The 72,089-nt window shown below is 32.0% G+C and overlaps 4 protein-coding genes and 1 long non-coding RNA gene across 6 annotated transcripts; 3 read left to right on the forward strand and 2 right to left on the reverse strand.

The window, feature by feature from the left end:
• Positions 1–761: 761 nt before the first annotated feature.
• LOC105779747 (protein phosphatase 2C 37) lies at positions 762–2,462 on the reverse strand. Its single transcript, XM_012603655.2, has 4 exons — positions 1,895–2,462; positions 1,481–1,804; positions 1,293–1,398; positions 762–1,200 (listed from the first exon to the last, which is right to left on the reverse strand). Exons 1-4 carry the CDS (start codon positions 2,360–2,362, stop codon positions 869–871), a joined length of 1,230 nt encoding a protein of 409 aa, XP_012459109.2. The 5' UTR covers positions 2,363–2,462; the 3' UTR covers positions 762–868.
• A 15,911-nt stretch (positions 2,463–18,373) lies between these two features.
• Positions 18,374–20,699, reverse strand: LOC105780469 (tropinone reductase homolog At5g06060). Its single transcript, XM_012604828.2, has 5 exons — positions 20,523–20,699; positions 20,088–20,295; positions 19,496–19,712; positions 18,962–19,068; positions 18,374–18,815 (listed from the first exon to the last, which is right to left on the reverse strand). The coding sequence occupies exons 1-5, from the start codon at positions 20,615–20,617 to the stop codon at positions 18,636–18,638; spliced, it is 807 nt and encodes a 268-aa protein (XP_012460282.2). The 5' UTR covers positions 20,618–20,699; the 3' UTR covers positions 18,374–18,635.
• A 16,719-nt stretch (positions 20,700–37,418) lies between these two features.
• On the forward strand, positions 37,419–39,230 carry LOC105778809 (protein SRG1). 2 transcript variants are annotated; one of them, XR_001128889.2, is made up of 5 exons: positions 37,419–37,878; positions 37,957–38,204; positions 38,278–38,602; positions 38,707–39,014; positions 39,220–39,230. XR_001128889.2 is itself a non-coding variant. In XM_012602570.2 (4 exons), the coding sequence occupies exons 1-4, from the start codon at positions 37,597–37,599 to the stop codon at positions 38,956–38,958; spliced, it is 1,107 nt and encodes a 368-aa protein (XP_012458024.1). In that variant the 5' UTR covers positions 37,419–37,596; the 3' UTR covers positions 38,959–39,218. The 2 variants fall into 2 exon arrangements, 1 of the variants encoding a protein (XP_012458024.1); XM_012602570.2 differs by lacking the exon at positions 39,220–39,230 and having other exon boundaries at positions 38,707–39,218.
• On the forward strand, positions 39,227–40,752 carry LOC128040574 (uncharacterized). The gene is made up of 3 exons (XR_008195311.1): positions 39,227–39,281; positions 39,372–39,413; positions 40,517–40,752. It is a non-coding gene; the product is annotated as an uncharacterized LOC128040574 (long non-coding RNA).
• A 16,738-nt stretch (positions 40,753–57,490) lies between these two features.
• On the forward strand, positions 57,491–59,132 carry LOC105781004 (S-norcoclaurine synthase 1). Its single transcript, XM_012605567.2, has 4 exons — positions 57,491–57,832; positions 57,962–58,209; positions 58,313–58,640; positions 58,725–59,132. Exons 1-4 carry the CDS (start codon positions 57,557–57,559, stop codon positions 58,986–58,988), a joined length of 1,116 nt encoding a protein of 371 aa, XP_012461021.2. The 5' UTR covers positions 57,491–57,556; the 3' UTR covers positions 58,989–59,132.
• The last annotated feature ends 12,957 nt before the right edge of the window (positions 59,133–72,089 follow it).

Raw genomic sequence — 72,089 nt, forward strand, 5'->3', positions numbered from 1 at the left:
ATGTTGCTTACAAATTTCAATATTCCGAATTAATTTACATGCTCCTATGTTACCAAAAATTTCAGAATTTTTTCATATATAACGCTAAGTACGTGGGCAAAGAAGAAATCTTGATCACACAATCGAGAATTAAAGGTAGCATTTTTATTGTTTCCATTGTTATTTTTAATTAATTGTTTTTGTTTTATTTTTAAAATTAATTTAGTTATTACATAAATTGTTTTGTATAAAAAAACATAACTCCATGTTTTTTTTCGTTTTACCTTTTTACTAGGTATCTAACTTTATATAAAATTTATTCCAGATTTTCAAAAAGAAATCAAAATTGAAACTGTACAAAAAAATATTGATAATTTGCAGCAAAAGATAGAGATGTAAAAGAACTTATATGAAGATCAAAGCAAGATAAAGGAGGAAAAGGAAATTTCTACAAAATCTCTATATATTGCATTTTGGCCTACTGTTATTGTTTATTTTATTATTTTGTATCTCTCTTATTTTTTTTTGTAATTAACATCTTTATATCTTATTAATAAAATAATATCATTTATCAATTTCAGTATTTTATTCGGGATTCATATGGACAATTTATAGAATAACCAGATGGGGAAATTGCATTATGAAACCCAAATCTTGACTGGTCAAACATGATTCATATCTATTACAAACCAGGGTTAATTTCGTTTTAAGAAAACATGCAACTTGATTAGTAATACATCAATTTAATTAGATATTTTTAGTCACAAAATTAAGAAAATATGAAAAACTTCACACCCATTTCTTCTTTTCTTCGAATTTCGATTAAACTTTACATCTTGCAATTAAAAAATACAATATATTTTCAGGATAATAATTATATTTATTTTCATCACAGCGGCTGATTTTTCTTCAAATCAACCACAACAACGCTAACATTATCCGTACTGTGCCTGGCCAAGGCCAATTTTGTTAATAAAATTGAAGCATCCCAACAGGCCTTGTCGGAACTCTCGGCTGTGCCACCCTTCACAGCCGCTTCACTACTCGGTGACACCGATTTTTCAGCGCGTAAACACATACGCGCAACTCCACATGCTGTATCATTTGGTACCACATCCCATAACCCATCGCTCGCTAATATCAAACACTCCTCTTCCCTTTTTCTCTTCGTTATTGTCACCTCAGGTTCCGATATAACAAAGGGTTTTAAATAATTATCCCCTGAAATATAAAAATAAATTTATTAAATTTAAATTTTGTAGAATACAAAATTTAAAAAACAAAAAGTGTTTTTTCTAACGATAAAAGCTTACCAATTGCTCTGGACATGGCTAACACGCCAAGAACACGAGGACCATCCCAGTAAATTACTCGGCCACCGGCTTCTTGGATTCGGAGCATTTCGTCGGGTCGGTCCGGCTGAAATAAAATAAATAAATGAATAAATCTTCTGTTTTCTTAAATTTCAGTGAAATTTATATATAGAAAGTAAAATCCTCACCTTGTGATCGTCGGAAAGAGGTAAAGCGACGCCGTTCCGGCATAAAACAGCGCGCGAATCACCACAGTTAGCAACGATGATCTCATCAGGCGTAACGACAGCAACCACTGCGGTGGAGCCAACGGCGTCGCACTGTGGAGTTTGAAGTTCGCATCGGCAACTTGAACGCTCCTTAGCGTCCAGCGTCCATTTTTGAACTTCCTCATCCATCCTCTCAAAGCTCCTCTCCATCGTCCCCTTCCACTCCACCGCCTTCTGTCCGCCGCACGCTTCGATTTCTTCTTTCAATATCTCATGAAATCGATCTTTACACTTCATAGCAACCTATAAAAGTAAAAAACGGAAGTCAGCTAAAACTGAAAAAATTCTCAGTAAAAAACTTAAATTTAAGAATTATTTTGAATTTTTTAGTACATGAGAGCAGCCATGGCCGTCGAAGACGCCGTAAAAGTGAACATCCGACGACATTTGAACTTGCCGGCTTTGTTTGCAAAACGAAGGGTGAATCGAAACGGCGTCTTCCATATCTCGTCGCCTTCCGCAAACGGATGTCATGCCGAACTTCGGCGATTCCTTTTCTTCTTCTACGGCTCCTGATTTTACTGCTCCATTAAAATTTAGACTTCCATTAAGTTCTTGATCTTTCTCAAGCTTATCAGTATCCGAGTTTTGAACAGCGTTATCACAATCACGAGAAGTCGGGCGAACGAGATCGAGCTTTTGACGTTTCCGGCCGTTCTCTAACGGCGGTAGAACAGCAGCTTCGGCCACTAATTTAAACGGTAGAAGCTCCATTCTCCGGCGACGAGAAGCTCTTGAAGTTGGTTCAACCGGAGCCGCTGCTTCACTTTCTCCAACAACTTCACAGCATATTCCCGCCATTCGATTTGATTACTAGTTCTTTATAAAGAAGAAAAAAAGAAAATCAACTGTTTTTCACTGACGAACAAGTTTTTTCCCCCCTTCTTTTCAGATTGAAGCAGGATGGAAGTTTTTGTACTGAGAGCTCTAACTTCACCTGGGGGCCACACCAAAACTACGGGTAGACTGCCCGTCACCTCCGGGCAAAGCGGTACCCGACACGTACAGTTGGTGTGACGTCGATTTATCTGAATTGCATGAAGGTAATCAGGCACCGTCCATTTGAGCACATTGGTTGATAATATGCCACGTGTAACTTCCTCCTGAGTGATGTTGAACACTCTAGCCAATGCTTTTACGACACGTACAGATAAAAATGAACCTTGGTTATCTGACAGACTGACACCCATGTGGTCCTAGAGTAGCAAAGGTAAAATTACTTTTAATATATTTTATAAAATACTGACAGTTGTACAATGAAAGTGTCTACGTAACAGAGAAGATTAGGACACGTGAGGGACCACATGTCAAAGATCTGATCAGAATATCTGAGCTTTCGATAACCTAGCAATTGACACGTGTTATACGATGACGTGGACCGGATGGTGCGCACTAAAGCTCTTGTTTTGGAGAAATATTTTAGTGTACCGTCCTCTTTTTGCAATTTTAAGGGCAAATACTAATAAAAGCCTTTTATTTTTAAAATTATCGAAATGGGCCAAGTTCTGAATTAATTATTGAAATGGACTATTTCTCCCAAAAACGCCTCCACGTCAGTGTGTTACCAAGGGATAGAGCAGGAAAATGTTTCCTCAAGGAAGCGCTTTCTCCACTTTTAGGATTTAGGGTTTTTTGCAATTAGAGTTAGGATTTTGAGATTTTTAAATTTTTAGACTTTAGGGTTTTAAGGAAAAAATTAAATAAATAAGGGTTTAGGGTTCCTTAATTAAATTAATTATAAATTTTAAAAAATTAGATTAGGGTTTAGTGTTTAAGGTTTTTAAGGAAAAAATTAAATAAATTAGGGTTTAGGGTTACTTGAGTATATTAATTATAAATTTTAAAAATTAGATTAGGGTTTAGTGTTTAGGGTTTTAAAGAAAAAATCAAATAAATTAGGGCTTGGGGTTACTTGAGTAAATTAATTATAAATTTTAAAAAATTAGATTGGGGTTTAGTATTTAGGGTTTTAAGGAAAAATCAAATAAAACTAGTTGTTATTCGTTATATATTTTAAACTTCTTCTAAAAAATAAACTAATAAAATTAAATATTTTAGTAAAAATTAAATTTATTAAAAGAATTTTTAATAATAAATTAAAAATAAAATATATATAATGAATTTTTTATTTTCAAATTTTAAAATAGAAAAAGAGTTTTTTAATGAAAACAAAAAAGAGTTAAAAGTTTATATATATATATATATATATATATATATATTAAATTTATCTTTTGTTGTAATTTTAAATTTATAATAAATTAAAAATATTAATATAATATAATATGCAAAAACATACATGAAATTTAATATAATACAATCATATTAATAATAGAATATTTTAGGATAATAATTCCTTAATTAAGGTATTAAGATCATGGGTAAATATTTTATTGATTGTTAGTGAATGATTTATAAATAAGTATTAATAACTTTATTTAATGGAATTTAACATAAATTTTAATATTTTAATATTTAATATATTTTTAAACTGTAGAAGTTTAAATTCAAAATTCGAGAAAAATATAATAATTGTAATTAATATTTAACTATATTTAAATAAAGTTAGACTTAATAAATAATTTCTAATTTTTTAAAATTTATAATTAATTTAATTAAGAAACCTTAAACCTTAAACTCTTATTTATTTAATTTTTTCCTTAAATCCCTAAAATTTAAAAACTCAAAAACCCCAAAGCTCTAACTCTAATTGCAAAAAACCCTAAATCCTATCCACGTGGACACAAAGCGCTCCCTCAAGGAAGCGTTTTCTGTCCACGTGGACAAAGTGCTTCCTTGAGGAAGCATTTTTTGTCCACGTGGACAAAGCGCTTCCTTGAGGGAGCGTTTTTTGTCCACATGGACAAAGCGTTTTTTTAAGGAAGCGTTTTTCTGTTTTATCCCCTGACAACGCACTGACGTGGACGAGTTTTTGGGGAAAATGGTTCATTTCAGTAATTAATTTAGAACCTGGCCCATTTCGATAATTTTAAAAATAAATGGGCTTTTATTGGTTATTTGCCCCAATTTTAACACTTACCTAATTTCCCACTCCCTTTTTTGGAACTCACAACAAGATTTTATAGATTCAGAAATTTTATTTTTATTTTTTAAATGCCAATATACTTTAATTAATTAGTTTCATATATTTTTATTACTTAAAATTTAGATCTTTGGTAAAGTTTTAATGTCCTAAAATTATTACTCTTTGAATTGGAACGCATACAATAATCAAAGCAGATTAGTTTAGAAATGTTCTTAAAATGCTTTTGAAAAAAAAATATTTGGAGAGAAGTTAAAATTTTTAACTAAAAAAAAAGTGATTTTGGGTCAATTTTTAATTTGGGAGAAATATTTTTCTTTAAAAAACAGTTTGTTTAGGAATACTTTTGTTCCAATAGTGTTTCTTAGAAGCAATACTAAACACACCATTAATCCACTACAATCCCTTCTTATATATCGCCATTGAAATTATTTGTTAAAGGTGTATAATTTAGTATTAATTGTGAATTTTTTGATTTTATGTTAGTTTCATTGATGTGATTTATTTCAAATTTTAAGGTTAATTTGATGAAAGTTAATGGTTAATATTATTATCTAATTATGAATTTTATTTAACTAATTTTAAAATCTAAATTAAACATTATTATCCTCAAATATTAAAATATATAATCTTTGTTAAATATGATATTTTTTTATTTTAATAAAAAAAAGATGTAAAAAAGAGCGAGAAGTTAAAAATGATTGCAAAAAAGGACGTAGTTTCTTTGTTAAATACTTGAAAACCCAAATAACACATGTAGAGAAATATTTGTATTTTTATCTGCCTACGGCAAACGTGGAAGTAGAACCCTAGGGCCTAGAGTCATAAGCCACCTTAAAGAGAAAAAGGTCAATAATCAAAGCAAAGGATTCCATCTAGTTAATTGTTGCCACGTAAAAGACTTAGCTAGCACGCATGAAGTGACGCCTCAAAAGATCAGTGCCACGTGACTGGAGAAACCATTATTTTTTATATTCCATATATTGGGTTGAATTTTTCACCTAAATGATATGTTTTGATCGGTGAACTGTAGCCTTAAATTGGCTTGGTTTGTGGTGATCTAGGCAGAAGCTCAAATCCTCATAAACCAAGTCTATTTGAGCCTGTTTTGCAATCCATTGTTGAAGCATAGATAATCGTAGAGAATCTTGCTAAATCAGGTCGAATAGTGCTGATTTAGGCAGGAATTTTTGCCCAAATCCATCCAATTTGTGCTGATTTAGGCAAAGATTTTTTACTCGACAAGACCATACAATCTTTAAAAACCCTACTATATAAACCCTTAAAATCCAAAAACACACACACACACACACACAAAACCACCCCACTTTTAAATTCAAAATTAATCCAATTTATAATACAATAAAGTTAGGTTAGCAAAATAAAAATATATTATCACATTATGTTTAAAACAAATATATATGTTTGAGTTTGCAATTATGTTTCAAAATTAAATAATTTTTAAACAAGTATGTGAATGTATATTGTTGATAATTATAGTGAAACGGTTAATGTAAGAGTAGTTAATAATTATCAAGTAAATGACATACGTAAGTGATAATTGTAATAGTATCTTCGGATATACTCAGTGCAATGGCTAGGGCTTATCGTACTCTAAGATGTGTTAGGAATCAAGAGCAAAGAGAAAAGATGGCTATTCTTGAGGTGTAATTAAAGAATTATAGAATGAATACTAACAACACTTGTGTTATTGCACACATAATTGCTATTAATCGCATAATGCAAAATCTAATTTGGATGTGTTATATTGGTCTTAGGCTAGAAATACATAAATATATATTTTTTTACGGGGAACATTTATTTATGTAGAGAATGAAGTTAGGTTAGATAGATTATGGTATGAAATGTTGATTAAATATTTTGCAAGAGTATTGCACTGGAAGGTACAAAGTGAATTGTCCAGCTTTTTACGGGCAATAACATTCGTAAAACCATTTCGGAAACTCTAGGAATTCATTGGATGATAAATTTGGTCCTTAACGAATTACCGAAAGATTTTATAGAATCTATACTAGTGTAGGTAAAAGAGGTCATGCCTCAAGACCTTGTACAAGCTTAGGGTTTATGGTTAGAACACCGTAATTATAATATTTAGATATGTAAGATGTAAAATTTGAAAATGTTAATTAAATAATTTGATTCGGCCTATTGTTTATTTTACATTTATTAGGTTTAGCAAATATTCATCCAATATTTCCACCATATTGCAATGCATATTAGATTATTTAACATTGAACTTGAAGTTTTATTGATGACATATTGCACTTCAACTACTCATCCAGTATCAACAAGAGCACTCCTTCTTCACTCTGTGATGTTGATGTCCACATACGTCAACCTTTTTTATTTGCGGTTCCTCTTCACCTTAGCAAAATTGAGTATCATCGACCCAAGCTATAAAGCCTCACTCTCAATGGGCTCCACTTCATTCTCTTTACTGATCACGAACATTTTGGATCACTTTGGATAATCTTGCATCCTATGCAGACCACAACATATGAAACACTTCACTAGCTTTTTTTTATTCTCTTTGACATTCTTGGCTTCGACAGAATGCACATTGAACCAAGTCTCATCGTTGTTTTGTCTGGCTCATCATCCCCTTCAATGGCAGAAAGCGTAGATTTCTTTGTACAAACCATCACCATATGTGGACCATCACAAAGGAAGCATTTCACTAGCCCCTTAGGATTGTTGTTGGGCTTCCAATTCCCATTATTAATCTGCATCTTTAAATTATGACTTGCATTATGTGTTATCTATTTAACTATGTCAAGCATTACATAACTTATATGCTAATAAAGGTTGTGTTTTAAATTATGTCATGCATTATGTAACTCATTTGTTCATTTAGTTTTCATCTTAACTAAACCATGCATTTAAGCATCTTACTTGTTAATTATGTTTAAGTATGAATTAATTTCATAAGTTTGTGAAGTGTGTCATTTATTTTGGCGGTTACTTTTTAATGTATAAGTTATAGTGTGTTTATTTCCATTATAAATAGGTTGTTTTAGGTTGAATAAGAATTTGAACAGATTGCAAATGTTTAAATATTAATTTATTCTTGTTTAAGTGACTATTCAAAGGACCAAAGAAGACTCTTCAAATTCTGTTCGGTTTTTGGTGCACTTAAAGCTTATTTATGACGTCAATTAAAGGGAGGAAAACACAAGCATTCGATTTAGGGGAAAATGAAGAGGCCATAACTAACACAATAAAGGAGCATTAAGCATTCATGAAGAAGATGACTTTTAAGCTACACATGGAATAGTGAAGAGACATAACCTTTCAACTACACATGGTCAAGTGAAAAGACATGCCTTTTCAATTATTCACCATAAGTTATGGACTCAATTTAATTGCAATAGCTGAATGTGTTAATTGCTAGTAATGGTGCCGAATGTGAAAGGTCACCTCTAGGTTTATATAAATTAGAATTTAAACATTTGTAATGGACTTTTGCTTGAATTTAAAAATCAGACTTTTTTGTGAGAAAATTTTATTTAAGGTACTTCATTGAACTATTTTCGAACTTACCAAACTTTCTAAGTTTGTGGCATTCAAAATTGTCTTATCACTCTATTTTTCCATCCCGATGTGTGGTGACTTCAATACACCAAGGTTCGAGTATTCTGTCAAGTTTAAGTGGGTCTTAGTTTTAATATAACTACAGTTCTTTAAAGAATTCAAGTACTCCGGGTTAAGGTTTCCACCGTTTGAACCCTTTCAAGATGATTCTTCACATTGAGCTACTTTTCGAACATCCAAGCTCAGAAAATCGCGTCAGCTCGAGTCTCATTCTTGACATATTGTGGGTAAAACTGCTTTTTCAGTTCTTTCTGAAACTCCTCCCAAGTTTCAATATCAGTCCCATCTCGTTTCTCATCTGTGAACCTATGACACCATTATAAGAGAATGACATTAGTAAAATAAAATACAGCAGTGTTTACCTTAGTGGCATCATCCTCGATGTCCATCACACAGAAGTACTATTCCATCCACTAAAGGAAATTGTTCACATCCCTTACAAACCGTATCCCCTTAAACTTTTTTAGTTTGGGAACATCCATGTTACGCTACTTAAGAGTCGAAGCCAACATCTCATTGCGCTACTTAGGAGTAGCTTTACAGATAGTAAGCTCCCCATTGAGCTTTGCAACTTGTTCCTTCAAAGTCATTACCATGCGTTCGAGAGTATCATTCTTCTTTGTCTGATTACTCCTGGCAACATGGAGGGCCTCGTTCATCACATCCCGATTGGCTTTAAGAGTTTTTCATTACATAGTCCCTGAATTTATTTTTCATCAGTCTAACTAATCGGCGCGTCTCTTGACTATCTTAAGGGGCTTCCTCACATCCCTCATGGAGCTCCCAAGGTTGGTAGCCCTACCTTCCAAAGCTGACAACATATCCCTCGAGCTACTAGCTTTTTGTCCCTCCCACGGGTTTCCATGAGCACAACATGTTCTTCTACTCCTTTAGACATCTAAATCATTGCCTTCAAACATTAGCTCAGATATCAACTGTCACGAGGTTAGAAATTTAGTTTGGCAAACTGAATTACTTTAAACGATTTCATGGGTTCAAATTCGCCTAAGTCAGTGTGACATCTTATATTTGACTCAATTAGAGGATCCGAATATAAAATACCAACTTCAAATGCCATAACAACCTATTTTACTATTTTACTTTATTGAAATATTAGTATAGTGGTAAAAATTTTTATAAAAAAAATTCGACAGCATTTCTGCTTATTTTACGTAAAACCCACTGTAAAAAAATAGATTTCACATGGTTTATGATAGTTTCAAGGGCATTAGAAGCATGCCAAAATGACACCTCAACACATTTTTAACGTTGCAAAATGATCACATACATTTATCAATATGCATGCTTACATCGTTACAAAAGGGATAACTAAACAAAAGACCTTAAACCATCTAGGTACATGCCAAGACCAAAAAGAAACAAACCACCAACAATTAGTTCAGGATTGCCATTGGATGTTGAACTGACAATCTGGCAAAAGAGTACCTAACCTATACACATAACATAAACTAGAGCCATTTACTAGATAACAGATTAGAAATATTCCTATGATCTGAAACCAAGTTATATTGCGGAGTAATCAACAAATCCACGTTCCATTTAATATCATTCATCAAACTCATTTTTAATCCCTATTTCCATTCCATCTCTTTATTTTCATCATTAACATTACTCACTTTAGCTATATATATGGTTCCAATTAACACTCTAAATTTGGCACTCGGTGCCTGACGGATAAATTCGTATTAATAAATTGTGCCTAGTGTTGGTCGATAAAATCGACAATAAATGCACCCTGTGCTAGTCAGTAGAAATGAAAAATATGTGTGCCAATCACTGGTCGATAAAATCGAAAAATATGTATGCCTAGCACTGGTCAGTATAACCGACATTAAATGCACCCTGCGCTGGTCGGTAAAACCGAAAAACATGTGTGAAATCATTTCCAACTCTTGTTTCAATTTTATTTGACCATTACACCAATTATTTCAAGAACTAATTCTTCTTATAAACTTACCAACCAAATGATATGTATATGGATATAAATGTATATATATATAATTAATAACAATAATTGAAATAATCGGGTTATAAAAACACCAACCGTGATCACCGAGCTATTCGTCATCGATCTTGTCTTTTCCCTTCCTTGAAGGCATCGAATTGACGTCAGTTACGGATTAAAAAAATAGAACACATTAACAATACACAACCTTTGTATATTATTCCATAAAATCCCTAAAAATCGGGACCAACATAACTTTCAAACTTAACCCAAAAATCTATCAAATCGGTCCCTAACACTTTAAGTGTACAACAATAGTGACATCCTCAATCTCTAACAGTACCGAAAAATAATACATATGTCAGCTAGCTTATAGAATCGGGATTCCAAAAAGGTAAAAATTACAAAAAAAGACTAATTAAAGCATACCAATTAAAGCTTAAACTTTGAAAATACTGACGTTTTCTCCAAGCTTTTCTCCCCCCTTGTCTATGGTCTAAGGGCACAATCTATTTCTATTTTACCCACCCCTACCCATTTCATACTTTATTTTTCTTTTTTTTTTCTTTTTTATAACTTACATATATTGAAGCATATCTTTACCCTCATAAACGACACTAACCATTTTAATGGTTAATTTTCACTTAAGTCATTCCTATTTATTTCAAATTATAATCCTTTTATAAGTTACACTTTTACTTCTTATGCGATTTAATCCCTGTACTTAGTTTAAGCACTACATAAATGAAATTACCTATTCAAAATTCAATTAACTTACAATTCAACTCTGTAAATATTTAATCTAAATATTTATAAGTCCGGTTCAAAGAATCAGAGTTCTAGAATCGCACTTCCTGTCCTTGTTGTCTTACGGTTTGTTACAACTCTTCTCCCTTTAAGAAATTTCGTCCTTGAAATTTACTTGAAAAAAGGTAGAGGTATTGAGATCTCATCATCTTTTCATATTCCCAATTTGCTTCATCAATCCTATGGCTACGTCATAATACTTTCACTAAAGGGATGCATTTGTTCCATAACTCCTTCACCTCATAAGCTAATATTTCGATCGACTCTTCCTTATAAGACATATTAGGCTGAATTTCAATTTAATCTGTTGAGGTAATGTGACACAGATATGAGCGATATCTCCTGAGCATCGAAACATGGAAAACATCATGCATTTTGTACAATTACACTAGCAATGCTAGTCTAAACACAACAGGCCTTACTCTTTCGGTGATCTCAAAAGGTCTGATAAAATGAGGACTTAGCTTCCCTTTTTGACCGAATCGTAGAACTTTTTTCCATGATGAAACCTTCAAAAATACCTTATCACCCACAATAAACTCGATGTCTTGACATTTCAAATCTGCGTATAATTTTTGCTTGTCGAAAGCTATTTTCAACCTATCCTGAATTAATTCAACTGTATCATCTGTCTCTTTGATCCTTTCGTGGCCCACCACTTTTCTTTCACATAAATTAGACCAAAAAATAGGCGTTCACATCTACGCCCATATAAAGCTTCATACGGAACCATTTGAATATTTGATTAGAAATTGTTGTTATACACAGATTCGACCAAAGGTAAGAATTGTTCCCAACCTGATTCAAAATCAATTATACAGGCTCGAAACATATCTTCTAAAATTTGAATCACACGCTCAGATTGTCCCCCTCTTTGTGGATGAAAAGTTGTGCTAAAGTTAAATCCCATACCAAGAGATTCATGTAACTGTTTCCAAAATCTCAAAGTGAATTACATATCCTAATCAGAAATAATCGATACAGGTATACCGTGTAATCTAACAATTTCCTAAATGTAGACTTTGGCAAGCTTTAGAAGTGCCCAATTGATCCTAATAGAAATGAAATGGTCCGATTTCGTAAGCCAATCAACTATAACCCAAATTGCATTTTTCTTGCTTGGAGACAATGGTAACCCTGTTACAAAATCCATCGTTATACAATCATATTTCCATTCAGGAATCAAAATAGGTTGAAGAAGTCCAATAGAAACCTGATGTTCAGCCTTAACCCGTTGACACGTTAGGAATTTAGCCACAAACTCAACCATTTCCCTTTTCATTCCGGGCCACCAGTATAATTCCTTCAAATCATGATACATTTTTGTTCCCACAGGGTGCAAAGTAAAAGTGCTATTGTGGGCTTGGTGAAGTAATAATCCTTTTAATTTAGCGGCATCGGGGATACAAATTTGATTAAAGGATCTTAAGCAATCACAATCATCAATGCTAAAATTTTCCAGTGACCCATTCTGAACCATATCCCTCTTCCTTGCTAGTTTAGCATCATCGAATTGTGCTGTTTTTATCTGCTCGAACAATACTGGCTTGACTTGCAATTTTGCTAATAAATTGCCATCATGGTTAACATTAAGTCGAGCAAGCATCGCCCTCAACTCCACTATAGCCCTTCTGCTCAATGCGTCGATCACGATGTTAGCTTGGCCCGGGTGGTAATCGGTGATACAATCATAATCCTTCAGAAGTTTAACCCATCGACACTGTTTTAGATTTAACTCCTCTTAGGTCAAGAGGTATTGAAGAATTTTGTAATTAATAAACATATGACATTTCTTACCATAAAGATAATTCCTCTAAATTTTTAGAGTAAAAACTATAGCAGATAGTTCTAAATCATGCGTCAGATAGTTGCGTTTATGTGTTTTTAGTTGTCAAGATGCATACGCGATCACCTTCTTAACTTGCATCAAAATACAGCCCAGACCATTCAATGAAGTATCACTATATAACATGAAGTCTTTTTTTCTGTTTTAGGCAATGCTAAAATTGGCGCCTTTATCAGCATCTGTTTCAATATTTCAAAACCTCCCTAGCACTAGTCACTCTAAACGAACTGAACATTCTTTTGCAAAGGTTTCGTTAGTGGCATAGCTATTTTCGAAAATCCATTTATGAATCTCCTATAATTACCAATTAATCCAAGAAAGCTGCATAATTTTGACATATTTCTAGGTGCTTTTCACTGAACAATAGCTTCAATCCTTTTCGGATCAACTCTAGTCTCGTTAGCTGAAATAACATATCCAAGAAACACGACTTTAGATAGCTAAAATTTGCACCTGCTAAGCTTTCTGTACAACTATCTATCTTGTAACACTTGTAACACAATTCGAAGATGTTGTTCATGTTCTACTTTTGTCTTCGAATAGATCAAGATATCACTGATAAACACTACCACAAACTGGTCCAGGTAGGGTTAAAAAATATAGTTCATGAGATCTATGAATGCTGCAGGAGTATTTGTCAAGTCGAAAGGCATCACCAAAAATTCGTAGTGTCCGTAACACATACGTAACACCGTCTTTGGTACATCACTATCTTTCACCTTTAATTGGTAATAACTGGATCGCAGATCAATTTTGAAAAAGATGGAAGCCCCTCTCAGTTGATCGAATAAGTCATCAATACGGGGTAGAGGGTATCGATTCTTAATTGTCAACTTATTCAATTGCCGATAATCTATGCAAAGACGCATTAAACCATCTTTCTTTTTAAAAAACAATACTGGGGCTCCCAGAGCGATATACTAGGGCGTATAAAGCTACAATCAAGTAAATCTTGCAATTGAACTTTTAATTCTTTCAATTCTGTTGGTGCCATTAGCTAATGAGGTATTGACACTAGAGCTGCACCAGAAAACACTTCGATTGCAAACTCCACTTATCGATTTGGTGGTAATCTCAGTAATTCTTCGGGAAACACATTAGAGAATTCACAAACAGTCTGGATATTTTCAATCTGTCTATTTCCAATATTCGAGTAAATCACATAAGCCAGAAAAGCTTCGCAACCAATCTTCAACAGCTTACTAGCTCGGACTGACGAAATAATCCAGGTCAAAACGCTTGTTCTAATACCATTCACTTCCATAATTTCACCGGTTGGTCCTTGAATTGAAAATTTTTTCCTTCGACGGTTAAGAATCACACCATGCTCGGTTAACCAATTCATGCCCAAGATTAAATCAAATTCCCCAAAAGACATTATTAATAAATCTACTGGAAAAGTCAAGCTTTGAATTTCTAGCAAACATTGCTTACACACTTGGTCAACTAATACCATTTGACTCAGCAGACTCGATACAGACTTGGCTACCTTGGACACTTCAGGTTTTAGACTCCCAGATTTGATCAAATCAGCATTAACATATGAGTGAGAAGACTAGGGTCTATTAATATATAAACAAACATATAATATAAGGAAAATATACTTGCTACAACATCGGTAGCGTCACCCGTCTCTCAAGTTCATATGACGTACGCTTGAGCCAATACACTGGCTACAAACTGATGAGTAACTGTAACACTACCATTTCCTACACTACTTCTAGAAATAGAATCACCCTAACTAATGCCACGACCCTTGGTCGCAAATGTAGATTTTTGAGTGTCGGCTGATACACTACTATCATTTTTTGGACATTCATGAGAAAAATGTTCCTGTGATCAGCATCTAAAATAGGCATTAGATAACTTTCAACATTTTCCTCGATGTCTTTTCCTGCAGTGTTCGTAATTTGGCAATTCAAAAGTTCTCATCGACCCTTTTACACTATTAATGGACATAGTCGATTTTTTATCTCGATTTTTTCAAATCTACCAAACTTTGGAGTGAACCTCTAACTCCTATGTTAGTCCTTAGGTCGTTTCAATTGCAGATGTGAACTAACAGTTCCCATTCATTTCCTAGAAGCTCGTGCAGTCTCGATATTTTTATCAAGGCCCAAAGCTTGTTCAACCATTTTTGCTCGCTCAACCAAATCAGTAAATTCCAAAACTCGAAGTGATACCAGTTGTACTCGGAGTTCATCGCGTAAGCCATATAAAAATCATTTGCAATTTTCAATTTCAGAAGGCACAAGTTCTGTAGCATATTTACTGAGTTGTATAAATTCTCTTTCATAATCAGCCACAAACATTTCGCTCTGTTTTAGCAGTAAAAACTCTTGTCTCTTGTCTTCAAGATATAATTCCCCAACATACTTCTTCTAAAATTTCTTCTGAAAGAACTCCCAGTCGGCTCGGTCAGCAGGTATGTGGCATGTTACAGTCTGTCACCACGTATATGCTTCTTCTTGTAGAAGAGAAATAGCACAAATTACACATTCTTAGGGGTTGCACTCGAGTTGGAACAAGGTACGCTTAGTCTATTCTAACCATACTTCAGCAGTTGATGGATCAACTCCCTTTAATCCTAAGAATTTAGTTGCACCATACCTTCGCAATTCCTTAGTCGGAGCCCGTCAAACCACATACACCGGTACTACAGCAAGAGTAACTTCCACCAATCTTTGAAGAGCCTCAGCTATTGTGTGAAGTAGATTCGAATCCCCTTGACCATCGTTGTTGCCTCTATCAACATTAGTTTGTTGAACATTAGCTGAATGAGCGCTTGGTGCTACTGATTCACCTCCATTTATCTTTTCAGTGGGATTTTCACTCACGTGGATCACTTGATCAACTTCATTACTGGATTCGTTTGACATCTTTTAACTATATAAGAAAAAAATAGAAATAATTATAACCAATCCAAATCTCAACTCAAGCTCGACCAAACTTGGCTTGTACCTCTAAACTTGATCCTAAGCTTGATTTAATCTAAGGATCGGCTAAACCTATAACTTTGATACCACTAATTATGACACCTTATATCCGACTTATTTAGAGGATCCGAATATAAAATCCCAGCTTCAAATGCCGTAACAACATATTTTACTATTTCACTTTATTGAAATGGTAGTATAGTGGTAAATTTTTTTAAAAAAATTCGATAGCATTTCTACTTATTTTAAGTAAAACCCCCTACAAGAAAAAAATAGATTTCACATGGTTTATGATAGTTCCAAGGACACTAAAAGCATACCAAAATCATCCATCTTAAATCTAACTAATATGCCACAAATAACACCTCAACACATTTTTAACGTTGCAAAATGACCACATACATTTATCAATATGCATGCTTACATTGTTACAAAAGGGATAACTAAATAAAAGACCTTAAACCATCTAGGTACATTCCAAGACCAAAAAGAAACAAACCACCTTCATTGAGCCCGAGATTGCCGCTGGATGTTGAACTAACAATCTGACAAAAGAGTACCTAACTTGTACACATAACATAAATTGGAGTCATTTACTAGATAACAAATTAGAAAAATTCCTATGATCCGAAACCAATTTATATTGCGGAATAATCAACAAATCCACATTCCATTGAATACCATTCATCAAACTCAATTTTAATCCATATTTCCATTCCATCTCTTTATTTTAATCATTAACGTTACTCAACTTTAGCCATGTATACAGTTCCAATTAACACTCTAAATTTGACACCTGATCCTGACGGATAAATTCGTATTAATGAATTGCGCCTAGCTTTGGCCGATAAAACCGGCAATAAATGTGCCCTGAGCTGGTTAGTAGAACCGAAAAATATGTGTGCCCAGCACTGGTCGGTATAACCGACAATAAATGCACCCTGCGCTAGTTAATAAAATCAACAAATATATGTGCCTAGCACTGGTCAGTATAACCGACAATAAATGAGCCTTGCGCTGGTCGTTAAAACCGACAAATATGTGTGAAATCATTTCCAACTCTTGTTTTAATTTTATTTGACCATTACACCAGTTATTTCAAGAACTAATTCTTCTTATAAACTTACCAACCAAATTATATGTATATGGATATAAATGTATATAAATAACTAATAATAATTATTGAAATAGTCGGGTTATAGAAACAGCAACCATGATCACCGAGCTATTCGTCGTCGATCTTGTCGTTTCCCTTCCTCGAATGCTCCAAGTTGACGTCAGCTACGGATTAAACAAATAGAACACATTAACAATACACAACCTTTGTATATTATTCCATAAAATCTCTAAAAATCGGAACCAACATAGCTTTCAAACTTAATCCAAAAATCTATCAAACCGGTCCCTAACACTTTAAGTATACAACAATGGTGACATCCTTAATTTCTAACAGTACCGAAAAATAATATATAGGTCAATCAGCTTATAGAATAAGGATTCTGAAAATATAAAATTTACAAAAAAAAAAAAACCGAACTAACTAAAGCATACTAATTGAAGCTTGAGCTTTGAAAATCCTGACGTTTTCTCCAAACTTTTCTCCCCCGCGTCGATGGTACGAGGGCACAATCTGTTTCTATTTTATCCACTCCCACCCTTTCATACTTTTTTTTTCTTTTATATTTTCTTTTATTTTTATTATAACTTACATATATTAAAGCATATCTTTACCCACCTAAACCGCACTAACCATTTTAATGGTTAATTGTCACTTAAGTCCTTCCTATTTATTTCAAAATATAATCATTTTATAAATTACACTTTTACTTCTTATACAATTTAATCCCTATACTTAATTTAAGCACCACATAAATGAAATTATCTATTCAAAATTCAATTAACTTACAATTCATCCCCGTAAATATTTAATAATATTTACGGGTCTGGTTCACGGAATCGGAGTTCCGAAACCACACTTCTCGACCCTATTGTCTTTTGGTTCGTTATAGTCAACCTTACTCTCGAAAAATGAGAATTCTCGTAGAAGTTATCTAAGGCATCAAAGCAAAGCGAAAGCAAACTCAAAAGGAAAAGCAACGAAAAATAGAAAAAACAAAAGAAAACAAAAACACATCAAGTGTTCAAGTAAATGCTCTCAATATATTCTTTAACTCAAAGAATGAAATACAATAGAATGTTTATAAATGAAGGGAAAAACCTTTATTTATAATTGAGTTTCCCCAAATCCAACGATATAAATTGAATTGCAACTAAGATTAATACCTATCTACAAAATGAGAGTCCGAAAGGATTCAAACTCTATACTTCTCTATCCCTTGTGTATTTACAATAATTACTCTGATAACTCTAATTCTATTAGAGTGTTTCACTAAATCAACAAGACTTCAAGTAAATTGGTTTCTCCACGAGTTGGTTGTGATGAACGTGACTCAAAGACCTTTTACACAGACAATTGAGATAAAATTTGAGACCATTTCAAATCAATTTTGAATTATGGGAGCACAAATCTCTCGTTTACATCTTAATTACTTCAACACAACACACACAGAATATTAATAACGATGATACAACACTCAAGATCGAATTTGAATGTTGTGACTTCAAGCAAATATCTGCCATTTAACTGCAATAAAGCTGTAAATAATATTACAAGTAACAATGCAAATAAGCACCCCAATTCCAAAATCCACCATAGAAACCAACAGAGACAGAGAGTTGATAGAACTCGCAAAGCAAAAATAAAATAAAATAAAATAAGAGAAGATCATACCCTCACTCATTTTCTAGAATAGTAGTTTTGTTCAACATTTATGCATTAGCATTAGAAACCATGATAAAAGATCAAATTAACGATTGAAGCCATTCACTGTAAATCCTCCATCCACAGAAACGATCTGTCCAGTGACGTAAGAAGCAGCCGGAAGGCAAAGATATGCTACCATTGATGACACTTCTTCTGGTTCTCCAATCCGTTCAAGTGGTGTTCGAGATATTACTTTTTCCACAAATTCTTTCTTTTCAAGCAACTGTGTAAACACATATACAACAGCAACAGAAAGGACTAATCACTATTTTGTTAATCTGTCAGAAGTCACAGAAAATAAGATGCAAAACATATAAATAAACCCTATAAAATGGCGATAAATAAATGAATAAAAATGGGAAACCTTACATGTTCAACAAGTGAGGTTCTGATGTACCAGGGAGCAACACAGTTGGTCCTGATATTATCCTTTGCCCATTCACAGGCCAAGTTTTTTGTGAGCTGATTCATAGCAGCTGCCAAACAACAAATACCAGACATTATTCGAGCATGGAGTGAGGGTATGATCTTCCAAATATATAAAAAATAACTTAACAAAATTTGAGTATGCAGCAGACTGAATATCTGCATTTTTTATGAAATATTTGAACCCAAATTCAAATAACAATCTGTTTATTGTTTTCATTAACTCTGAATATTACTATCTAAATCTAAATTAAATAACATTAACTATCCGATACCCGAATCCATTAAATCATTATTCGGTATAAGTTAAGCCTACACTTTAAAAATATCTGCATTTAACAAATAAGTGGATAATGGATGAGGATTTGGATATTCAAATTCATTATCCATAAAAGTAATGCGAATTCGAATAGTGGATGTCAAAGTATTAATATTCAAATAGGAGGTAGAGAAGGGCTAGTTAAGAAAATAAGTTACCTTTAGCTGGTGCATAAATGGATCCACTCTCAATATGGGTTAAACCTGCAACAGACGAAATGAACACAATGCTTCCTTTTCCAGATGCTTTTAGAAGTGGATGCGCAAGTTGGCAGAAATGGTACGAAGAGTCGAAGTTTGTTGACATCAGCTTTGAATATTCTTCCGCAGTGTACTCAACTGTTGGCTTACTGATGTTTGTTCCCACATTATTGACCTACACTTCGACATGATACAAAAATACAACACAGCACATTCGATAAGCACAAAAGCAGTATAATAAACACGACACGTTTGATAAGAGCATCATATTCATCAAATAATTTACAGCTTATGAACATATTTGGAGGTGTGTTAGATACAGATAAGTGTCTGATACATGGTATGTATAATTTTAAAAGAAAGATTTTACATGTATTTGTATTTGGAGGGTATTGAGACTTCAATCAGATCTAAGAACATAAGAACATATGTACAGATTTTAACAAATTAAAGAGAAGTAATGGCAAAATCATTAGAATCATACATAAAGACCCAAAATGATCCATATAAATGTCTACAAGACAAGGTAAACATTGGCAAAGGGACTTACAAGAATGTTAAGCTTCCCATTGAAAACAGAGGCAACGTTGTCTATCAGTTTCAGCCTTTGGTCTTTAGACGAGGCATCACAAACTGACCCATTAACCAAAAATCCCTTGCTTTCCCATTCTTTCAAACACTTACTCAACTCATCTCCATTCCTTGAACATGTGTAAACAGAAGCCCCAAGCCCTGCAAGTTCTTCCACTATAGCATGCCTTGAAGCAACAACCAGTAAAATAAAATAAAAATGCAACTTTAAACATTGGGTTTCATCTAAAAATAAAAACTTTGACCATTTAAAGCAAATAATCAGATAAATATAGGAAATCAAACATAAAACAATCAGTAAAAAAAATCGAACATTGGGTTTCATCCAAAAAAAAAAACTTTTTAGGAAAAATAAAAAGGAAATGATAAGAGAAAATAGTGAGAAAGAACCAACCCAATTCCTCGAGTGCCACCGGTGACAAGGGCAGTCATTCCATTGAGAAACCATCTTGAGTTTTTAGGTTTAGAGTTGTTTGCTGTCTCTGCCATGGATATCTTTTTTTGAATAAAAAAATCGATTCTCTTCTTCTCTCGCTTTCTCTCACCCTGCAAGTGTTTATATGGGATTTGGACTCTGGTTTTGTTGATAAACCTTTTTCTAAAAAAAAAAAAAAAGAAAACAGAAAAAGACAAATCTTTTTGAAATCCAAGTCAGGTTACACTTTTTCCCCACCTTGCAATGATTAACTAGGGTTTAGACTCATGGTTATAATGATTAATTTGGGTTTAGACACATGGTTATAGTGATTAATGATGGACTACTGTTTCAAAAATAGATAATTTTATATCTAATTGTATGAAAGCGGGCGCGAATTTGTGAATAAGGGATGTTGTGCGAGTATCTATCGGACCAAAATTATCAATGGGTTCTCTAAATACATTAAAAATTTGTCATAGGGTTGCTTTGCCGACTAGAACATTTAGAAGAGCTCCCGTGTCAATCACTTCCATTCCTCTCGTTAGACCATCTATAGCGCTCATAGCTACAAGTCTAACTAAATAATTTCCTACTAATTGTTGTACTTCACAAAGTACATTAATTTGTTGACTGACAGTAGCTCAACCCTTAACTACTAGGCGTTGTAAATGTTAGGTATCTTGTCCGGGAGAAAATGTTACGTCTTGTACTAGACCAATGATTTGAGAAATACGTCTTAACTTTTCCTTTTCAAGCGTGGAAACTCCAAGAAAGAAGTAGTAGGATTTATTTTCATAATAAAATGAAATATCTCAATTTTTTTTTAAATTTATTTGATACAAAATAAATCTTTGACAGAAAATTAATTGGTTAATTCAATAAGAAATGGGGTGGACTTGGCTTTAGACACATTGTTATATAGTTAACTTGCAGATCAAGACACTTGTGAGGCCCTATCTTTTTTATTGGCACACATTTTCTCATCTGACTCAAAAGAGATTGATTTACAAAAATTGGTATAATAATCAAATGTAAAGTTGAAATAGTGAAAATTATATTGTGTTGATTTAGATTTTTCTAGATTATGATTTAGTTGAAAGATTGAATTACCTAATAAATATATTTATTAAAAATCTATATATTAAATAAATCAGGTTTTGAATGAAATGGTAAAGTGTAGAGATAAAAAATTATAGTGATTTTTGTTTAATGTCTATTTTTTTTCAATTTTTATATGAAACATATAAAAGAGATAAAAACACCCTTAAAGTATAATTTATTTTATAAAGCAAGGGAATTTTAGTCCTAACCAAATTAAATCGGTGTATCATAACACTAATTCAATCAAGTGCTTAATATATAACTAGAAATCTTATCATACGCGTACACGTCTGAAGACCAGATATTAGGTAATAAGTGTTAGTACAAATCTCCGGTGAAGAAAATCTCGAACACACGAATGGAACTCGAATAGAAAAAGAAGAAATAGGACAAGGCTCCAAGGCGTGTATCAAGTCACTATCTTTAAGGTTATATTCGCCCCCACCTATTTTCGGTGTGCAAATGAGTTCCAAGCAAATTAACATCGAGGATACAATGAAGCCAATGACTATTTGCGTTTTGCACTGACGAGAATAGCCCACTACACACTGAGCAATGTATGACAAGAAACTCAATTTCTATAAAGGATTTCTGCTGTAATACTTTATAAAATAATCTAATAATATTAGAAAATGATGGAAAGAAAAAAGTATATTAGAAAAGAAAAAAAGAATATACGAACTTGTTGGTGTGTTTTCCAAATGAAATCTCATTCCTATTTATAAGAATTTTCATGTCTCTTCATAAAGACATCTTTCATCAATAGGTGTCTTTTTGAATAATAATGTCTTTAAAATAAACACATAATTATTCATTTAATATTATAACTATTCAAATAATATCATTTAAATAGTTTGAAAATTTAAATGCTTTTTGTAGTTATGTTATAAAAACAAAATAAAGGAGTTTACCTATTCAAAAAGAATATGAAACAATCCAATTATTAGATAAAGTCGTCATTAATAAACTCAAAGAACAAAGATACAAATATATCCATTTTGGATTAGTCCAGGTTGGAGTCAAACCTCTTAGTGTTGAAGCCACTAAAAATACCTCAATATTAGTAGTCTTAAGAGACCAAAGACACATCATGTTTAATGAATCATTATTAGGAACTATAGAAACAAGCCTATGTACAGGCCAATACATTTTAAATGTTATCCAAATTTTATGGTTTCTTTGACTGATAAAAATATTTTACAATCTTTGACCCTCCAAATACATACCCATAACTACAAAATGCTTCTTGGTACGGAAGTATTAATTTTAGTGTATAGACTCCATTTCAAAGCCATGTATTCTGTTGTTAATACCAAGGCTTTACTCCAAAGCCCAAAAGGAGAAACCTTCTTAATAGAGACAGACACCACAAGATCTCATACCATAATCCCAAGAACAATACAATGGCATGAGATAAATCTTCCTAATATGTGGAAACTTGAAGGTGCTACAGATCTCGTGGCACCATGGTACCAAGATGGCACAGTCGAATTAAAATTCAATAGGCCACAAAGAATGCCTCCAAGATACTCATTCGAAATAGGAAGTACCAACACAGACTTTAGGAGGTTAAATATAGAAGAAGCGTCAAACCCAGAAACACAAACAGTAGATTTTAGGACGGCCAGAGCCTCTGTTTCTTCTATCCCAACAACATTTAGGACCAATTTACAAGGAATAAATAATTCCTCAAATATAGCTCAACCTATCTTTGCCAGACAGGAAGAGAGTCCCCAAAATTCACCTAATATGTCACCAACATATTCATCAATGACTAATAATGCAAGACAAGGAGAAAATTCAGAAATATTTGTTTTAGAAATATTTCATGTTCACGCATTATTTTGTTGCAGGGAATCTCTCATGTTCACACATCATTTCTTGCAGGGAATCTCTCCTGTTCACTCATCATTTTTGGTATCATTTCTTTTTGGACCTGGTGATGGTTACCGAAATGGTATCATCTGCAAGATCCACCGTCTTGATTGAGGATGCTAAAGATTCATCTTTAGATTCGGAGTCCAATGAGCTGAGCATTTCAGCCATGAGTTTTTTGTATTCTTTTTTGGTCTTGGCTTGAGCTAACATTGCACTAGCTGTCGACTTTGCTTGAAGAAATTTTGCCGTGGTTTGATCCGGGGCTGCGGACTTACATAATCTTGGATTCTTGTTGGAAAAATTATCCAAATATTTTGAATCATATTTTTCATCATTAAATTTGTCCCACCATTTAGTCTTGTAGTTGCGAACTAATAATGGAATTCCAGTATGTTGGTCTTGCTCATAAGAATAATTCCATGAGATAATCCAAGAAATGCATAGTTTTGAAAAAAAATGGATTGTCCTGTAAATGTGTTTTTGATCTGGTTCAGGATAAAATTTGTCAAAGAATTTGGGCCATAAGTTTTGAATTTTTTCTGGTAGTATCTTAAAGGATGATGGTCCATACCAATTCCACCACTCTTGGAACCAGTTTGGGAATTTGAATTTGGTGTCATATTTGAAATATATGAGCCAAGAATGTCTCATGTGTTGGTTGTTCATTAAGAAGGCATTGTACCATGCCAATTGGTAATCCCAATATGTAAAATATGGGTAATGGTCTATTTTGGTGGTAAATTTGGCTGGGAATTTTTTTGGAGTATTTGGGTTTTCACTCAAATCTCTTGGTTGAAGAATTTTTAATATTTGGGTTGTTGAATGGGTAATAAAATCTGGATCTTTTGGATCTGTGTAATGTTTGAACATTACTGATCTAGTTTGGACCAGTATATTTTCATAATACTGTTGGGGTTTTTGAGAATCCAATGGTTTGAAATGCCTTCCATTGAAAAGTTCTTTTGTAAGTATTTGTGGAGGTTTTTCTGAAAATTCTTCCTCCATAGCAAAATTTTTTTCAAAATATTTGTTTGGAAAATATTGTGAAGATTTTTGTGTAACAGTCTGTGAAGACACTGCTATCTCTTTTGGAAAAACATCTTGGAGAGAAGTCTCTTTTAAAACATTTTAAAGAGATTTTGGTTTGTGTAAAACAATCTCTTTATTTTTTGAAACATTTGCTGCTTCAGTAGCAATTTGTTTGAGAGGAGTTTCCTCTTTCATTTGCAAAAATGCCAATGCTACTTCCGGAGATTGAGATAGGGACTCAATCCATTTTTTGATTTGAGAACCAATCTCATTTAGATCTTGTGCATCTTGAATTATTGTATTTTTGGAGGATTTTGATGATGATGATGATTTCTCATCTTCTTCATGGCAAATTTCATACCATGACTTAATTGGTTTTGAGGTGATTTAGGTTTTGGATGATTCTTCTATTTTCCCTTTTCTATTATTTCGAAGTTTGGGGGGGCATTTTTGAAGAAACTCTCTGGTGAGAAAATCAGGCAAAGAATTAGTTTCTCTTTTGATGTATTCAATATCAAAATCAAATATGCTCAAGATTGCTTGCGATCTTGTAAAAATCTATTTTGAGGCAATGTTTTGAACATCTTTTTGTAAAACTTCTTTTGCTGATTTGCAATCGATTCGTAAAAGAAATTTTTGATTTAATAAACCACTTTGGAATTTTGTAATACACAAAACAATTGATAAAATTTCTTTTTTAATGGTACTATAATTTTGCTGAGTAGGATTCCAGTGTCTGGAAGTAAACTGGACTATTTGCTCTTTTCATCCTTTAACTTGTTTTAGGATCCCACCATATCCTATTTCCGAAGCATCTGTCTCAACTATCTTGGAGGCATTTGGATAAGCTAAATATAAACAAGGAAGCTTAGTGATTTGTTTTTTGATTTGGGTGATAATATTGGTATGGTTATTTGTCCAAGGTTGTGGATTCTTTTTGAGCCTATCATATAACGGTTTACATAATTTGCTAAGACCTGGATAAAAGTCTATGACATAATTGAGGCTTCCTAAGAACTTTTGTAATTGGACCTTATCAAGAATTTGGTTTGGGAATTTGCTAGCAAACTCTATAGATAGTTCTATTGGGGTAATGGTTCCTTGGATAATATAATGACCTAAAAACCTTACTTTGGTTTGGAACAAACTTATTTTGGATTTAGAAACTACTAAGCCATTATTTCTTATGACTTTTATAAAGATCGATATATGTTTGAAGTGTTTTTCTAAATTTTCTGAAAATACTAATATATCATCGATGTATACTATTGTGAATTGAGAATATTGGTAAAAAATATCATTCATTATTCTTTGAAACTCACATGGAGCATTTTTTAACCTAAAAGGCATTACATTCCATTCATATTGTCCAAATGGTATGGTAAATGCTGTTTTATATCTTTCTTCTTCTTTTATTTGGATTTGCCAAAATCCAGATTTCATGTCAAATTCTGAGAAAATATTTGCATTACAAAGTTTTTGTAACAAATCTTTCTTATTTAGTATTGGGTATCTAATCCATTTTAAGGCTTGATTAAGAGGTTTGTAATTAATTACTAATCTTATTGTTCCTCTTTCAAATTCTGCATTTTTCATTACATAGAATGCTGAACAACTCCAAGGGGAACTGCTCTTCCTAATTAAATTTTTATTAAGAAGGTCTTGTATTTCTTTTCTACAAAATTCTTCCATTTCTGTGTTCATTTGTATGGGTCTTGCTTTTGTGGGTATTTGTCTTTCATCAAAATCGTTTTCATATGGTAATGTTACTTCGTTTTTTTTTCTGTTCCAAAAGGCATTAGGAATGTCAGAACAAATTGTTGATTCTATTTCTTTTTTGATTTGATCTATTCTTTTTTGTATTTCTCTTTTTCTTAATTGTTCCGTTAATTTTTTAAAACATATTTCTTCTTTTAGAAAAGTGATTTGCTTCATTTATAATTAATTAAATTATTAATTTGCCCATTATGAATGAATAAAGATTTTAACAGTTGAGATTTCTTATTTTCAGTTTTTCTACAAAAGGAAATTCTACCTTAGTGTTTAAAACTTTGGTGGAGACAAAATTATTTGTTACTTTATAAGGTTTGAGTAATGATATGAATGGGGTTCCTAATATGACATCTTAGGTAACATCTTTTACCATTAAAAATATGTTTGATATTTTATACCTTTGTTGGATATTTCGCATTGGGAATTTTGTAAGTAATTTTTAGTTTTTTACCATTTGCATCTTTAAGATATTCTGATGTTTTATTATAATATTTTGTTGGAATTATTCATTCTCTAATGCAGTTTTGGTCCGCTCCTGTATCAAAAAAGGCTATTGTTTCTAATTGAAATTCATTATTTATAACAATATTTATTTTTATTAAATATCTTTGAATAGATACTTCAGTTAGAATCATCATATATCCTTGTGTATTTTCTTCAGGTTCAGGTTCAGTTTCTGACAAACTTTTTTCTGCGGTTTCGTGTTTTAAGGACCTCATTTGTTCTTTCATTTCTTATTGTTCTGTTTTAAGCAGAGAAAGTTCCAATTTAATCTGTTTTATTTCCAGCTGTAATTCAGAATTTGTAATTTGCCTTGGTTTTATTTTTTCATATTTATTAAATATTATGTCTTGTATATTATACATTTGTGATTGACTAGAAATGATTTCTTTTTCTTTTTCTGGTTTATCTTTTAATGAGGATTTTAATTTCAAAAGGTATTCTCTTTTAAGCTCTAGGTCTTGAATTTTATCAATAACTTCAATCATAAATTCTTGATCTTTGGTTAACATGTTAATTGAAGGTTCATTTTCATCACTAGAAGACTGAGATGTTGTATGTAATTCATCTATTTGTAACTCATCTGTTTCAATAGATGTATCATTTTCGAAGAAGTTGTTTCTAATAGGATTTCATTTAAATTTTGTTCTATCTCTTCATCTAAATTTAAATTATTGATTTTTTGATTTTACAATATTTTGAAATATATCCTAGTTTTCCACATCTATAACATTTTATTGTTTTATCAATTTTATTTTCTATTTTTGTTGTTTCTTTCCTTTTCGTATTTTCTATATTTGGGTTTTTATAATATTCTGAAATATTCTTTTCCTATTTTTGTCTTTCTGTGGTAACATGTTTTTGAAGCGAAGGTTCATTCCTAATGTCAAATTGGTGGCGAATAATCCTAATTCCATTCTACATTGATATCTTTCTTTCTTAAGTTGTTTTGTAATTTTAAATCTTGACAAATTTTTAATCCTTCTTTTGGGTGAAACTAATTAGTTCACGATATGTAAGTTTTCATATGGAATAATACCTTTGTAATTTTCTCTTATTTGATTCCTAACTTTTCTCCTAATAAAGTGGGAAGTCTTGCTAGAAATTTTTCTTTCCAAAATGGTTGTTGGTTATCAGATCTTTGCATAACTCTAGTCATAAAGATATCTTTATACCATTTAAAATCGATTAATTTTTTGCATATTAAATTTGATAATAATTTTGAATTTCTATCTTTAAGATGATAAGGATCTCCAATAAAGTGTTTAGAGATTGAGAAAATTAAAATTGCTACTGCATCTTGGATTTCTCTTCCTTATTCGTCTAAAATAATTCTATCTTGGTCATCTTTTTTTATTGCTTTTAAAATTTCTTCCTGTTGGGTTTTAGTGAGTGCATGATCCTACCATCCTTTTAATTGACTAGTAAATCCAGCAACTAAAAGATTAGCTATAGCATGATCACTGATTAATCCATTTTGATTTTGGGGTTTATAAACATTTGAAACCATTGTCATTTGTTGTAATAAACTAAGAATATTGTATTCAGACATTTCATCTATAGTCCATTCATAGATTGTATTAGCATTGTATTTATTTTGGAAAACAAGTTTTTCTTCTATGTTAAGATTAGGTGCAGTGATTTTTGGATAATATAATCTTTTTGGTTCTTTCCAAGCCATCTTGTTAATTTGTTGTTCATCTGACTGATCCGAATCAGATTGGAAGGATTGGTGTAATGTATTTACTGAATATTGGGCTTGTATTGGGGTATCAGGGGCAATTAATTCAGACTTGTAGCTTTCCAAAGCATTAAGTCTATTTTGGATTTCTGTTAGGAATTCATTTTGGGATTTTTAGAAAGTTTTTGGAATCTCATAAGGTGTGAATATTGGTTCTTTGGAACTTTTTTCGATTATCTCTTTTACTGGTTCTTTCCTGATTGGTTGACTCTCTACCAGATTCTCAATATAATCTAATTGTTTTCCTATTGTATGAATATTAATATTTGTATAATTGTTTTGTTCTACTATCATTTTAATATCTTTTGATGAGATTTGTTCTCCTGCATCAGGAGCTTTCATTCTTAAAGGGTTTGCTTTTATTTCAGTATTCTTGTGAAGATATTGAACGTCCATTAAAGGGGGATGTCGAGATTCAACTTCTCCTTTATCAGTCTGCCATATAGTATTATGTCTTATTGTATTAACAGATTCTAAATAATATTCTTCAAACCATTCAAAGAATTTTATATGGACTTTATGGGTTCATAAATCCATAATATTCTTGAAGAATGCTTTCTTTTTATCATTATAATTTTTAAAGTAATCTTCCCTTTTTTGCTTATTTTTGTTGGAATAGAAGTGCTTTCTACACCATTCTTTATTTACTTCAAACGTTTTTTTCCAAAACAAATATTTCTGAATTTTCTCCTTTGAAAACTTAATTTGAAAATTTGGAAACTTAAAATTAAATTTTGAAGAAGCTTTTTGGAAAATTTGGAGAAACAATTCAAATGGGTATCGAGTTCTGTCTTTCATTCTCAAACTGATAGCCTATTATAGAGGGCTATTCTCTCTTTACATTAATATTATTTGAATAGTTATAATTCTTTTTCAAAAAATCAAATAATATAACTTTTGATTAATTACACCCATTCATTTATAGTTATTGAAACACTATAAATATTTGAAAATGTTCCAACAATCCCCCCCCATTTTCAAAATATTTTGGATTTTGATATTCTTGGAAATCAATTTGCATAAATGAAGGTATCTTACAATTGAACCTTCACTTAGTGAAAACATGTTAAAGTTAATCGATATTGCAAGGTAGACTAAACTTTGGACCAACTATTCCATTTGATTAACCGAACACATCTCACACAATAATTTTAACATCGATCAATGCATAGTATCTAGGGACACTATTATGGTCATGTGTTTATGTTCTCTTTTCATGAGTGCTGTTAGAGCCAAGCCCTTGAACTCCTAGAAGCGGCCACACTTCCACTCACATAAATAGATCCCATCAAGAGTGTTCCTGTAATTATAACACTCTAACATATTTATGTTATGGGTCTATTAAGTGTACATTACTCATCCTTCCCTTATTATTATGGGTAACTAACACTTTAATCTTAGGATGGATTTATTTATACTGCTAATAGTCACATAATAATGATGTACTTTGTCTCATTAAACTCAAGACTTGATGTTATACCAAGCATTGAGTCGAGTTTCCATCATGGGTGACTCTAATTAATGGGCTTGAGTCCCATCCCTTTTGAGGTTCTTTTTACTACATCTCTAGCAAGACTTTTTGTCAAAGGATCCACCAAATGACCTCACATAATTAATAGTGATCACTCCATCAGAGATTAATTGTTGGACATAACTATGTCTTAATCCAATGTGTTTAGACTTTCCATTATATACTCGGCTATATGCCTTTGGTAGAGTAGCCTCACTATCACAACATATAGAAATAGGTGAAATTGGCTTAGGCCATAAAGGTACATCATAAAGCAAATTTCTTAACCATTCTGCTTCTTTAGATGTAGCGACTAATGCAATAAATTCTGCTACCATGGTGGAATCAGTAATACATGTTTGTTTCTTGGAACTCCAAGAAATGGGCCCTCCACCAAGAATGAAGATCCATCCACTAGTAGATGCATGATCTTCCAAACTTGTAATCCAACTAGCATCCGAATACCCTTCTAAATTGGAGGATATTCATTATAACACAATCCATAGTTAATAGTTTTCTTTAAGCACCTAAGTACTCTATTCAAAGCTTGCCAATACAAACTACTTGGATTACTTGTGTACCTACTCAATTTCCAAACAGCATATGCAATATCTGGTCTTGTACAAGTCATTATGTACAGAAGACAACCAATTAGACTTGCATATTTCAATTGATCAATTTTTCTACCAGCATTAGATACTAATTTTATTTGAGGATCCATGGGTGTAGATGCCGGCATACAGTTGAAAACATCAAACTTTTTAAGAACATTTTTAATGTAATGTGATTGTGATAAAGCTATAATGCTTTCATCTCGGGTTATTTTAATCCTAAGAATAACATCTGCTACACCCATATCCTTCATAGCAAAGTTGTTTGACAAAAATTTCTTTGTGTTTTCTATTTGTTCCAAATTCGTGCCAAAAATGAGTATGTCATCTACATATAAGCAAATTATGACACCTTTTCCATTTTCAAATTTGTTATATATGCACTTATCAGATTCATTTATTTTTTAGCCATTAGCTAAAACAACCTTGTCAAACTTTTGGTGCCAATCTTTTGGTGCTTTTTTAAGTTCATATAAAGATTTAACAAGCTTACATACCTTATGCTCTTGTCCTGGAACAACAAATCCTTCCGGTTGCTCTACGTACACTTCCTCTTCCAGTTCACCATTTAAAAATGCAATTTTAACATCCATTTGGTGAACAACCAAATTATATATAAAAGTAAGTGATATTAAGAGTCTAATTGTAGCAATTCTTGGTATTGGAGCATAGGTATCAAAGTAATCAATACATTATTTTTCTGTAAAACCTTTGGCTACCAACCTTACTTTAAATTTATCAATGGTTCCATCGACCTTTATTTTCTTTTTGAAGATCCATTTACAACCTATTGGTTTGGAACCTGGTGGAAGATCAACTAAGATCCAAGTTTGATTTTCCATTATTGAATCCATCTCATCATTTATTGCTTCTTTCTAAAAAACAGAGTCTTGAGATTTCATTGCCTCTTTAAATGTAATAGGATCAGATTTCGTATTATAACAATAAGGTATCTTATTACATATACTTTCACATTTTCCTTTTACAAGAAACATAATGAAATCTGGTCCAAAATCTTTGACCTTTTTAATCCTCTTACTTATTCTTAATTCTTGACAATATTCATCATTATTATCAATTTGTTCCAATGGAATCTCATTCTCATTTGAAGAATGAATCAATTGTTGTGGCTGTAATTGTCTTGATATAGAATTAAATCTATTTTCATCAAAGATAACATCACTTGATTCAATAACAGTATTAATTGAAATTAAATTATTTGGTTCAGTTACCATGAACCTATATGCCTTGCTATTATGTGCATAACCTATAAATATGCATTCAATTCCTCTTTCACCTAACTTTTTACGTTTAGGTGTTGGAATTTTGACAATAACTCTACAACCCCAAACCTTCAAATAATTAAGGTTTGGTTTCCTTTTCTTCCATTGTTCATAGGGGGTTATTTTAGTTTCCTTATTAGGAACTCTATTCAATATATGATAAGCTGTTACAACAGCTTCTCCTCGAAAACCTTGTCCAAGACCTGAATATGTTAACATTGAATTTACCATTTCAGTCAAGACTCTATTTTGCCTTTCAGCTACCCCATTTTGTTGTGGTGTGTAAGGGGCTGAAACTTGATGGACAATTCCAGTGGATTCAAAATAACTTGGATTATAATATTCTCCACCTCTATCCGATCTTAAGCACTTGATAAATGATTCACACTGAATTTCAACTTCAAATTTATAAACTTTAAATTTATCAAACGCTTCATATTTTGAATGCAATAAATATACATAATAATATCTAGAACAATCATTAATAAAAGTAACAAAATATTTCTTTCAACCTAATGTAGGAGTATTATGCATGTCACATAAATCACTATGTATCAAATCAAGCAATTTTGTTTTCCTCTTAACCTTAGGGAAAGGGTTTCTTGTAATTTTAGTCAACATACATGTATTTCATTTTCAATATTATTATTAAAAACAGTAATTAAATCTAACTTATACATGTCATTCAATTTTCTATAATTCAAATGACCTAATCTATAATACCACAAACAAAAGATTCAACCATATAAGCGTAAATAGTATTTTTATTCTTATTAATAATATTGAGTTTGAACATACTCTCATACATATACTCTTTCCCCACAAAAATTCCTCCCTTAGATAAAATAAACTTATTTGCCTCAAAAACAAGTTTGAAACCAAGCTTATTCAACAGACTTCCAGACACTAAATTCTTCTTAACTTCTAGTCATAATATACATCATTTAAGGTTAAAATCTTTCTAGAAGTGAATTGTAGTTCAACAGACCCTTTGCCTTTGATTGCTGCGGTGGAAGAATTTCCCATGTACAAGACATTGTCATTTTCACATTGTGTGAACTTTGTGAACGTGCTTTTGTCTTTGCACACATGTTTGGTTGCTCCGGTATCAATCCACCATGTATTATCATCTTGTGCCATATTAATTTCAGATATCATTGCAATGAACTTTTCATTATTATCAGCCTTAGAAGATGATTTCTTCTTTAAAAATCGACATTCATTCTTGAAATGTCCCGGTTTTCCACAATGATAGCATGAGCCCTTTTGTTTCTTTTTGAACTTAGGTGCTCTATCAATCTGTTTGAACTTTCTTTTGAATGGTTTAGCAGTCTATACTTCCTCTGTAACATGCACTTTGGCATTTTCAAAATTTAGGTTCTAATCTTGTTTTTGATATTCTTCTTCAATACGAAGATGATTTGCCAAAGCCTCAAGAGATATTTCTTCTTTCTTATGTTTTAAACTTCTTTTAAAGTCTTTCCAAGATGTAGGAAGTTTGTCTATTATGGAGGATACAACAATCATTTCATCCATTTTCATATCATATTACTTGAATTGATTCAACATCTTTTCAATATCATGGAATTGTTCCATAACAGAACGACCATCAACCATTTGATAATTATTAAAACGACTGACGAGAAATTTCTTACTTATAACATATTCGGTCATGTATCTTGTCTCTAATTTGTCCCATAATTCTTTAGCGGTGACCTCATTTTGGTAGGTGTCGAATAAACCATCAGGTAAATCATTCAATATGTGGCCCATGCACATGCAATCAGCATTGTCCCATTTTTGTCTTTCTCGGGTTGCAGCAACAGAGTCGTTATCATTCTCTTCAGGTCTTGAAGTATCCAAAACATAAGCAATCTTCAAAACTGATAATAAGAAGTGCATTTTTTTCTGCCATCGTCAAAAATTACCACCATCAAATCGATCAAGTTTGACAAAGGTGGAAGCCAACTCCCTTAGTGTTCCACTTTCATGTATAGTGGTAGTCATCATGAACTATATAACCTTAAAATTGTTAGTACAAATCTCCGATGAAGAAAATCTCGAAAATAAAAAGAAGAAATAGGACAAGGCTCCAAGGCGTGTATCAAGTCACTATCTTTAGGGTTATATTCGCCCCCACCTATTTTCGGTGTGCAAATGAGTTCCAAGCAAATTAACCTCGATGATACAATGAAGCTAATGACTATTTGTGTTTTGCACTGACGAGAATAGCCCACTACACACTGAGCAATGTATGACAAGAAGCTCAATTTCTATAAAAGATTTCTGCAGTAATACTTTATAAAATAATCTAATAATATTAGAAAATGAAGGAAAGAAAGAAAGAATATTAGAATTTGTTGGTGTGTTTTCCAAATGAAATCTCATTCCTATTTATAGGAATTTTCATGTCTCTTCATAGAGACATCTTTCATCAATAGGTGTCTTTCTCAATAAAAATGTCTTTAAAATAAACACATAATTATTCATTTAATATTATAACTATTCAAATAATATTATTTAAATAGTTATAATTCTTTTCAAAAATTAAATAATATAACTTTTGATTAATTACACCCATTCAATTATAGTTATTGGAGCACTATAAATATTTGAAAATGTTCCAACAATAAATTGTGCATATTAAAATAAAACATATAAAAATATTAAAATGAAGTTTTTGTTGAGTGGTAAATGTAAGATTTTATTAATCCAATTGAAGACTTGGTGTGGGCTGAAATATCACAATATGCATATTTTTAGTGGTTTTTTCTTAAAATAAAAAGACTGAAGTGGCTTCAAATAGTATAACATATTTTAATTACAAAATAATATTTTCGTAAATTTTCTAATCGAGTTGGTTCCCGGTTGACTTGTGGCAACAACTCAGTAAGCGACTTAAATAATAGTAAGTATAGATATACAACTGAAGGAAATAAATTGTACATATTAAAATAAAAACGTATAATAAATATCAAAGTGAAACTTTGGTTGAGTGATAAACTTAAGGTTTTACTAATTTAATTGTTATGGGTTTAAATCTCATGATATGAATATTTTTATTAGTTTTGTTAAAATAAATAGACTAAAGTACCCTTAAATAATATAACTTATTTTAATTACGAAAGAATAGTTTTGTAATTTTCAAAATCGAGTTAATGCCCAATTGACTCGTAAATCATAAATTTAATAATAAAAAAGTTGTCTTATGTTTCAATCAAATTTGAAAGTAAAACTCTTGCCTTGTTTGGTTATTAGGGCAATAACACGAAGAAAAACTTATTTATTACATATGTATTTCAGAGTTATACACAAAATAAATAATAGTCGATACAAATTTAAATTTGAAATTAGAAAGATGTGTAGTAACTCCCGTAAAAATAAGCGATACTTTTTCACTTTCTGTTAAAAATAAATCATAAAATGACTAAATATTACCAATTAAATTAATTTATTGCTAATCTATATACTAAAATATGTACAAAAATAATGTTCCTACCAAACATAGTATAATAAGCGAAACAGATCTTGATGGTGCCTAGGCTTCCAAAGCTTTTTACAAAAAAAAATAAAAAATTAAAAACACAATTTATTATCTAAATAATAGACTATTTTATTTACTCGGATGATATGTTATGAACAATTAAAAAATTAGTTTCCCAAGGGCCCAAATAGGCTTCAATAGTGGCATTGAGAAACTAGTTTTTCATATTTAAAAAATATAATAATTATAATTATAATTTTAAATATAAAAGTTATGAAAAATAAAAAGAATAAAAAATTTAAAAATATAAAAAATATAAAAAATTCTAAAATTTAATATTATCTAAACCAGATCAGACTAGTTGAATTAGAAATCAATCGGAGTATTGGATTGAGTTAAAAAATTGATTGAACTAGCAAATGAATCGATTTCGAACTAGTTTAACTAATTGGTTCCAAAACAACTGGCTTGACCAATTCAAAATAAGTAAATTATAAAAATTTAAAATTTATAAAAATTATAAAAAATCAATTCAACAGCTAGTTCAACCGATTTTTTAGCCTAATATGAGTCGACCGAATTTTTAAAATTTTAAACTTTTTTAACTCTCAACATTTACAATTTTTGTTGTCAATTTGATTCATACCTTTTAGAAGTACATAAATTTTTAACTATTTTTCCATATTTCAGAAAACATAAAAATTCTAAAAAATCTTGTGTACTTTTATTTTAAAATATATATATTTTAAAAAATTATGTACTTTGATATATAATTTTAGTTCTTTTAAAAATATTTTTATTTTTAAACAGATTTTAGTTTTCATAATTTTATTTTTCAAAATTAAAATTAAAAATTGTTTATTTTTTAAATATAAAAAATAGTTTCCCGATGCCCAAATTGGTACAGCTGGTGTTGATTTAAACCATTGGAAAACTATTTTTTTTCATTGTTTAAATTATATGAATAAATGTTGATTGAGTCTTAGTTCGATTGATATGAGTACTGTTGCCAATGTAAGAGGATATGAATTTGAGTGCATTGAAACACATTATTCTCCTATTTATGGATTGATGAGGAGTTATGGGTAATTCTAAGTATTATATATATATAAAACAAATATAATCGAACATATAATATATTACTAAATAAAAGTTGACTTATATTATTTGGATAATAAATTATTATTTATTATTATTATTGTAAAAAACTTACTTCCAAAGGAAAAGATTGAGGGACAGTCCGTAAGTGTCCATCTAACTTCCTGACAAAACTAAACATTATCAATTTTTTTTATCATTTGTATGTAATGGATTATAACTTTTTCTTAATGCAAGTTTAAGGTTATAGATATATTTAGGTCTAATATTTAATATTTTAAAGTTTGGAATTTATTATTTATAAATAAATTTATTATTATAAATTAGTTTTAGTGTTTATGATTTATAAATAATTTTTATTATAATTTAGTTTTTTTTTTGCAAATGAGGTCTTGATAAAGTTAGTAAAGTCAAAGGCCTTGAGTATTGAGTATTACCATGTGTAACTAAAATGCGTGGGTGTTCAAGTTCTATCATGAACTGTTGTCATGTGTGAATTTTAGTTTAATTAATTAGTTCATAATCTGGATGGTTCTAGTCTTTAGTTAAAGCTGTACTAGTTTGATTCTTTGTTTTAATTCGACTCTACACTAATTGGTTATTGAGATATGTATTTATCTTTATGCTTTGATTGTACTCTAGTTGTAAATTTTGAGAAAGAAAGATTTAGAGTTTAGGCTTATAATTTTTAAAAAATTAATTATACAAATTATAAATAAAAAAATCATATGTATTTATTTAAATATTAAAAGTTAAACCTTAAAGAAAAGCAATGGTTGGATTTGACTGGATTTACCATCTTGCTAATCAACGACAAAACCATAATAATAAAATCATCCATTTGCAATCTTCAATTCATAAACTATCAAGTCAAACAAGATGGAAAGCTCCAAAATTTGCCGGAAACGAATCTAAAAGAAACACAAAACCCGGATTCGGATAGCTTTGAAGTTTGAACTCATCAACAGAAGCAAATCTCATCCAACAAATTTTGGCCTATAAAACCTGACTTTAGGAACCAACCTTCAGCAACTAAAAAAAATGGACCTAAAGGTTGAAAATGGATGTATTAAAGAAGATAAAGGACTGGGATGGGGCAAATCTTTGCCAGTCCAAAGTGTTCAAGAAATAGTGAGGAATGGGTATCTGTCAGTCCCTGAAAGATACATTCAAGAAATCAAGGACAGGCCATCCTCCATTTCTTCTGAGAGCCTTCAAGCCTCACTTCAAATCCCAATCATAGATTTCTCATTGTTAGCCAAAGGTGATGAACATGAAACAAGGAAACTAGATCTTGCTTGCAAGGAATGGGGATTCTTTCAGGTAAATAAACAAGGGAACTTTGCAATACTATACAGACTTGAATCAAAACCTGGATTTTTCATCATTTGAGTTTTACAGATAAGGAATCATGGTGTGCAAGTGAAGATCCTGCAGAAGATGAAGGCAGCAATGGCGGCTTTCTTTGAGTTGCCATTAATGGAGAAAAAGAAGTTTGCAATGGGTGCAAATGATCTTGAAGGATACGGACAAGCCTATGTAGTTTCAGAGGAACAAAAGCTTGATTGGTGTGACCTCGTTGCATTAAAGACTCTTCCTCTTGAACAGAGGAATTTAAACTTTTGGCCACTCAATTTACCTGGTTTCAAGTATGTAATCCTTCTAGCCAACCCATGATACTTAATTTCCACAAGATATTTTATTCTCATTATCGTATCACAGAGAGGCAGTGGAAGAGTACTCGATAGAAGTACAAAAGGTAGCTGAGGAAATCAATGCAAACTTATCCATACTGATGGGGATGGAAAGAGATGGATTGAAAAGGTATCAAGGGGAGCTGAAACAACTAATGAGAATGAACTATTATCCGCCATGTTCAAGTCCTGAACTTGTGGTTGGTGTTAGCCCTCATTCTGATGGAGGCTCACTAACTGTGCTTCTGCAAGATGATGATATCATTGGCCTCCAAATTAAGCACAAGGGAGAGTGGATCCCTGTTAAACCAATTCCTAATGCTCTTGTGGTCAACATCGGTGATGCTATCGAGGTAGGCAATGGATAAATGTGTTCATGTTCTAATAATTATGATAATTTTGGATGAAACTTCAGAAAAAGAACACTTCATAATTGTTCTGGTTGTTGGTTAATCAGATTATGAGCAATGGAGTGTACAAAAGCATAGAACACCGAGCTATTACAAACGAGAAGAAAGCAAGGATTTCAGCGGCGGCATTCGCATATGTAGATGATGAACTGGAAATCGGCCCACTTGATTCAATGGTGGATGATCCCCATCGTCCTCCAATGTATAAGAAGATTAAGTATATTGACTATATCAGGCAAGTTTTGGCTCGCAAAATGGACGGCAAAGCTCACACTGATCTAGTGAAGATACAAACCTGAGTGACGCCACTACTGCACCTCAGAGTAACTGCTCATATATGTATATTGTATTTGAGGTAATTTAACAATTTCAATTTTTTAGGGTAGATTTAATTATTAAGGTTTTATAATTTACAAGAATTAATAGTTTGCAAAAATAGGAAACATTGTATTTTGTTTTAGTAATCCTAGTAACTTTCATAAACTTTAAAATAAAATATGTAAATTTACAAGCATTTTGAAAAGTTTGGCATCAAAAATTTCACCATTATTGTTTTGCAGGTTCATTCCCCACTTGTCTTTTCTTTTGTCATTGTGAATGAGAAAATTATATTAAAATACAGGTATTGGGGATATAAATTTTTAATTTATATTTATTAAAAAGTTTAACATACTAACATTTCGCAAATATTATCTACAACCACCAAACGTAGAATTGGAACAATGGAAGTATTTTTGGAGCAGAAGGATTTCAGGTATAATTAAAAGTTTTTCTATATTTGATTAAATTCTTATTTATGAACATTTTAACATTACAAATAAAATATAAGTCAGCGTAATGTTTCATTTGCTAAGCTGAGGAAATAATTGAAATTAAGTTTTGATTTTCAAACTAATTCTAAAAATTGGTGTACGGTCTCTTTACTTGTTCTTTCTAACTTGTGATGTTATTTTATCATTTTGTTCATTGGAGTTTGGTTATTGATGATGTTTATTTGTTTTTGTAATGATCTGAACTTTAATGGTGTCGGAAAATACGGTTTGAAATCTCATGTCTATAAATATAAATTATAAAAATATATTGATATTCAGTTTAATAATTTAGTCAAAAAAGTTAATCAAGGCTCAAGGACTAATTTGTAAAAGGTTAACGCTATAGACTTTTTAATTAACAAAAACTTGAGGACTTATATGTCAATTAAACAAAGGTCTAAATTAGTAAATAGACCAATAATAGAGAATAATAATAATATTAAACGATGATACTTAGTTGGTTTTAACTAAAGATAAAATTTTATAATAAAACATATTTACTTTAATTAATTTTGATTAACAAAGGTTAATTATATGTATAAGACACTAGTGGAAGGGCCGCCTGAGTTAGAAAAGAAAAGAAAAAAAGAAAAGAAAAGAGAAGTCTAAGTTAGAAAAGAAAAAGAAAAAAGGTTTGTGTATCAATTTAGTTTAATTTAGTTAGCTCGTGTATCAATTTGTAAAGTTGTTAAAGTTTTTGAAAGTTTTTTGTTGAGAAATGGATAAAATTGGTGTGAAATTAATAGAAATTAAGCTTAGTTTATGAAAAGGACAAAATTGTAAATCTTAATTGTTAGTTTCGTACCTTAGGGTCAAATTGAATAAAATGCAAAACTTTTATAAAATTTTGATAAGAGCATAAAGTAGAGCATCCCTAATGAATATATGTGAAATCATATTTTAATTCGAAACTCTAGATTAAAAGTTATGCTTGTCTCGATTTTAGGGACTAAAATGAATAATTTACAAAATATGCTTGGCTTTGTAATTGAATGTGAAATGGATAAAATTTTATGTTGTGTAATTGTTTAATTATTATTCATAGCTAAAGACAATGCCGAGCCAATGAGAGGGAGAGGAAAAACATGAGCCGAGGACAAGGGATGCGAGACTACAGTTTGTACTTTTATGATACAATATAGATTTAATTGCTTATAAATATGTGTGTGTGTGTGTTAATTGAATGATTGAATGTTATGGGGAGTATATGATGGTACTATGAATTGTTTTGATTTGATTTGATATGAAATATCAGTATAGAGGACTCTATTTCATAAAGAATACCACCAAGAATGGATTATCTATTATTGTGAAATAGAGGTAGGACGAGACGGACTGCCAGATCTGTTACTTGATTGAGATGAGTAAACTTTCTTTATTAATCCATAATGGGGTCTTCCTTATGAATCCGCTGGTGTGTTTTGTAAAGCATGAATCCAAATACTTGGCTCTAAAACATGAATCCATGAGGATTGTAATACAAATATAAGTCTGTTAGGACAAGCTGCAAATAGTAGTATGCAACAAGGACTATTCGCCAAGATCGGTCTTATTTGATTATCTGTAATTATTAGTGCAAAGTGAGCTATACAAATTATCTATGGGTTATCTTTCACAAGTTTGCAAGTAAGAATCCGCAAGGATTTCCTCTCAAGGAAATAGATGAATAAGAGTCCACAAAGGTAACTAGTGAAGTTAGAATCCACAGGGAAAACCCACCAAGATATAAATCATTATTAAATCTGTATTCTGATATTACATATATGAAATCTCACCAGTGAAAGCTTTATGGGTGCAAGGCTTTGCATAGCTGTAACACCCCTTACCCGACTCGATTGTCGAGTTTGAGCAACAGAGTGCCATATTAGTTGTCGGAACAACTATTGACAAATTTATAGTAAAAATATCATTTCACTTTATTAATCATGCAATCAATCAATAAACATGAACAATTTTTTTTGTCTTATATGAGCATATGAATGCTTTAAAGTCAACCCAATATCAAATAGGGACCTTTTTATAACATTTCTAAAATTTCAAATCAAGTACATTATAAATGAATCACTCAAATATTCAATCATGTCATAAACACCTAAATATTATAATACACAATTAAGTATAAGCCTTGAGCTTTTGAAAGCTATTTTGTAGACTCGAGCATGAATTAGGATCATAAAAGGTTTTGAAAGTTTAGGTTCCATGTTATGACATGACATTCTCTACGTCGTGATGTCACCAAAACATTGAGTCACGTCATGACATCAGACCACTTAACGTCAGGAGATCACAAATTGTCTATCGAAGTTGCGACGAGGGTTATTTCACATCGAGACAAGGACCCCCTTTTTTTTATGAAATTTGTCCATTTGCTACCTATTTCATGCCAAGCCAAACCTTAAGTTAACCTTAAGCTTACTTAGTGCATATATGCACATCTAAACATGCACAAAACCAATTTAAAGGCATTCCTAAACATTCATTTATCATTACTCAAATCAAATAATGCTAATTACCAATGCAACATGTCCAAAATTTTAGCACCAAAACTTATCAAAACTACTTGCTCAATTCAAACTTACCTAACATACATATACCATTCTAAATCATCATATTTTCATAGCATTATGGATCAAACCATACAATTAAATTTCATTCCAATACCTTAACACACAATTTCTCAATCAACCAAACATTTATATATAATTAAAGTCCCTAAATAATCATTTCACTTGTAAACATTCAGTCCTTCTACTATCACACATTCAATCAATTTCATCAATAAAACCATACCGAAGAAGGAAATTTGGATTGAGTAGATGGTTATTCAAAAACAAATTGGGGTAAGGCATTGAGAAAATACAATTTTATTATACTTACATTATCAATTATTTATGTAATTTAATAATGATTGTAAATAAAATGTAAGAGAAGCTCATATGTATCTTTCTCGGCAATGCACGTGTTATTTATGTGATTTATAAAATTTTATTATTTAAATAATAATTAAATAAACAACAAATTACAACGTATATTATAAGGGTAAACTACCAAAATAGTCACTTTTGTTTGGCTCAGGTTACATTTTAGTAACTTATGTTTGAAATGTTACGTTTTAGTCACTTATGTTATCACGTTGTAACATTTTAGTCATTGAGCCGTTAGTTTCATTAACGATGTAACGAAGAAGCGATGTGTACGTTAAATCATCATTTCAAACAAAATTCTAGGTTAATTTATACAATCGGTCCCCATATTTTTTCGTTTGGAGCAATTTAATTTTTTCTTTTATGTTTTTTTAACTTTCTTTCTTTTCCATTCTCTTATGCTTCTCCCTTTGTTTTCCTCCCTTCTCCATTTCTTTCAACGTAGTTTTTCTATGTTTTATTTTTTTGAACAATATAATTTTTTCGAGTGAGGCGAGCTTGTGGAATAGTTACAAATGGAAAGCATAGAAAAACCATGTTAAAAGAAATTAAGAATGGAGGAAAATAGAGGGGGAAGCATAAGAGAATGGAAAAAAGAGAGTTAGAAGAACATAAAAGAAAAATTTTAAATTGTTGAAAATGAAAAATATAGGGACCAATTGTAGAATTTAACCTAAAATTTTCGTTTGAAATGATGATTTAACATGCCACATCAACTTACCGTTACACCATTGTCGACAATTAATGACTCAGTGACTAAAATGTTACAACACGAGAACGTAAGTGACTAAAACGTAACATTTCAAACATAAGTGGCTAAAATGTAACCTAAGGCAAACAAAAGTAAATTATATTGATTATAAGGTCTAAATAAAACTTAACAAATGTTCTAACAATATTATAATTTTAAATATTTCATTAGTTTTAAAAACATATAATGTAAAAAGTATTAACTTCCATGAATGTTAAATTATATATACACCAAATCATAAAATAAAATATACATGATAACAAACATAAACAATGTTAACCATAGTTAATGTATAATGTATTTAAATTATTTTGATATCTAATTACCATAATGTTAAATATTAATATTTAATTTATTTAAACTATTTAGGAAAAAAATGTTGGCATACCAATGATTGAAATATTTTTACCAATGAACAATCTCATTATAGGTTCCGATCATATCTGCTCTTTTTGACATTATACCTATAACTGTCAATAGCCCCTCCCCAACCCATAAATAGGGGATAATGCGCTTCAGTGCACTCGAATCATATCCTCGTGCATTAACAACAATACTTATGCCAATTGAGTTAAAACTTCTACCAAATCTTTTAAACCTAAGAAATAATTAAAATAACAAATTACATATTTTTTTTATTGAACCCTAAGCACTCTGTCTATATTCTTGCTCTTGTAGTCTATAGAAGTTGCCATTGTTACTCCATTGACGGAGTTGCCTTTGATCAAAAATTTTTCTTTACACAAAAATCAACTAAAATCCTTTTAAAACACAAACAAAGTTTCAATGCCTGTAACCTCAATTTGTAATGTCCATCCTTAGATAAATTTAATTTCATATCATGTTATTCTCTATCATCTGTCTAGGTCCACCGTTAATAATAATAATAATAATAATAATAATAATAATAATAAGCTTTGAAGTATCGTATCACACAAGAAACGAACTAAAATAATGTTAATTATTATCATTATTTTTGGGTCAGCATGAACACCTATAATTCTAGAATCAATGCATATCGATGATCTGCACATGTCATGCGCCAAAATAGACCAATTAGAACAAAACTAGATCAAGGAATGCTGAATACTGACCAATTCAGTGAACCCTAATTAAGCCTTGCATTGTCAAAATAAGGAAAATTCTAGTTGAAAATCAATTTACATTGTTTTCCCAATGGAAGAAAAAAGAAAGTCAAGATTGATGGCTGGCAATCCATCATTAAACCAGTAATCCAGACAAACAAACAGCGAACTTCACGACTTTCTATATAATCAAATGCATGTTTGAAAAACCAAGAAAATAAAATATTATATCAGTAAATTCCAATGTTCAATAGATCTTTAGTTTTTATATTCAACATAACTAATAAATTAATTGTCTACCTCAAACCTGGTACATTATCCAAAATTTGGGTTTTTTTACTAAACTAGGCTTTTTGTACTGAAATAGGTTGTCAGAAAAATTATTTACGAAAATAGGTTATTTTTTGCATTGATGCCTATCTTAGAGGCGCCAATGAATAAAAAACTATTAAATTTTTTTAATGGCGCCTATTATTTTATATTAATTTTTTATATAAAATATAATTAAATTTTTTCCCGGGTCAGTATATGACCCGTATAATACATAGTAGTGACGCCTATCTCAGAGTCGCCAATGGTGGTGCCTATCTGAGAGGCGCCATTAGTGGTGTCATGTTGAGAGACGCAAATGGTCTGATTTTTCCCTATATATACCCCTAACACAGACATAATTTTTACCAAAGAAACAGAAGAAATAAGAAGGAAGGCAGAAGAAAAAAAGAAAGGAAAAGAAGAAGAAGGATAAGGCATTTTGGTTTATTTCTTTTTAAATAGAATGTAGAGTCTTGTTAGTAATTTTATTATTTGAAAGTTATTTTGTTAGGTTATTAATTTTGTTAGCTTCTGAATGAAAAATTTTTCATTAAAAATTTTATGTAATTTTTTTACATTTCGAAACTGTTTTAAGAAATTTGAAATTCTTTTTAACAGATCTAGTATTGAAGATGGAGAATCAGTTTTTTGTATGCGTTTATTTCGATGGAGAAATTTTGACAACAACCGTGGGATGTATATTTGAATGTCGCAAACAAGTAGCAATGAGATTTAATAGAAATATCTCGTTTGATGATATGAAGGAAAAAATTAGTGAAAAAATTTATAGACGTTGCGGGAGAAGGATATCAAAAGTTTTCTACAAGTTTCTAGTTTTAACAGATCCAATAAAATTTACCGAAATAGAACTTGTAGATGATGAAGATGTAGAGATAATGGTCGCTCTTTATTGTGGGACTCAGAGTAACAAAAATGCACCGATTCAGTTATTTGCTGAGTTAGCCAGTGTGGAGGCCACTGAAGATCCCACTCCATTAGGTGAAGAAGATGGAGTTCAAGCGCCGTGTATGGTGGTTTCGGTATCGTATGTTGATAGTCAATCAACTATACACGGGATCGATATTGATCTTAATGCTGCAACAGAGACTGATGTGGTTGGTGATGATGTATACTATAGTAGTGATCTTGTTGATTACGAAGTGAATAGTGAGAGTGATCCCGATGTGGACGAGGTCCCAGATGATATTGACGACGAAAGTGTGAATGAGGATGAAAACGTTAACGAGTCTTCTGTCGAAAACTAGATTCGTCGTATTGTGATACATAATAATCTTGGGGCATACATGTCTCGGATAGACCCCGATGCGGCATGGGCAGCCGAGTATGGGAAAACGAGTTCTCCGTGCTTCCTGACGTATCTACTTGGGAGGTACCTCCGACGACCTTCGAGTTTGTCCCAGACAAAAGGTTGCGTAGGAACCTAGAAGGTCGTCCGCAATCATCCAGAATCCATAATGAAATGGTCATTAGGGAGAAATCTGACGGGAAGCTGTGTGGCATATGCAGATTAGCCGGTCATAATCGGAGTAAATGCCCGCTCCGAAACTACCATGTTGGACAATCGTCTCAATCGGGTAGAAATTTATATGTACTTCATTACATAAATTGATGGTTTGAATAACAAATTTGTCTACAATTTGTTCAGTTATGGAGCAATTTGAAATTGCAAAATAAAAAAAAACCATAAAAATTTTATTTACATAGAAGGCAAAAAGTCATTATATAAATACACAGTTGACTATTTAAATTGAAAACTCAAAAAAATTATCTCCATCTGATAAATAAAATGCCAACAAAATTTATTACATAAATATGAGGTTGTTTATTACAAAAACCCCTAGAATTGATGGTTTGATGGTATGGTTCTAGGGGTATATTTTTGTGGAGCTTGACGCTCACGTTGCGAGCGATTACGGTCATCAACGTTTTCCTCAACCGTATGTTGGGGTGTGTGAAACATAGATGAAAAATCATATGTTTCAAATGCCATCGATGAACTTGATCCGGGAGAAGAGGATTACGACAACGGATACGAGCCGGAAGGAGCAGAGTACTGAGGTGGATACGAGCCCGCGAAATAGTCATCGCCCCTAATTCTGGATGATAAGAACTATCCCTAGAATGTAGTTCCGCCGCTGGGACTGGCTCTGGCTCTGGCTCTGGTGCATGATACAGATCTGGAAGGGGTTGTGTAATTCCTGTCGTATGCGGAGGGACTACCATCGACCGCCCACCAAATAGAAATGGTTTCCCTATCTCACAGTACCACTGTATGTACTCTAACAAGGGCTACAAATCCGAAGCACGATCCATCTGAGGTACCTTCCCGAACCGGTTGTTCCACATTGTACTATATTCTTCGTGCACTTCTCCCCAATTATCTCCATACCTCCCTCTCTTGTTCATCCCATGGATCTCCCCAAATTGTACTGGCAGTGTCGGGATATACTGTATGCAACCGAACTGCCGGAGTACTCGATTGCCATGATACCACTCCACTACGTTAAAATTGATAATGGGTGCGCTAATGCACCATAGGTTTGAGTGGACGTGGGCAGATGAGGGGATAACTGCCATAATTTTTGGAACAGAATACGACATCCAAATGAACTGCACAGTTAATAACACTGTTATATTAACGCGGGTCGAGTAAGATAAAATAAAAAAATTAAGTTTATATTCGAAAAACTTACCCCCTCTCTAGCATGATTCTCAATCATTAGACGGTATATTGGAACCGTGTATGACCTCTAGATACCCGGATTAGTACTCCATCTACGAAAACAAATTGTTAGAATAATATAATATAAAAAAAGTCAACTAATTATTGTAACGAGTCAAAATTCATCACCTATTAATGAGTGGAAATATATATGATTGATGACTAATGGATGCCAAGAATGACATCCAGTAAAGTGCCCACGACTGCAGCAGTATGAGGCATCCGCCTATGTCAACCGCAAAAGGATCTGTCGTCCGACAAAGTTCGCGATACAACATGGCTAAAACTGCGGACCCCCAACTGTATGAACGAGTGTTATACAAATTGGATAGTAGGGGTAAGTACATCAAGTGGACCTGATACGAGCCAAGGAGGTGACACTCAAGGGGGTTGAGAAAAAGAATGAGTCCAATGCACATCGAGCTAATAAAGGGCGAAAGCAAGTCTTGTTTGAACCTGGAGATTGGGTATGGGTGTATATGAGGAAGGAACGATTTCCTTCTAAGAGAAAGAATAAACTTGATGCACGAGGAGATGGACCATTCCAAGTACTCGAGAAAATAAATGACAATGCTTATCGCATTGATCTTCCTGGTGAGTATAGTGTTAGTGCTACTTTCAATGTTTCTGATCTTTCTCCTTTTGAATTTGATGCAGGTTCAGATTCGAGGACGAATCTTCTTGAAGAGGGGAGAATGATACGAGCCAAGGAGGTGACACTCAAGGGGTTGTTTTTCCTAGTGGTCCAATTACTCGAAGCAAGGCACGACAATTAAAATTAAAGATGAATGCTTTTATCCAAGACTTTGTTGCTACAAATTTAATTCATCCTGTTCGTGACATTGACAAATACGAGAATGCAATTCACTGGACCAATCTTGGAATAGTGAAAGCCCATAAATTAGTGAATTAATCTTTTATGTATATTATTATTATTATTATTTACTTAATTCTCATTGGTTGGGACACATCATTTATGAGTTAAGTAATTTTATTGGTTAGGTTATTATTTATTTATTTTCTTAGATAATTTTAAAGAGTTTTATTAGGATTCAATTACTCTTTAAAGAGTTTTTATTAGGATTCAATTACTCTTGTAATTTGCCTATAAATAGGCTTGTTTTCTACACATTGAGGGGAGAATAAAAAAGAAGAGTATTTGTTTTCTTTCAAATTTGTGTGAGGCAAATTTTTTTGGGAGTAGAGTGATTCTTCTCTTGCTATTTAGTTTGGAGTTTGTTACTTTCGAGGGTATTTCGGAGTTGCAAATATTCAAATTTCTTTCCCGTTCATTGGTGTTTCTAGAGGTTATTCTTCTAGGGGTTTCGTAGGGAGCCGCTCAATCATTGGCATTTTTGGTTACAAGTTAACCAAGGGTTCCATAGGGCAAATCTATCTTTTTTATTATTTATTTATTTATTATTATTTTAACTAATTTTATTTATTCTCGTTTTATTTCTAATTTGTATTTCTCTTGTGTCTAGATCCGAGATTCCGTATCAGGACCTTACTGCCGTTTGCATCCGGCATGAGTACACCCTCTATAAGGTGCACAATGTAAGCTCGAACGGCCTGCATCACCTCCCATTCATTAGCAGTACTTGGCAAATGCTCAAAATTGGCCTTTAGCCATGAAAATCTCAAACTGGTAAATTTCTCTTCACTTGGCGAGCGTCCAAGTAATTCAGCAAAGGGTAACCGGCCTAGAGATTAAACTTACGCCCGTGACCGTATTCCCGTCTATGGGAAGCCCGAGCTGTACTGCAACATCCTCTAGAGTGACGGTACACTCTCCGCACGGCAAATGAAATGTGTGGGTCTCAAGATGCCATCGCTAGACTAAAGCGAAAATCAAGTCGTATCGCAGATCAAAAGTCCGGATCAATGCCGCTAATCCAAACCCGGCTAACTCTAAGTATGATATTAGGCGTTCATCTGGCTGAAACCCTACACTATTAACACGGCCCCTCAATACGCGGCACGGACCCTGACATTATTAAATTAGCAAAATAGTTAATACAATATAATTTAATTCAACAAATAACATGAGTATCAAATAAAAATTTTATTACCATCTCATTAATAGTACTTGATATGTGATTATTATTATTAATCGAGAACCCATTTCTGCAAATCCATAATTAAAAAATGAATTCATTTAATTTGTTTCAAAAATCAATAAATCTGTTAAATAAATACAAAATCAAATCAAATTAAATTATATAAAAGTTACATTATATAAAAATTAAATGAGTTAACAACAACTATATGATTAAAAAGTCAGTTATAATTAAACTTTTAATAAAATGATTTTAATTTTTTATAAACTTATATGTTAAACTCACCAAATACTAAACTAAGCACAACAATTTATAGCTTAATCCTAAATTACTAACAAATTAAATTTTAAATAATTACAAACACAAATATTTATAACATAATCCTAAATTACTAACAAATTAATTATAAAATAATTACAATATTCATACAAAAATTACAATATTAAAATATTCATACAAAATTACAAAATTACAATATTCATACAAAAAATACAATATTCATACAAAATACTAATCCAAAACTATAAATACAAAATTAATTATAAAATAATTACAATATTCATACAAAATACTAATCCAAAACTATAAATAAATAATTACAAGATTCATACAAAATTACAATATTCATACAAAAATTAGAATATTCATACAAAATACTAATCCAAACTATAAACACTATAAATAATTTATAATCAATAATTAATAAAAAATTCACAATATCTTAATTAAACTCTTTAAATTATAAACAAAATTATTTACTAAAATAATACGTTACCTTTTTTTTCTTCTTCTTCTCTTCTTCTCCTTTCTCTCTTTTTTTTTCTCTACCGTCCATTCATGATTGGGGACCATTTACTTATAGGCTAAAAATTATGGTGTTGAAGGGACAATACCATGCTGCTCTTGCAGCCGTGCAGCGGTGGGCAGAAGGCCACCATTGGCGCCTCCCTATGAGGCACATTCATTGGCGCCTCTCTATGAGGCACATTCATTGGCGCCTACCTGACAGACGCCACCCAACCTGACCTGACCCGACCCGACCCGTTGACCGTATTTTGACCCATATTTTTTAATTTTTTTTAAAAAATAAAAAATAATATTTTATTCAAAAAAAATTTAATAGTTTTTTATTCATTGGTGCCTCTGAGATAGGCACCAATGAAGAAAGTAACCCATTTTCGTAAATAATCTTTCTGACAACCTATTTCAGTACAATTTTTTTTTTAGCCTAGTTTAGTAAAAAACCCCCAAAATTTCCTAATGAACCGAAAAGTAATAGACTACAATTTCGATCCTATATTAGAAAAACAATATAGGTTTATTTCTAATTTCTGTTTTTCAGATTTTATATATATATCTATATTGTTTTGGTTCTATCCTATGATTTAAATAAATATTTTCTATTACTATTAATTTTTTTAAGATCTGTAGATATTTTAGGTTAATACATAATTTTATTTTTCCTTGGTAGAGTTTATCTCTTTAAATTCTGTTTTAATTTTTGAAATTAAAAGGAAAAAGAATAATCTGTAGGAAAAAGAAAACTGAATTTTTCTCAATTTTTTTTGCAAAAATTTTGAGATCTTTTCTCTACATATTTCGAACATGTTTTCAGTGATAGAAGAAAGCTAGGCTATAGCTCGTTGATCACTGCAGCCGTGCTATTGCTGTACTCATCTCGTTGTTGTATCCTGAGAGACAGTTGCCCAATATTTCTCCAGCACCAAAGGAGCGGCCGAATTTGTCTTAATGAAACTGTGAAAACAGGCCTCAACTACCAGTCGGATTTTTTCCTACCTACTAGTATACAATTTCGATCTAGTTCTTATTTCAAATTTCTGTTTTTTAGATTTTTATACATAGATATCTATATTGTTCGGTTTGATCCTATGATTTAAATCAATATTTTACATTACTATTAATTTTTCCTAAACATATGGATATTTTAGCCCACTACATAATTTTATTTTTCCTCCGCAGAGTTTATTTCTTCAAATTCTTTTTTAATTCTTGGAATTAAAAGGAAAAAGAATAACCTGTAGGAAAAAGAAAACAGGATTTTTCCCAATTTTTCCTGCAAAAATTTCGAGATCTTTTCTGTACATATTTCAAACTTTATTTCAGTTATAGAAGAAAGCCAAACAAAAGTTCATTGATCACTACAGCTGTGCTACTGCTGTGCTCATCTCATTGTTGTATCCTGGGAGACAGTCGATCAACATTTCTCTAACACCAAAGGAACAGTCGAATCTGTCTTAAGGAAACTGTCAAAATAGGCCTCAACTACCACTCGGATTTTTCCCTACCTATAAGTATATAATTTCGATCTAGTTTTTATTTCTAATTTCTTTTTTTTTCAGATTATATATATATTGTTTTGGTTCGATCCTATGATTTAAATCAATATTTTACATTACAATTAATATTTCCTAGACCTGCGGCTATTTTAGCCCAATACATAATTTTAATTTTCTAAGCATAGTTTATCTCTTCAAATTCTGTTTTAATTTTTGGAATTAAAAGGAAAAAAGAATAATCTTTAGGAAAAAGAAAACTGAATTTTTTCATATTTTGAAAACTGAATTTTTTCATATTTTGAAAACTAAATTTTTTCATATTTTTCCAGCAAAAATTTCAAGATCTTTTCCCTTCATATTTTAAACAAGTTTTCAATGATAGAAAAAAGCTAGGCTACAGTTCGTTAATCACTGCAGCCGTGATATTGCTGTGTTTATCTCGTTGTTGTATCTTGGGAGACAGTCGGCCAACATTTCTCCAGCAACAAATGAGCGATCGAATCTGTCTTAAGGAAATTATCACAACAGGCCTCAACTACCAGTCAGATTTTTGCCTACCTACGAGTATACAATTTCGATCCAGTTTTTCTTTCCAAATTCTATTTTTTAGATTTTATATATATATATATCTATATTGTTCTGGTTCGGTCCTATGATTTAAATCAATTTTTTACACTCCTATTAATTTTTCCTAGACCTGTGGATATTTTAGCCCAATACACAATTTTATTTTTCCTCAACAGAGTTTATCTTTTCAAATTCTGTTTTAATTTTTGGAATTAAAAGGAAAAGTAATAATCTTTAGGAAAAAGAAAACTGAATTTTTCCTGATTTTTCCTCCAAAAATTTCGAGATCTTTTCCCTACATATTTCGAACCTGTTTTCTGTGACAGAAGAAAGCTAGGCTACATTTCGTTGATCACTGCAACCCTGATACTGCTGTGATAATCTTGTTGTTGTATCCTGTGAGACAGTCGATCAACATTTCTCCAGCAGCAAAGGAGCGGTCAAATCAATCTTAAGGAAACTATAAAAACAGGCCTCAACTACCAGTTGGATTTTTCCCTACCTACAAGTATGCAATTTCGGTCCAGTTTTTCTTTCTAATTTCTGTTTTTCAAATTTTATATATATATATATATATATATATATATATTGTTCTGGTTCGATCCTATGATTTAAATCAATATTTTACATTACTAATAATTTTTCCTAAACCTGCGGATATTTTAGCTCAATACTTAATTTTATTTTTCCTCAGCAGAGTTTACCTCTTCAAATTCTGTTTTAATTTTTGGAATTAAAAGGAAAAAAAGAATAATCTTTAGGAAAAAGAAAACTAAATTTTTCCATATTTTTCCTGCAAAAATTTCGAGATCTTTTCTCTTCATATTTCGAACCAATTTTCTATGATAGAAGAAAGCTAGGCTACAATTCGTTGATCACTGCAGCCATGATACTGCTGTGCTCATCTTGTTGTTGTATGCTGGGAGACAGTCAACCAACATTTCTTCAGCACCAAAGGAGCAGCCGAATTTGTCTTAAAGAAACTGTGAAAACAGGCCTCAACTACCAGTCGGATTTTTCCTTACCTTTGACTATACAATTTCGATCCAGTTTTTCTTTCCAATTTCTATTTTAGATTATATATATATATATATATATATATATATATTGTTCTGGTTCGATCCTATGATTGAAATCTATATTTTACATTACTATTAAATTTTCCTAGACCTGTGGATATTTTAGCCTAATACATAATTTTAGTTTTCCTCAGCAGAGTTTATCTCTTCAAATTCTATTTTAATTTTTGGAATTAAAAGGAAAAAGAATAATCTTTAGGAAAAAGAAAACTGCATTTTTCCCGATTTTCCTACAAAAAATTCGAGAACTTTTCCCTTCATATTTCGAACCAGTTTTCAATGATAGAAGAAAGCTAAGCTACAGTTCGTTGATCGTTGCAGTTGTGTTACTACTGTGTTCATCTCGTTGTTGTATCCTGGGAGACAGTCGACCAATATTTCTCCAACACCAAAGTAGCAGTCTAATCTGTCTTAAGGAACTGTGAAAACAGGCCTCAACTACCAGTCGGATTTTTCCTTACCTACGAGTATACAATTTCTATCAAGTTTTTATTTCCAATTTCTATTTTTTAGATTATATATATATTGTTCTGGTTTGATCCTATTATTTAAATTAATATTTTATATTACTATTAATTTTTCCTAGACCTGCGGATATTTTAGCCCAATACATAATTTTAATTTTCATTAGCAGCATTTTATCTCTTCAAATTCTGTTTTAATTTTTGGAATTAAAAGGAAAAAGAATAATCTTTAGGAAAAAAAAAACTTAAATTTTCCCATTTTTTCTGCAAAAGTTTCGACATATTTTCCCTTCATATTTTGAACATGTTTTCAGTGATAGAAGAAAGCTAGGCTACAATTCGTTGATCACTGTAGCCGTGCTACTGGTGTGCTCATATCGTTATTGTATCTTGGGAGATAGTCGACCAACATTTCTCTAGCACCAAAGGAGCAGCCAAATCTACCTTAAAGAAACTGTGAAAACAAGCCTCAACTACCAATCGAATTTTTGCCTACCTACGAGTATACAATTTCGATCCAGTTTTATTTCCAATTTATGTTTTTTAGATTATATATATATATATATCTATATTTTTCTGGTTTTATCCTATTATTTAAATCAATATTTTACATTACTATTAATTTTTCCTAGACTTACGGATATTTTAGCCCAATACATTTTTTTATTTTTCCTCAGCTGAGTTTATCTCTTCAAATTCTGTTTTAATTTGAAAATAGAGTGATACGAAATGGAAAATGTTGAGGTTAAATCTCAATGAACTTAGTAAAAGTCTCGTATATGAGGTTACGGGTTGATGCCCGATGGTACCGAGCTCCAATGTTTGTTGCAGACTCGAAGACACATGTGACATATATTTAGCCTGTACTAGTAATCTGTTGTCGTTTAAAGGTTTAGCCTAGACTGGTAACTTTAATGTATATTAAGCACTAGCCAGACTATTTGTTGTGTAGGTTTAACCTAGACGGGTAACCAGGCACTATTGTTTAAGATTAGCTCGGGCGAGTAATTGATATTATTTTCACCTGTAAACTGAGTTCTTTTATGATGTTTCATTGGGTAGAAATAAAAGATGGAAAATGTGAAGTTATGAAATTGGTGTTGGCAAATGGATGAACATGATATGAATTTGATATACAAATTGACTTGTGATGGAATTATGAATATTTGAGGTTATATATATGGTTTTAATTCAAAACCTTACCTATTTGATGATGTTGTAATATGCCTTGGTAGGGATAAAAGTTTTGCATATTGAATTGCATGTGATAAGTAATTATGGTAAGCTATTTGTTTATATTGTATGAGCTCACTAAGTATTTATAATACTTACCTGTGTTACTACTTTTCTGTAGATTTTGGACATCCGGAACGTGTCGATCGGATCAACGTAAAGCACATACCTCCATCTTCTGATTCGATAAACTTTTGAATGTTTCGAGTTTGGTTATATGTGGCATGTACATAGGATGGTCAAATACTTGAAATGTAATGAATGTGTTCGTGTTTTGACATTGTTAAATTTTGGTTATATAAGCATATGCATTTGGTAACCTAATGAAAAAGTGATTGGTTATTTGTATATATGAATGGTAAAAACATTGAAAGTGAGATGCATACAATCTTGCGTATGCCATGATATGAACATGAATTAAATTATCACTTGTGATGACTTATGTATATCGTTTATGATGGTGTCAAATGTGGCATATTGGTTTTATGTTTAGATGACTATTTGAAAGCTATGTTTTATCATGAAAATGAACAAGTTTTGGGTAAGTTCATGTTGGTTGATAAGTGTATTTTAGGTCATTTTGGGAATTGATTTGTGACATGTCTCAAACAAGTTACTTTTGCTTCACACGAGTTGGCACACAGTCGTGTGTCACACACGAGCAGGTGACACAGCCGTATGCTTATTGTAAATTAGGGAAAATTGATTCGCACGGTCTCAGTTAGTTACATGGCCCAGCCATACGGCCATGTAACTCCATAACCACACGATCTCAGCCTGTCACACGGTCATGTGGCTCCTGTTTTGCATTTTTACCTTTCTTTTTGTAAAAGTTTCAAAATAGTCATGATTTGTTTCCGAGCCAATTTTAGAGCTTTCCTAAGCTCAATTTAAGCCTGAATTTGTTTGTATAGCATGAGTTGTATGTTATATGAGATTTATTTCATGATTAGTTGAATTTTACATTTAAAGTTGTATGTTCTAGTTCTGTTATTTACTGTAACATACTGTAACCTGATTTCGGTGACGAAAACAGGTAAGGGGTGTTACACAAGCATGGATTAAATAAGAGAAATTTTAAAGGTTTGTCAAATTGACATATTTATGTGCTTTATTTTGATAAAAATTTTAGTACGATTCTACTAATTTTATTGTTTACCAATTAATTTCTATATGGGTTAAGTGTAAATCTAAAATATGTGAAACAAGTGAAAATATGGGGTCACATATAATATTTGGGCTTGGGCATGGGAGTAACAATTTGATGTACAAGACTTTTATTAAAAGTTTAATTAAGATTATTTATTTAAATATTATTTGTAAAGTTATTTACTAAAAGTTTAATTAAGATTAAATTTTATCCCTTATATTTTGTTTAGATAAATATTTAATTTTTTTCATTAAGAAATTATGTAGGGTAAAACACTAGGAATCATTTCTAGTTTAAAAACAAGAAATTGCATAGACAGAGACATCCTTTTTTTCCTGAGTTTGGCTTTTGTTTTTTTTTTTTCAGAAGAAATAAAATTTCTTTTTTCTTTCTTTTTGGCTTGTGCCATTCCCTGTTTCCATTCTGCTCTTTTCCTTTTATTTTTCCTTTTTGCTTTATTCAATTCTGAATTCCTTTGTTTTATTTTTTATTACGAGTAACTATATTATTTTCTAGCTAAAGCTCGATAAAATCTCGATATTTGAGTTGTGAGATTCGAAATCGTACTTGAGTCTTTTCACTTGGGTATTCAGTATTTGAGTTGGCGTAGTTTGATTGGGAGTACAGTCAAGTAGCTCCACACAACTGAGATCGTTAATTAGAGCTACATTCTTCTAATTTGCAAAGATGTCGATGAATTAAATCGTGAAAGCGTCTTTTGGGGTTATTCATTTTGTAAGGGTTAATCATCATACAGTTCTCGGTTAATTTATAATTAAGGAATAATTAGTGGTTGAGGCATCCTCCATCATTATAACGGATTACTAGTGAGCAACAAGACATCCATAGTTTGTGATCAAATTTGGGGCCGAGACTGATGTCATACCTGAGGCTAGAACATTCATCAATTGGGTTTATTTTATTTTATTTCGAATTCAAGTTTTATTTATTATTTTATGAAATACTCTGATTGTAGGAAATTGTAAGTATTATGTCAACAAAAATAGATATAATCAGAACCTATAATAAAATTATTAAAAGAATATATATCAAACCTTGTACTCTCAAACATCTTAAATTTTGAAGGCAAGTAATTCAAAATAAAAGAAAATATCGCACGAGGTGATTTTTTTTTCGGATATGCTGAAAAAGAACTTATTTGAGAAAGTAGCAACTTTTTTAAATGTTAGTGTCCAAGTTTTTTTTAATTAATATTTATATTAATAAAAAACAACAATGAATAACCGCCGTTGACGACTGTAAAATAATAATAAAAAAAAAACCCAATAATCTTCAACTTTTCAGGTTATATAAACATCGTATCCCATCAAACAGCAGCCAAGGATCCATAAAATCTTAGTAACCTTTTCATGTCGATTTGTTGTTCATAAAGAAGTACCTGAGAAACTACAAAGGAAAAATGGAAGTGAGAGTTGAAAATGGAGGATCTTGTGAAGTTGGTAAATCGGGGTGGGGTCAATCTTTGCCAGTTCCAAGCATTCAGGAGATTGTGAGAAGCGATTTTCAATCAGTTCCCCAAAGATACATTCATGAAAATAAGGGCGGGCCAATTATTCCCGAGGATTTGGCTGATTCTCTTGAAATTCCCGTCATAGATTTCTCATTTCTAGCCAAAGGTGACGAAGATGAAGTCCAGAAACTACACCTTGCTTGCAAGGACTGGGGCTTTTTCCAGGTAAATCCCATATCCCCCCCCCCCCAAAAAAAAAAAAACATGTATTTTACTTGGAGTTCAAATCAGAAAAATTGGAAATCGGCTCAATCATTATTTTGGTTGAGTGTAATGAAGTAATATTAAACGCAGGTAATAAATCATGGGGTGAAAGAGGAGATCCTGGAGAAGATGAAAGCAGCGGTAGCAGCTTTCTTTGAGCTACCATTCCAAGAGAAAAAGAAATATGCAAAGGCAGAAAATGAAATAGAAGGATATGGTCAAAACTTTGTGGTCTCTGAGCACCAAAAGCTTGATTGGTCTGACATGATTTTTTTATTCACTTTCCCTTCTCAAAATAGGAACTTCAAGTTCTGGCCCCTCTCTTTACCAGGTTTCAAGTATGTACCCTCCAAGTTTATGTTATCTTTTGAATCATTTAAAAGCATTATAAATTTCGATTTTCGAGTTGTAGTGATTATTGCATGGACTGTATTTTGACAGAGAAGCATTGGAAGAGTACTCGAGAGAAATGCAAAAGCTAGCCGAGGAACTCCAAGCCAACTTTTCAGTATTAATGGGGTTGAAAAGAGATGGGTTAAAAAGGTTACAAGGGGGGGAGCTTAAACAAGGCATAAGAATGAATTACTACCCTATTTGTTCAAGGCCTGATCTTGTTCTTGGGATTAGCCCTCACTCAGATGGCACAAGCTTCACTTTGTTGCTGCAAGATGATGATGTCACTGGCCTCCAAATTAAGCACAATGAAGCTTGGGTCCCTGTTAAACCCATCCCAAATTCACTTATCGTCAACATTGGTGATGCCACTGAGGTAATATATATATATATATATGTATCATATGAGTTTGATTTTAAGCTCCACAGTTATGCTGATTTTTTATTCTTTGGGGTTCAGATTCAAAGCAATGGAATGTACAAAAGCATTGAACATAGAGCCGTAACAAATGAGAAGAAACCAAGAATATCAATTGCAACATTCATGTTTCCAGATGATGAGCAAGAAATTGGTCCAGTTGAAACAATGATAGATGACCAGAATCGCCCCAAATTGTATAGAAACATCAAGTATGTTGACTATGTTAGAGAAAAGTTTTCCAGGAAAATGGAAGGAAAAGCTCACACTCAATTTGCGAAGCTACGCGCGACAAGTGATCACTAATTTTTTTTTCCTTCAATTAAATTGATGCTACTAAATTTAAAATGAAATAATGTTGATTGTTATCGATATTTTTCTGTCAGTTTAATTTAATTTTTGAAGATCAGTGCTAAGTATATTATTATATGCTTAACGTTTGTTTTGGAATTCGATATTTTTTTAGTTTCGAATTTTAGGTTTAATGTTTTATTTTAGGTATAATGAGATTTTATCATATCATCATTTGAATTTTTTTAATTTAAAAATAAAAAGTTTGTCTTTAATATTTTATTTAGATTTTATTTAAAAATTTTAATTTTTAAATGATGTTGTGGTATAATATTAAATTACCACGTTATCACTCCTTAGCTAAATCCATGTTTAAAGATCAAATTAAATAAAAAAGAATGTTGTCAAGTTCTTGGACTAATAGAGAAAAACATATTTAGAGACCAAGTTAAGAAAAAATACTAAATTTATCCAAGGCAAAAGAAAATTGATCTCTATTTGTAACTTTTCCAGTCCACTATTATACAAGTAATTGATTGAGTAAAAAAAACCAAAAGTTCAACGCATTGCTAACCTGAACTCTTTTCAGGAAATGTTAGTATTGAAGTTCTAGAAACTTTGAGATACCATATTCAAATCTCATATGTGCTAATCATATTTCAAAGTGTTTATTGCGTTAGTGATTCAGTTCAATACTTGTATTAATTGATTCTGATGATAGTCGTTGATATCAAAATAAATAGCACTATACTAACGGGTCTACCACATTTGTTCTAGTATAGGTAAGTATCAATACTGGTGTGCTTTGGTGTATTGATTCAAGTTTCTCGGTATTTTTTAATTTTATATTATATATACACATGTAAATGCATCTCAACTACCTACACATAAATATATTTATAAGTAAATATATTTATGACTCCCTGTATTGCTTTTCTCTTAGATAATCTCCACAAACCTCTGACATTACTCCTCCTAACTTAGCCATCTCTCTTACAACTTCATATTTAGCCAAACATGTCATGCCCTTATAGTGAATGTGCTCGAGCTTCTCATGCCACAATTCTAGTTTAGTGATCCCAACTTTATTTCACCAAGATGGTTGAATGACCATATAGCAGTTGTCAATGGTCCTTGCTCCTTCCATGATACTATCTCCCTGCATTAAAATGACACAACACTTGTCCTTGGTGAAATTGACAAGTATACCCTAGTCACATAACTTACTAATACATTATTCAACTTAGGTAAACTAGGAGCATTCAGAATTCTTTTGTCAAGAATTTTGCCTTTCTTACCATATCCAAATATCACACAACCAACATTGTTTTCATCAAAATTAGATAAGCAATTTGCATTACCAATCATGTCACGAGAACATCCACTATCTATGTACCAGACATGATTAACTGTAGCCTTCAGGGAATGATAAGCAACAAGCAAGCACTTTTGATCCTTTTTCCACATAAGATTTTGTTTCCTCCTAGGAGTAGTGCTGACTCTAGTGGGCACTGATGCAAACATCACTTGCTTCCATCTTAAATCATGAAGCATATTGAATCTTCTTGATCTAAAATGACCTGGTGCTCTACAGTAATGACAAATAATCTTATGTCTAGTGTGTACCATCTTTTCAACCTTAATCACAGTAGATCGAGTCAAACATTCACCATGATAACCATTAGCAAACTTTGACAAACACAACGGGACTTACTGCAACTGCTTTTCCTTTTGCTCAACATAGTTTAGTCTGTCGTTTTCATTAGACTCTCATCAAGTTTGCCACAACTTGCATTAAAATTTTCAAGCATCTACTTAGTTGACTCAGGCTCTTTGTGAGTTTTCTCCAAATTACCCATTTCAATGGCCAGTTGAGACTCATTTGCTTCCACTTTTCTCCTTAGCGTTAGATTTGTAGAAGATTAATTAATATTTGGAGAAATAAAACAAATAAAATGATGAAGAATATAATGGAGAAGAGAAATAAATTTTGTATGGAAGAGAGAAACACCCTTTCTAATAAATTTTCTTTTTAATTTCACACTCTACAAATGCTTCATCATATACAACTCTTTATATAGGAGTTGTAAATGACTATTCATCTACATCACTTAAATGCTATAGGAGTTGTGACTATTCATCTACATCACTTAATTGCTATAGGAGTTGTGACTATTCATGTATGTGTGTAACTCTTCATCTTCAAGTCTCTTCACATTTCTAACTCTTCATCTTCAAGTTTCTTCACATTTCTAACTCTTCATAATTTATTTTGTGCAAGATTAATTTAATTATGTGCCAACAATGCCTCCCTTAAATTAAACTTGCTTCGAACTCCCAACCTTTCAACATTTTTCTTGAAGACTTGTCCACGAGCGGCTTTGTGAAGATATCAGCCATTTGATCTTCTGTCTTGCAATATTCAACTTGAACATCACCATTATTCACCAGTTCCCTCAAGAAGTGATATCGAATGCAAATGTGTTTTGTCATTCTATGAAGAATTGGATCTTTTGTGACTGAAATAGTAGAACTATTGTTACAAAACAAAATCGTTAACTTGTTCTGCTTCTGCTTAAGACTCTTCAAAATTCCACGTAACCAAATCAATTGACATCCTGCATAAGATGCAGCGATATATTCAGCTTCTGTAGTCGAAAGTGCCACAACTAGTTGTTTCTTTGAGCTCCATGAAACTGCACCACTACCAAGGTGAAAAACATAACCAGAAGTGCTTCTGCTATCATCAATATTTCCTGCTAAATCACTATCCGTATAACCAATGAGATCAACTAATGTATTAGCTTTATAGAAAAATCCATAATCAATGGTTTCCTTCACATATCTCAATATTCTCTTGGCAACCTCGAAGTAATTGGAGTAAGGTTTCTCCATGAATCTACTCACCAAGCTAACAGCATACACGATGTCAGGCCTTGTCGAAGTTAGATACATCAACTTCCCAACCAAACTTCTGAATATGGTGGAATTGACAACCTTTCCTTCACCCTATTTAGATAACTTCAAACCTGTGATGCATGAAGTAGAGATTGGATTAGCATTTTCCATCTTGAACTTTTTTAGAACTTCCTTTACGTAGCTCTCTTGTGAAAAGAAAATTCTTTTCTCGGATTGATAAACTTCAATGCCAAGACAATGATGAACTTCTCCCAAATCTGTCATCTTAAATTCTACCATCATTGAGTGCTGAAATTGTTTCAACATATTCACATTATTTCTTGTGAAAATAAGATCATCAACGTAGAGACTTACAACCATGAATCTTCTTTGAGAATTACTTTTGATGTAGAGAGTATGCTCATATGGACATTTCTGGAATCCATACTTCTGAAAATAAGAATCGATGCGGCTGTACCAAGCTCGGGGTGATTGCTTCAACCCGTACAAACCTATCTTCAACTTGTAAACTTTTTCTTCTTCTCCTTTTTTGACAAACCCTGGTGGTTGATCAACATAGGCTTCTTCTTTGAGAACACCATTCAAAAATGCAGATTTTACATCCATTTGGAACATTTTTTAATTGTTTTGGGCAGTAAGAGAAATAAGTAACCGAACTGTCTCAAGTCTTGAAACTGGAGCAAATACTTCTGTAAAATCTTCTCCTTCCTTTTTCTTGTATCCTTTTGCAACCAATCTTGCCTTGTACTTGTTGATAGAGTCATTTGGATTCATCTTTGTCTTGTACACCTATTTGACTCCAATAAAATTCTTGTGCGGCGGTAAATTTATAAGCTCCCATGTATCATTGTTTTTAATTGAGCAAATATCTTCTTTCATGGCTTTCCTCCATATTTTTTCTTGATATGCATCATCAAAAGAAATTGGATCTTCTCTTACAAAGAAGGCAAAGAATACAGCATCATTTTGCACAACTTCATCAGTTACATCATATAACTCTTGGATTCTCCTCGTTTTTCAGATCGGGCTGGATGAAGAAGAATTTGATGAAGAACTTGGAGAAGCAAGAGGATTTCCTGCTTGAGCATCATCTTCAGCATTCTCAATTACTGCCTCTTCTTCTTCTTCTAGTTCAAAAGGAAAAATTGGCAAATTCTCCTTTTTAACTTCCATATTTTCAAACATGGAATTTTCATCAAACCGAACCTCTCGGCTTATCACAATCTTCTTTGTCATCGAATTGAACAACTTGTATGTCTTACTTCTTTCACTATAGCCAATGAAAATGCATTTCTTCGACTTGTCATCCAACTTTCTTCTCATTGTATCTGGAATATGAGAGTAAGCAACACTCCCAAATGCTCTAAGATGATGAAGACTAGGCTTTGTACCATACGACGCCTCATGTGACGTGCAATTCTCTAAGCTTTTTGTCGGTGATCTGTTGATAAGATAAACTGCACAAGAAACAACTTCAGCCTAAAATCTTCTTGATAACCTTTTCTTCTTAAGAAGACACCTAGCCATTTCCATAATTGTTCTGTTCTTTCTTTCACATACATCATTTTACTGAAGTGTATGGCGGACTGTTATTTCATGCCGAATGCCACTGTCTCTGTAATATTTCTCAAATTCTTTTGAAAAATGTTCACCTCCACGATCTGTCCGCAAGGTGTTAATTTTTAACGCAGTAAAAGTTCTCCACTTTTGCCTTGAAATCTTTGAATCTTTGAAAAGCCTCTGATTTTTCTTTAACATAATACACCCATAATTTTCTTGAGTAATTATTAATGAAAAAGATAAAGTAACAATTACCTCCCAAAGATGAAACTGTCATTGGACCACAAAGATCTGAGTGAATAAGTTGCAACGGTCTTCTTACTTTCCACGAGGATTAAGAAGGAAAAACAATTTTGTGTTTTTTCCCAAGCTGACAAGTTTCACAAACATCATCAAGCCGATTGATCTTTGGTAAACCTCTGATCATCATCTTCCTTGAAAGCATCTCTAAAATTCCATAGTTTAAATGTCTATATTTATCATGCCATAACTTTCAAACTCCTTTATGAGCACCAATAAAGCAAGACATCTTCTGATTTTGAAGGGTGAGAGAGAAAAGATTATTTGATGCTACTCCAACTCTAGCAACAACCTGATTTTTCCTTGACAAGTAACGAGCCATGTCACAGAAATGAATATCATACCCCTTCTTCAAGAGATGCCTAATGCGAAGCAGATTATTTTTAAGACCAGGAACAAAATAAACTTCAGACATTTTCTCAACCCTTCTTTGCTTTGTTTTGAACTCTAACTCACCAACACCGCTAACTTTGTAAGCTTTTCCATCTCCTACTTTTACTTCTCCACAAGCAGATTCAAATAACTTCAAGAATAAATTTTTGTTACCTGTCATATGCTTGCTACCACCACTGTCTATGTACTAGACATTATCAATCTCTCCACCATGAGACACGACCAACAAAGTTTCTTATTTTTCCTCTTGATAATTTATTAGCTTCATTTTTTCCTTCTTTCTTGTACCAACATTCACTCGCTAAATGACCAAGTTTGTGACAATAATAACATTCAAAATAGCCACGACCTCTTCTTCTTTGATTTCTACATCCACATCCTCTTTGTGAACCTCTAAAATTTTGATTTTGGTTGGCTTCTTTCCATCCATTCTTTGTGATTGCATCTTCACCTCTTCCACGAGCATTTGAGCCTCTTCCTCTAAAGTTTTTTCCTCTTCTATGACCACGATCTCTCCCTCTTTGATTTTTAAAATCTCTCTTTTTCTCATTTAGAGACAACTTTGACTAGAGTGCTTGATCTAGAGCTATTCCTTCTTCTTCTTGCTTAATCTTTCTTCATGGGCTTGTAACGAGCTTGTGAGTTCATCAATGGTCATGGTACTCAAGTCATTTGATTCTTCAATGGCTACCACAATGTAGTCAAATCTAAAATCCAAAGAACGAAGTATTTTCTGAACAACACGAATATCATCCATAGTTTCACCATTTCTTTTTAATTGGTTGACTGTGGACAAAACTCGTGAACAGTAATCAGAAATAGATTCCTACTCTATTTTTTGTAATCTTTCAAACTCCCCTCAAAAAGTTTGCAACTGAACTCTTTTCACCTTTTCATCTCCTTTGAATGAATTTTGTAAAATCTCTCATGCTTGTTTTGTCGAGGTAGCACAAACTATTTTTTCCTAAACCGCTTCATATGATTGAACTCCTTGATATATCCAAAATAAAGCTTGCTGACTTTTCTTCCTTGATTTCTTTAAACTCTCTTTTTGAGCTTGTGTTAATCTTTCCTCTTCTTCAGCCTCAACTTCATTATAACATTTTTCAACAACCTCCTATTCTTCTAGAGATCCAAGAATAGCCTTCATTTGGATACTTTATTTGCTATAATTTTTTTTAGTTAATTGGGGAACAAAAGAAAGAGGAATAAAATTGTTCATTTCGATCGAACTTGACTCTGATACCAATTTGTAGAAGATTAATTTATATTTAGAAAAATAAAACAAAGAAAATGATGAAGAATATAATGGAGAAGAGAAATATATTTTGTATGGAAGAGAGAAACACCCTTTCTAATAAACTTTTCTTTTTTATTTCACACTCTACAAATGCTTCATCACATACAACTTTTTATATAAGAGTTGTAAGTGACTATTCATCGACATCACTTAAATACTATAGAAGTTGTGACTATTCATGCATGTGTGTAACTTTTCATCTTCAAGTCTCTTTACATTTCTAACTCTTCAGAATTTATTTTGTGCAAGATTAATTTAATTATGTGCCAACAAGATTTCCCTCTAACTAACTACTTTCAGCCACCAATAGAGAGGAAACATCACAGACCGCATGCCACTTATCATGCATAATTTAATAAGAGTGCTAAGAATACAGACAAAATTGACAGCCACATTTTAAAAGACAGATCAAAGTAGTTTGTGGAATATGGCAGCAGTTTTTACAACATATAGAGTCAACTGGTTGCAAAGTAAAATTAACCTTTGAAATTAGACGAAAAAGTCTTTCCAAGACTGGCCTCGAGAAAACTAAATTTCTTAGCTAGGGTCAACCATAAAGCTCAACTTACATATCTACATAAAGTGAAAACGTAACAAAAACCTATCCATTAGCATGCTTCTAAACCACTAAGAATCCATCCCTCATGTTAATATTTTGCATTTCATGGAAACAACCAGCCTTGTAAATTGATATAAACTTATAAAAATTATAAAAAATCATAAGAACATAGACCAGGCTGGATCAGTTAGTCGGACTAGTTAGACCGAAATCAACAAGGGTACCAATTCGGTGAAAGTCATTAGATTGGAGGCGAGTGATTGAACCGATTTTTTATTTTTAAATTTTTAATGTTTTATTTAATTAAATTAGATTGATCGGTCGAATTGAAAAACCAATGGCTTGACCAATTCGACCATCGATTTGGTTCTGAAAATATTGGTCAGAATATTTCATACTGACATATGTTAATTGTTGGATAATGAAATTCTAAATGCTAGCCATTTTTTGTATTACAAATAAGGATTTTCTTATAAGCCGGGGTGTGTGGGTGGATCAGAATAAAATTAGATGTTCTTGGCGTAATAGAAAGAATGAGATTACCTTTCTTTTAATGCAATTATTGATGGATCTTGGCTCAAGATTTCAACTGGTGGGGTTTAAGTATAAAACGGTAGATTGCTCTGCTAAATTTTCTCGCTTTGTTGTAATGTGAATTTGACTGGTGTTCATAAAAGTTTTTGGCTGTTATCGATTTTGGCAACTTGTTTGACAGCGTGGCTGGCATGAAATAATTTTGTATTCGAAAGACCTTTCGATGATAATTAATATGTTGCTGTTTCATTCCAAAAAGAGATTTATGTTGTAGGCAAGGTTGGTGCATGATGTCTTTCAATTTATGGAGGGTTCATAGTGGTTTTGTCTAGTGTTACTCATTGGGTTCCATACCCACATGGGTAGGCGAAGTTCAATGTAACACCCCCTACCCGTATCCGTCGCCAAAATGGGATACGAGGTATTACCAGATTTTACTAAATTTTTTTTAAACTCAATATAACCCCTTTATAAATATCTAATCTTCCCTGCAAATTTTAAACCGAGATCAATCCGACACAACCAATCTATTTCAATATATTTTCAAGATAGATTTATCGTATTCATAAGATAATCTCATCACATACCAAAACGAAAATTTGTTAGCCATACCAATGGCTAACTATACATTCATTTCACATTAACATCTACTTTACTAGCTTATACATGCCATTGATTTCCAAAATAAAGTTTCTTTATATACCGAGATTTTGAGGTTGATAGTGTGATGCGTCTTCGACCAAATCCGACCTCTGAGCTCTTAACACTACAAAACAGAGGAAAAAGAAACAGGATAAGCACTTTGTGCTTAGTAAGCTCATGTAATAAGAATTATACTTACCTAATATTTTCCATACAATGTAATAAACATTCATACACCCATTCCATACATTATTCCCCTACCATGCACAAACTCAACATTCAAATTAGTCCAATAATTTCCACGTATCAATAATATATATCATGATTGATGAGCTCATAAATACCATGATTTCCGTTTCCTTGTTATTTTTCCATATTTACCCCGTTGAACTACTTGGAATTTTGATGGATTTTTAGAGGTACACTTTAGTGTACAATTTCGGGTCCGTCAATTCATATTCATGTGCGCACATTTCCATCTCAGAGAGCACACTCCCGCGAACCTCATCCTTACAGCGGGATTACCGGTCGAGCTAAATCCCAATAATATAAACTCACGAGTATTGTCGGGATTACCGGTCGAGCTAAATCCTGCAATGACAATTACTCTAATGAGCTTGGATCCGAATTACAGTCCGAGCTAAATTGAACCTAATTGATTACCGTCCGGGCTAAATCCATTTTCCACATATTCTTTGGAGGGCTATATCAGGATAGGATCACCCGTCCGGGCTAGATCCTTTTTACCGTCAATTCCTTTTTAGAGATCCATCGAATTTTCCTTTTATTCAACCGGGATTTCTTCCCCTTTTTATCAAATATATCAATACTTCATCAATTATCATACAATAAACATCCAAATCATATTCACATCAATAACAAACATTTCAAGCATTTAGGAATATAATTCAAGTTACGAACTTACCTCAATACTTGTTCAGTAAATAAAATCTACTAATCCCAAATTTTTCTTTTCCTCGATCTAGCTTCGTATTTGAATTTTCCGGATCTAAATAAATAAATTTAATCATTAATCTAATACATTTCATGTTCATATGTAACATTCTCTAAAATTCCATTATTATTTATAGTGCATTCAAAGCTGTCTTACTGAGTCACAGTCACTAAATTATTTATATCTTGAGCTACGGAACTCCAAATTAATATCCGTTAATTTTACCTGAAACTAGACTCTCATATCTTCTTAGCATAAAATTTTAAGAACTTTTGGCCTAGCCAATAAGTACAGTTTATTCTTTAAATTTTCCCCTGTTTCACTTGTTGACAGTTCCGACCCCTCTTCACTAAAAATTAATTATCTCATTGTACAGAATTCGGATGATGTTTCCTTTTGTTTCTTCTGAAAATAGACTCATCAATGATTCTAACGATATAAATCATAACTCATAATATTTTTTTTACAATTTTTAATGATTTTCCAAAGTCAGAATAGGGGAACCCGAATTCATTCTGACCTTGTCTCACAAAACCTATTATATCTCATGATTTACAATTCCATTGCTTACACAATTTCTTTTATAAGAAACTAGACTCAATAATATTTAATTTCGTATTTTATTCATCCTCTAATTCAATTTCTAAAATTTTTGGTGATTTTTCAAAGTTAACCTACTGCTGCTGTCCAAACTGTTTTAGTGCATGAGGTTAATTACCATTTTTCCCTAAACTTTCAATAAATGATAATTTCATCACTGCTCAATTAACCTCTCAATTGAGCTGATTTTTCCTAAATTAACACATTATTCCATCACCTTTAAACCAGTTTATAACCTTTGGAAATCAGAATTTTAGCATTAGACTTTAATTCCAAACTTTTCACAATTAGGTCCTACAAATCAATTTCTATTGAAATCACCTAATAAAATCATCTCATAAACAAATTAAAGCTTCACTTTTCATCCTATTTCATCATGAAATTCCAGCACATATTCATAGAAACTTTCCATTTCATTCATAAAATCAAAAGCTAATGAATTTAGTAATAGGACCTAGTTGTAAAAGTCTTAGAAACACAAAGATTACAAGAAAAAGGCAAGCATTAACTCACTTGGTGCAAAAATTATGAAAAACCAGCTTGAAGAAACCCTTGAGACGTTTTTTGCTGATGAGAATGCAGAAAATATGAAGAGAATTCTAGATATTCCACTTTAGTCCTAACTTTTAAAGTAATTTTTGCAATATTCCAATTTTACCCTTAATTCTTCAATTCTCCTGATTTTTCTCAACGTATGCCGCCCAAAATATCTTCTTTTGGGATTATTTGCAATTTATGTCCCTCCTCATTTAACAATTGAGCTATTTAATCCTTCTAGTAACTTTTACACCTTTTCAATTTAGTCCTTTTTACGTAATTGACTATCCAAACATTAAAATTTTCTAACGAAATTTTTATACCATATTACTAATATTTCATTATTATTTATAAAATTATTTTTGACTCGGTTTTATGAGATCAAAGTCTCGATACCTTATTTTTACCCAATTTCTTCAATAATTTCTTTTTCTAACTAACCACTAAATCGGTAAAATTTTTCTATCGATATTTTCATACGATTTTCCTATCATATCAATATTCATGCAAAAATATTAAAATAAATTTATTTTTAAATCGAATTTGTGGTTACGAAACCACTATTCTGATAACTTTGAATTTGGGCCATTACATTCAACATGGCCGGAGTTGATAAGGATGATGAAGTTGGTAGCTACGAAGTGCTAAGAGACAAGTAAGAAGCGACACATTGATCATTTTTTGGGTCGATGAGGTTATTAGGTCTAAAAGAGCAAAGGAATTCTTGACTGTGGTTGTTGTGGAATCGTTTTATTGGTATCAGTCATTGTCTCTTAGGCTGGCAAGAGTTCTCTTTACATTGTTGATAGGTAAGGTATTAGTATGGTTGATTCAATGGAAATAGCAAAGGTGAAAAGGCTAGCATGTTTTAAAGCTTGGGGTGAAATATTTTTTTTATTTCTTTAGTTGTTTGCATATGGGGTAAAAGTGTCAGGTTATCTAAGTGTTTTGTATCATTTTTGTTTACGAAAGAGGTTGGCTTTTACCAACATCTTTTTATTATTAATGCAACCCTATTGATCTAGCGAAAAGAAAATAAAGCATATTTAAAATTAATAATACATTAAAAAATCAAAGCAACCATTCAACACCCAACTCAACTAATCTAACTCCTTCAATAAAAAGTCATCCCGTCCTCCTACACACTAGCCTTCACTTGTCTACATGGAGAGTATTTCTAACTCCTTTTGCAGCCAGCCCATCTTACGTATATGTTGTTGAAGTAGCCGTTTCAATTTTTTTAATCCATTTTGAACCATTTCGTGCCCACGACAGTGCCCCAAAACGTTACTTGCCTTTTCCACATGCATGCCTCATATTTCACTGTATCATTCATGTTTATATCATTCGGAATTAGTTTGTCATTCCACTCTTTGTACATTTTAGGTATTTAAGTATATGGTAAATGAATACACCTAACTTGCCCTTATAATATGGTCATTGGCTATCATTTTAGTGTGCTTAATGATTGGTTCGTGGATGTTGGTAATTATCAAATCTTGTTTGGACGTCGTTATGTGAAAATTGTTTTTAACTTTCTCTCTTTATCTCTTTTTCGGAAGAAAAAAATACAATAAAGTACTTCACTAATTGCCAAAGTTATGAGTGACACCTTAAAGAATCGTGACCGATTGAGTAACTGGGATAGGGTGCTTGAGTTTCATCCTATTCTGTGTCAAAAGATCGAGTGACGTGCTATGTCATTTCACTACTCCGCTAACCTTGGTAAGTTATGAGTAAAGCTAATAGTCATTTAGAGATGTGTTGGACCGAGTAACTAAGATAGGGTGTTGAGGTTGTCATCTCATTTTGCGTCAAAAAGGCTAATGAAACTCTAAAAAAAAAAGAGAGAGAGTTTTAATAGTGATGTTGGTGTCCTTACAACTTTGGAAAATCTCGACTTCCATGGGAATTAACTAAAGATTGACTAAAATGATTGTGTATGCTTAAATGAAAAATCTTTAAATCTATTGCCAGGTTGCAAGTTGAAGGGGTTGCTATTTTATATATACATCCAAATGCTTAATTTGTGTGAGATATTGGAATGATAAACTTTTTAAGAAAGATTCAATTGAACTGAATAATTAAATATGGGATATACTTGAGGAAAAACATTGATTAAGTAGGGAAAATTTGATAGTGTGCCAAATTGTTTTGATTATTAAATATGGGATATGCTTTATTTTGATAAACTTTTGGGCACAATGTTACTAATTTTATTGTTTATCAATTAATTTCTATGTAGGTGCAGTGTGAATCCAAAATGTGGTAAACAAGTGAAAATATGAAGTCACATAGAATATAAAATATTTGAGCATTGGAGTAGCAATTTGACCTCCAAGACTTTTAGATTTGTAAGATTATTTTATTTAAATATTATTTGTAAAAATATTTATTAAGAGTTTAATTGTAATAGCTCATTTTCAGTAGTGTCTAAAACAGTGGTTTCAAGACCACAAATTTAACGAGTGGGCCTGTAAATATTATTATTTAATATTTATGAGTCAAATATAGTATTATATAGAATTTTGGTTTAATATTTTTTTTCTAATTGAACGAATAATTAAGTGCAAGTGGTTTGTCCTTAAAGTAGGGTAGTTTTGGAAAATGAGGTATCGAGACCTCGTTTCTGTAAACCGAGCTCGTAAATATTTTTATTAAATATTTATGGAGTTAAATATAGGTGTATTGAAATTTGGTCTAGTAATTTTGATGATTGATTAGTTAATTAAATAAAAAGAACTAAATCAAAAAAACCGTAAAACTTAGTCGTTATTAGTGTTTAAGTGCTAGTTGAGTATAAAAGTAAAATGGGGT

The sequence above is a fragment of the Gossypium raimondii genome, chromosome 4, assembly GCF_025698545.1.
Source record: "Gossypium raimondii isolate GPD5lz chromosome 4, ASM2569854v1, whole genome shotgun sequence".
Taxonomy (NCBI): Eukaryota; Viridiplantae; Streptophyta; class Magnoliopsida; order Malvales; family Malvaceae; genus Gossypium; species Gossypium raimondii.

Bases quoted from the DNA above. Each gene is read 5' to 3' on its own strand.
- LOC105779747 (XM_012603655.2), bottom strand. From the start codon at position 2,362: ATGGCGGGAATATGCTGTGAAGTTGTTGGAGAAAGTGAAGCAGCGGCT. The intron at 1,399-1,480 runs GTGAGGATTTTA...ATTTTATTTCAG, and splicing joins CTCTTTCCGACGATCACAAG to CCGGACCGACCCGACGAAAT. The intron at 1,201-1,292 runs GTAAGCTTTTAT...TTTATATTTCAG, and splicing joins AGCCATGTCCAGAGCAATTG to GGGATAATTATTTAAAACCC.
- LOC105780469 (XM_012604828.2), bottom strand. From the start codon at position 20,617: ATGGCAGAGACAGCAAACAACTCTAAACCTAAAAACTCAAGATGGTTT. The intron at 19,713-20,087 runs GTAAGTCCCTTT...GTCGAAGTGTAG, and splicing joins ATGGGAAGCTTAACATTCTT to GTCAATAATGTGGGAACAAA. The intron at 18,816-18,961 runs GTAAGGTTTCCC...GTGTTTACACAG, and splicing joins GAACCTCACTTGTTGAACAT to TTGCTTGAAAAGAAAGAATT.
- LOC105778809 (XM_012602570.2), top strand. From the start codon at position 37,597: ATGGACCTAAAGGTTGAAAATGGATGTATTAAAGAAGATAAAGGACTG. The intron at 37,879-37,956 runs GTAAATAAACAA...TGAGTTTTACAG, and splicing joins AGGAATGGGGATTCTTTCAG to ATAAGGAATCATGGTGTGCA. The intron at 38,205-38,277 runs GTATGTAATCCT...ATCGTATCACAG, and splicing joins CTCAATTTACCTGGTTTCAA to AGAGGCAGTGGAAGAGTACT.
- LOC105781004 (XM_012605567.2), top strand. From the start codon at position 57,557: ATGGAAGTGAGAGTTGAAAATGGAGGATCTTGTGAAGTTGGTAAATCG. The intron at 58,210-58,312 runs GTATGTACCCTC...GTATTTTGACAG, and splicing joins CTCTCTTTACCAGGTTTCAA to AGAAGCATTGGAAGAGTACT. The intron at 58,641-58,724 runs GTAATATATATA...TTTGGGGTTCAG, and splicing joins ACATTGGTGATGCCACTGAG to ATTCAAAGCAATGGAATGTA.